Here is a 72,089-nt window from a genome sequence, read left to right as displayed (position 1 = left end):
AGGAAGCCTAATTGTTTAAATATAATTTTGTTATTAGGAAATTGATATTTTGACAGAGGACAAGATGACTGGGAGGGAACTAAATCTCCATGAACAGCCAACCATGATTTGCGAAGACCACGTATCCTTGCTGAAACAAATGCAACTTGATCATCCCCTGGACTCAGGTTTAATAATTTCATGGCGGTGCAATTAAAGCAGAATCACAGTTTTCAGTGCCAATGTTCCAAGTAGCATTGGCTTTGTATTAAAATATTTTAAAACAAATAGTTTCCAACAAGACCTCACGGATGCGAAACAAGTTGGCCACATAATGATTGTAAATTGTGTACGAATTCCATTGCCAAGAACATATCTCGTTACTGTTGACCTAGCAGCTCATATGGTTACATGGAGTTGTGCGTGTGCGTGTGCGCGTGTGCCAGCAGACCTACTTAGCAGGCCCATTGACATTTAAAACAAGTAAACAGAGCCTACAGTTGAGGCCAGTGGAGGGTGGAAGGTTGGCCATTGGTCGGAGAAGTCTGCGAAGTCAGGACTGTCTCCTCCCCCGGTTGTATAGATGACGTAGTTATTCTCTCTCTCTCTCTCTCTCTCTCTCTCTCTCTCTCTCTCTCTCTCTCTCTCTCTCTCTCTCTCTCTCTCTCTCTCTCTCTCTCTCTCTCTCTCTCTCTCTCTCTCTCTCTCTCCCTCTCAACTATAGCCAGTATGTTAAGCCGGTTGCATGCACAGACGGACCTTGCCTTATACCAAACAGTTCTGATACTTTAAGGAGACCTGCAGAAGACGATGAATTAGTGAGAAGAGGTTAGAGTGAAAAATAGACGAAAAAGAAGAGAAGCCCGTGTCTTGGGGTTGGATTCATTGGCAGAAAGTTAGAAGAACCATGTCGACAGTTGGGGGGTCTTCGGGCAGCTGTAGAGTGGACTAGCCCGGCACTTTCTAATCGGAGTACTGCTTCTCATACATTGGGACTATAGGCGGATATTTCCTGTCGCGATGTGGAGATTATTCAACATGCAAACATCTGGTCTGGACAGTCGTTAAGCAGCGATTTAGCGGCATCCCTAAAGGTTCGGTGTGTGTTTACGTGCGTGCACGTGTGCGTGCATGTGTTTGTGAGCGGGCGTCAGTGTCTCACGATGAGTCTCGTATCAGGCTTTCCTCACCATCCGGCCATGCACCACCACGACAGCCACCACTATTCCCTGCACGCGGCCGCAGCGGGTCGGTGTCACGAGGACACGGGAGCGCCTCCTTATTTTACTAGCTGGCTTATTAGTCACGCTGATGTGTCGCCCACCGAGTATAGCCTCGCACCGGGCTACAGTCCCGATTACCACGGCAACAGTGGCACGGGGAACGTAAGTGGCCTAGATCCTCACCACCACCATCACCACTACGGACACGGCGCAATAGTTCCCGGTGCTGGCGCCATCTCAGTAAACGGAGCCCAAGTGGGCCTGCATCACCACCACGCACATCCTCGGACAGTGAAGCGGAGACCGACTGCAAACCGGAAAGAGAGGCGGCGAACTCAAAGTATCAACTCGGCTTTCGCGGAATTGAGGGAGTGTATCCCGAATGTGCCCGCCGATACCAAGCTGTCCAAGATCAAGACGCTTCGGCTGGCCACCAGCTACATCTCTTACCTGATGGACATCCTGGACAAGGACGGCCAGCACGGAGACACGCAGGCCTTCAAGGCCGAGCTGAAGAAGACAGAGGCGCGGGAGGAGCGGAGGAAGAGGGACACGGTAAGGCCATATGCAGGGATGCAAAAATGCACGCCTGAAAAGTTTCACTAACATGATTATCCAACGTAAAATATAATGACATGTTTTTTTTTTATTTAACTTATTTTATTTTTTATTTTTGACAAATTTACTATAAAGACCTGACAAAGTCGCCTATAATATTTAAAGGTAGACTTAACTTAATTCTAAATAAATAGCCTGCCACCTCAATTGTTTTGGAAAAATACATATAGGCTAGTATTAGTGCCAGCAGATGCAATTTCCAAGTTCTTAAACAAATTAAAGGGGAGGGGTAATCAACACTGAACTACTGATCAAAAACGTACTGTCCAGGAAACTGGCCTAATTGTAAAACCACACAACAACTAAAATAAATACATAAATAAAAACAACCGAATTCACGGAGAACAAAAAAGAGAAACACCCGATATTCTCGATTTTCATTGAGCTGTGCCAAACAACAACAACAACAACAAGAAAATGTTGGAAAGATTACTCGAATGATCAATTCGAGCAGCGCCAGAAAATTGCTCTCTACGCAGACCGTTTGGAGCCAAGAGAGTCTAAAGTTCAGTATAGAGCATTCCCTGGCTCTGCATGACCATATGCACCCCTTCAAGATTTTTATTTTCAACATTTTTCACTAATTCCATTTTTAAATGCTATTCATTCAACCCATTAATGGTGCATAGGCTGTAACACGCAGCACGTATTTTTTTTGTTGTTGTGATTTTGTGACATATTTTGTATCGCCAAGCTTTACTGTGCGCATGTTTGAATCCAGCCATGACTTGCATTTACACCCAAACGGCATAGAAACAAAGACAAAAATATTAATGAAGTCAGGCAAGTTTCCCCATATTCCAAATTACTGGCTGTCCTGCATGTTAAAAACTGATCACACGCATATTGTAAAGCAGGTCTGCAAGCAAACACACAATCCTCATAGTGCAATAAATTTTTTCTCGGGTGGAAATTTACAAATACCTTACATACTTTAAGTTGACTTGAATGTGATCAGCAGTTAATGCTCCACTCTGCGGCTCCAATTAAGGGGTTAACGATGAGTGAATTCAGAACTAAACTAAAGGGCCGATCCAAGCTTGCCAATAAGACGGAAATCGAGGAAGTATGATAATTATATATATATAGCCGCACAATTGATTACGTCATATCCACATGTACACGCGCACACTGTCCTTTCTGACGTTTTGGCACATGCATGTTTGTTTATGCAATGGATGCATCAGTTTAAATTGAAACTGTTTGTTGTATTCGTGGCTTGTCTTTATTTTACGGAGGAACTGATGATTTCATCTTAAAATCAGTGTGAAGTTTATTAAGTCCAAAAGTGAACAACACTGAACTACTGGAGGCAAACAGCACGCTTGCTAATTCGGGAGTTTGCCTTGCTTAGTGGGTTGGACTTCATTTCTCATTCAGCGAGGGGGTCTACATGTTCAGCTGCAATTTCCCATGCCAGCATAACTTTTAGCATGAACAGCCAGAGCTGGCGTCCATGGCATGCAGAACTGAAGAGCGCCTTGGCGAAGGAATGTGTTGGAAATTGTTGAAACGAATGCTGCAATCTTAAAAAAAAACTGCTTTTGTTAAACGAGAAATTTATGACTAAATATTGAAACAGAACCCATAATTTCTTAGACAAAGTGCACATAAAATGCATACTGTCGATATATTATTAGGCCTATTTACAAAACTTATTTCTCCAGAATGTTTAGAATGTTTAAAATTAGCACATGAAATGTAAAACATAATTAGGCTATATTACTGTGTTGCGCTATAAGGTTTCAATCATCATGTGCCGCTTCATAAAAATTAGTTTAAGCGAGCAAATTACATCAGCCAAGTAGCCTTACTTCAAAATAGTCATCTGAAAAGCTGGCCAATCCGTGTGTAAATTTTAGACCACATTTTAATTAATTGTGTTTATTTAGCTATTTAATAGCATACACAAACAACTGTTGTTGGTATGTTCTGTTGCTGCCCGCAAATAATAATTTACTAGGTGGTGTATTCGATTATTATTATTATTATTATTATTATTATTATTATTATTATTATTATTATTATTATTATTATTAATTATTATTATTATTATTTTATGTCATGGTTCGAGTAGACGCGGAAAGATGGGGACCAATTATAAGGCACGGATAAAATAGTGATATGTCTTATTGTTTCAATACGTGTGAAGCGTTCAATGAAACAATTATTTTTATTAAAAAAAAAAAAATCAAACACATTACAATTGTATTATTAGCTAGCCTACATTTGAAGGCATGCGTTTTGTACTGTAGGAAACCTTTTGGGCCTTTTAAATTTTGTGTAGTTATTTTTCACGACAGTGAAATAATTATAATGTTTTTTTAATTTTAAATATATATTTCTTTATATTACAGATTTTTTTGTGATGTTTCGTGTTTCTTCTTGACATTCATGTTATGTGCTGGAAAACAACTGAGCGACAATATGCATGTACGAAAATACTGCATATGTAAATTCATTTATTTTTTTGTTATTTGTCCAATTTTACAGCAAGCCTGATAGTTTCAAAATAAACAAACGCTCCATCTGTACCAAAACAGGATCGATTGAACTGTGCTTGTGATTCTGCATCTCTCTCGGACAAAACTGTGTTTTCACAACAATGGCATTTGTCTGCAGGTGGATATCCCCAAGACAGCTTCCTCGTCGTCATACTCATCGTCGTCCTCGTCGTCAGTGGGCGACAAAAAGACGAAAGGGCGCACAGGATGGCCCCAGCACGTCTGGGCTCTGGAACTCAAACAGTAACCTCCATCCATCCTGCAGGTCGATTGCACTCCGTTTTCCGCTGCTCTGACTCGGCAGCGGGATGATCTTCACGCACTCAGATGAACTATCAAGTCATTGAATTTTGTCTGGTATGGACCCTCATCCCCTCAAGGAAAATGAAGAAATTGACCCCATGCAGTAGAACGTCATGGAGGTTTATTAGTCCCCATCTTGGGGTGGTTTTCTGCTGTTTGCTATACATTTTCGAACTGTAAAATACGGCCTCTTTTTTTTAAATTGTCACATGGCAATCGAAAATTGAGATAGTCACCATGATGCTGACTAAATGGTGTATAAATGGATGAACATATCGCCAGCGTCACTATTGTAAACGTCAATGATGAGGATGTTGAATAACAAATTGAACCATGTTTTATCTGTCGATCCATTTTATGAGTTGGAATAGATCGGGGTTATTCGCGGCATGCATACTTGCCCACAAAAGCTCTTAAATTTTGTTCCCTTTAAAGAAATGAAAGTGAATACAAAGCTACCTGAAGATATCTGAACCACTCATTTAATCCCATGACACACGCATTCTGTACAAATATAGGTCAGTTTGCTCTCAGCTTTATTTAACTCGTATATTTATGTGCAATGTGGCTGTTTGGACGAGACAAACTGCCACTCCACTGAATACCAAAATACATCTAATATTTCTCATTACCAGTTGGTGTTTGTGAAGTTGTATTGTCTACCTGCAAATGTGTTTGTCTTTCTGTTTCTCTCTGGGCTGGGGTGTACATACATATTGTGACGTCACTGTGATGACAACGTGTCCGTGTTGTGAAGTGAAAAACGTGGTGGTAGTGTAAATAATGCTAAATATAGGCTGTAATCTGTGTTATGAATTTAATAAACCACCACCTGTTTACATGAAGAGCGTTTTTTCTTCTTCTTAGATGCCATTTGATAAATTTTGATAAGCACATTTCCCTTTAATGACACAGGTAAAAAACAAAACAACAACAACAAAAGGGGCACAGGTTAAATAAAAACTGTTATTTGTCTGGAATTTCAATCACCCACCAAAACCTATATGCATGAGTTCAAATATAAACAACACATGTACACAAATAAGAATAATTGTATAAAATGTACATTAATTGTTCATTAACACAAAAACTCTATTTGGGGGATTTTCCTTAAAAGCATATGTTGCATAAAATATTTTTATTGTTTTATATTTATCTTGATTCAGTAAACAACAAATGCCATTTATCATTTCTGTCTGTAGATTCTCAGTGTTTTATTATTGTGACACATGCTGAACATTAACTGACAATTAATTGTCATTCTCATTAACAGGCTCCACGCATATACGATATGATAGCATACTATACGATATATATATATATATATATATATATATATATATCGTTTTTTTTTAGGAAACTCTGTGAGTATTATTTTTTGTTGTTTCTTCATCCCTCTCTCTCTTTAATTCTACACACGAAAGCAGGCACTGCACTGTGCTATTGGCATACAATTGCAACTGTAGTCTTACTTGACAAAGAACGAAGTAACCAAGAATCACTCAAAAAATGAGTTTGCCAAATGTTGGTCAGTAAAAACCGAAAAAAATCAGTTCCAAATGAATTTAGTTGTTATTCTTTTTGTAACCCTGCACTCACATTAAAAGGCTATTAAGATATACAATGTCAAGCATTACCATGGTTCACCATTATTAAAAACATCAATCACATTTTGTGTTAATAATGGGAAACACTTGATCTGTTTTCAATTTAAAAATAAGCTGCCCAAACCAAAGCATCTGTTATAATGACATCTGTCAGAAAGTTTGGATGCTTTGTGAGCCTCTAAACCATGTGCAGTTCAAAGATAATGTACTTATATAAATATCTTTAACATGAACCAGTGGTGCTGGGATTTTATTTGTTCGTCCACCACTTATTAATTAAATAAAAAAACTGAAATTACACCATCTTTGAATATATCCACCAGACAGTGCCATTAAAAACAGTTTTATTTTCATGTTGTAAAGTGCTTTCACCTGCGATTGGCTGGCAACGAGTTCAGGGTGTTCCCCGCCTACTGCCCGAAGCTAGCTGGGATAGGCTCCAGCACCCCCCGCGACCCTTGTGAGGACAAGCGGTTAAGAAAATGGATGGATGGATGAAAGTGCTTTCACTTTTCATTTTACGTGTTGAAAAAACATATTTAATTCTAACACAACTTAGAATAAACACAATATGGTGTGTATGGTGTGTCAGCGGCAAATCTTTGAGTAGATATGATATCGAAATCTACACAAAAAGAAAGAAAGAAAGAAAAAAACAAATCAAGAAATAAACAAAGAAAGAAACAAAGAAAGAAACAAAGAAAGAAAAAACAAAGAAAGAAAGAAACAAAGAATAAAAGTGCTGGCACGGCTCAAGTGGCTGTTGCAATATTGCATGCTTTTATTTATATATTTAATTTAAGTCTTGAATCAGCGTATGGGCTAAACTGGTTGATTTCCTTCAATGACGCTATTGTCTATTCACTGTGTGAACTGGATTACCTTGTAGAAACATTGTTAGTTCTGCACACTGAAGTTGCAGACCATTTCCATACCAAACCACAGAGAAATCAGGAAGCGGATGACTATTCAATTTATAGTCCAACTGGTGGTAATCAAAAGAACAAGTTTATGAAGTGACCGGATCCCTCTCTTCAGCATTTTCTCATGGTCTGCCAATATAATGTGGTTCCTCATAGACTAACATAAGTGATGTTATAGTCACTGTTGCATTTACATTTAAAGGCACACCTGGATAGACTGGAAGGCCTTTGAACCCTCTCTTAAATAATAAACTGTTGGCTAGTCTGTGTGTGAACGGGTTAAGAATATGATTTACAGTAAAACAATCAGATTGCCTACCAGAAGTAGTACGTACAACACAACTCACTAGTCCCCCAGGACAGTTATTTGCTTCCTGGTTGTCTCGTAGTCATCGTATCTGATGGAGCTGTCAATCAGTCATCTATTGATAAGGTCTTATCTGGCATCCCAATTGGTATGTTGATGGAGAGAGACAAAAAATAGGACTTAAGAGGCTTTTTCACGTCTCGACAAAGACTTACGTGGGACGTACGGGGTAAAGTCAGACTGCACAATAGATAATTGGCGAAAGAGCTGGCGTCAGACACTCATGACCTTTTAATGACCCCCTTTGGCAGTATATATTTTCCATTTGTTGTTTTGTCATTTATAATTTACACAATTAATATGAAAAACTGAAAACTGTTTCAACTCTTTCTGTCTAGTGTGTTGCATTGCTTATTTCTGGGTATTTTTATTCAATATATCAAAAAAATTATAATTATATATATATATATATATATATATATATATATATATATTCATCCATCCATCCATTTTCTTAACCGCTTGTCCTCACAAGGGTTGCGGGGGGCGCTGGAGCCTATCCCAGCTGGCTTCGGGCAGTAGGCGGGGTACACGCTGAACTCGTTGCCAGCCAATCGCAGGGCACATAGAGACAAACAACCATCCACACCCACAAACACACCTATGGACAATTTGGAGTGTTCAATTAACCTGCCATGCATGTCTTTGGAATGTGGGAGGAAACCGGAGTACCCGGAGAAAACCCACGCAAGCACGGGGAGAACATGCAAACTCCACCAAGGAAGGCCGAAGCCCGGACTCGATCTCACGTCCTCTGCACTGTATATATATATATATAAAAATCTTGTTTTGGTGTTTTGTTGCCATATAAAATTGCTTCCTTGACATCTTCCAATTTTGACTTAGAAATAGTAAGAGGGTACAATTTAATCCATAGAGCTATTTGAAATATTCAAAGCAAATAAAGTGTTCTATTCAATGAAGATGATTGTGCATTTGAAATGTTTTATTTGATGAAAGTTCCAGAGCGGCTGTTGCCGCATCCATTGCTGTGGCTGTGTCAACATCGAGTTGCAGATCAGGTGTCTCATCCCGTCTCTTGGCTGCTAGTTCTGCTTGTTGATGACGTGTCCTCTTTTTGACTGATGCTTCAGCAGTGTCTCAATTTCGTAGCGCTCGGGCTTTCCTTTTGCGGTTTTCTCCCCCTATTAGCAAGATATTGAAAGTTATCTGCGACTATGCTCATTTAATAATAATAATAATAATAATAATAATAATAATAATAATAATAATAATAATAATAATAATAATAATAATAATAATAATAATAATAATAATAATAATAAAGCCAATATAAGATTTGGCCAAGTTACTTTTGTTAACACAATGGCTTGGTGACACAGAGGCACTGCTCACATCTCAGTGACACTGACAGACTAGCATGTCAAAGGCAGAGGTGTAGAGTAGCCAATATTTATACTAACATAAGAGTATTGTTACCTTGGAAAAATTGTACTCAAGTGGAAGTTAAAAGAAGTGAAGTGCAGTAAGAGTACTACTTTAGTACTGTGAGTAAGAGCATAGGTGTCTGATTTACTGTCTGTATCTTGACATTTTTCACAAAAAAAACATGTAAAAAAGGAATAATCTAAAATATGAAGGCTCAGGTTAAAACTGCTAGCTGCTTAATGATTTACTCACAGTAAAAAAATTTTTTTTTATGATAGTAAGAATACAGGTAATTCAATATAATGTTACTCAAGGGCAAGAAAAACAAACAAACGGTATGATGTACAATTTCTTCAAAAAGTGACTCAAGTTCATTTATGTACCTAAGTGCTGTCCACTTATGGTCATAAGTTATCTTTTAAAATAGCGTTCTATAGCTCTGATACTTCGGATTTTATTGGCATTAAACCATTGTCTCACCATAAAGTGTGCTCATAAGTTTACATTCGCTTAGGGAGTGCAAACTTTCAAGCACAACTGTAACTAACTGCATTTCATTATATTTTGATTACTTTTTTATTCATTATGAATAAATGCTAAGCAATGCTTAAAAGTGTTCCCGTAGTGCTCAGAAGGAGAAATAAACATGGTTTATCAAGAAAAATGGCATCCAAACATAATCAGTCATAATTCAAATGTTTCTTCCCCCAGATAGACTTTGTAAACACGTAAGCAATCATAGTCTAGTATACTGTCATATACTTTACCTTCCTCACAACATCATCGCGGACACACAACTCACAACTGCTGTTCTCTCTGTGCACTCATCTGGTGATCATGTTAGACCACTAAGGCTGCAATAGAATTTCAACAAACATCTGGCAGCCATTACTTTGTGCAGACCACTCCCCTTTCCCACCCCTGCCTTCTCTTGCTTCCTCTCCTGCCTTTTGTGGCGCCCTTTTCTTGATAAGGGGGCGCCATTTCCCCCTTATTTGCTTTGTCATTTTATTTTCCTCTTGGGTTATGTACTTACAGTGATATGTGTATTGTATGGGCCAATATCACAATACAATATTGATATATACCACCTGCCACCTCCCCCTCGGGTTCCTTTTGAACACAGGCCATAAACTTCATGTTCATTTAAGACAAAAACTTTTGGAGTATGAGTGTTTGTGTGAAACTAGTGAAGAACAGGGGCGTCGCTAGGTTTTATAGACAAGGTGGGCTAAACCCCCAATGAGATGCAGCATGTGAACGAATGTAGCATGCAAGCACAACAGTTCAAAAATGGCATTGTGGTGTTTTTGGACAGATTAAACAAAGATGAAATGCTGTGTAAACCAAAACAAAACAAAACAGTCAGTGGTTTGACAGCCCGAGCCTTTAGCATACGAGCAGTGTTAGGCTAGCTACTTGGGGATTTTTTTTTTAGCAAACTCGGCCACAAGTTGTTTTACATGAAATGTATCCCAAGCTATCCACCATAGAAATGTTGCTATAACATACAATAAAATGACAACAGTAGCTAAACTACAAAAGCTACAAAGCAACTTCAGTCAGGTGGAGTCTTGGAAAGAAATAATTATTTTTTATTTTGTATTTGTGCTTCTTACTACCATGGTCATTGTGTTGGACTAAGGCTAATGCAGCCCTGTGTTATTATTAACAAAAAACTTGATTGTCAATTAATGTTTATTTTACTTTGTGTGGATCCATGGTCAACTGTTTTTGGTGGTTTGACCAATGGACAAAAATATCGGTGCTTGTTGTTTTTTCTCTCACAGTATGTTTGCAACAACCCAATTTTTGTTGAAAGGAAAATGTCAGCACTATTGGACTGTTGCCGCTTGACTGCAATGGTACGGCTGCGGGACACTTATTGTTTATAACATTTTTGCAACATCCCTGCTTTTGTTCTGCGATGGTACGGCTGGAGGAGCTACAGCTGTGAGGACAATCGTCAACTTGGAGTCAAATGCCTCCAGGAGGAGATGTGGACAGGAATGAGAGTCAGTGCTAAAAGAAAGGTAGTATGAGAGAGATGAGAGATGACTAAATAGGAGAGGAGAATTGAACCAAGCTTTCAGTAGGTCTATGAGTTTTACTCACCAACAGACAAACTTTTGTTTATTAGAAAAATACAGTTGCTTGTTTACTTTCAAACTCAATTTTGTGAGTGATATCATGCACGCTGTGATTGTGACATCTATGTTCCTGGCGCCCTCATACCTGGTCAGTATTGTTCCACTCTAATATGTAACAGATTCAAACAAATGAGCAACAAAAGGAAATAAAACAGCTATTATGAAACTGCTACATACAAAGTAAATAAAGTTGAGTTAAGATAACTGTGTACTCAAAATGTAATGTATTATGGTTGCAGATGATAATTAGCACACGCGCGCACACACACACACTATAATATCAGTTCCTACACTAAAGCATATAATTCCATTTCTTCATACACAGAATAACCTTGAAGAAATTACATTGTTCCGCTTTCAAAGCGTGATCATCTATGAGTGCAGATCTTAGCTCTGTTTCTTCTTTCTATGGCTAACATTCCAAGGCTTGACACGTGCAAATAGAATGATTATCATAAAAAAAATAGTGAAAACAAAGAAGAAGAAAAACTTTGGTCTGTCACATATGTTGTTTTTGGAGCCATGATTTAAGTCCAGAAAGCCATGCCTCTAAAATCAGAGATTTGTCGAGGTCTAGGACCTCTTTGCTTGATGCAATATGTCATCTTTAAAAGAGGATTGCCCTAAAGCTTAATGACCTATAGAGATTATATCCTACTGGAGTAGCCCACATCAATTAAGAGAGTAACATCGCCTTGAAGTGTCACATGGAGTACATGTCATATACAGTGTTGGAAATCATTTCTTTGATTTCTGCGTGTTCAAATAAATTCAAAGTTAAAATCTGTGAACAAGTTTGCCAGCTTTATTTCAGATTCTGAAAGCCACTTGGAGTTACTGCTCAATCATCGCAGCTCACCCACAAATGTGTTCTTCTCAAAGTTCATGCATGCATATATATAGAAATCGTTCCCACCCCCTCCATTGACAAAGAAAGTACCATTTGGTCTCTCAGAACATGTGACATTTCCTGTCAAAACAAGTCTACACACCCCCTCTTCTTATCTTAAACACTTCCTCAAGGATGTGGGCAACTTGCCCCCTCCACCTCCCTGCACCAGGGACCCCCCATAAAACCCCACACAGAGCACAGCCCCCGAGGAAGAGACTGTGCCCCCCCCCCCTTTGATCTTGTCCTGTCAGCAGAGTGAAATACAATCAGGCCATCTCCCATTGAGTTCTTTCAGTCCTTAACAGATGTGAGGTAAATTATTGGCTTCCTAGATAAACTATTGAACTCTGTACCAGCTTTGCACCAGATATTCCCACATATCTGCCCTTTAGATTCTTCAGATTAAGTCAGACACCTCACTTCCTTAGGGGGAAAACAGACCACATTCTACCACAGTTGTATTTATCTAACTAAAATCAAAAACACTTTGAAGAATATATATTGAAAAAGAAAAACAATGTTAATAATTCAACATTCCCTCATTTGAACTATTCTATAGTTCAACACCTTAAGACATTGTTTTTAAAGGAAAATACCAAATCAGATTAACATTGAAAGAAGTGTCGTGATGTCACAGCTTTTGTAGATGTTTTCTCTTCTCTCAGCCATCTTGTGATGAAGCTCGTTGTTGAATGAAAAGAGTGTCGCAATAGTTCGTCTCTTCTTTAAGAATTTGGGGTAGACTACCCAAATTCTTCGATTTGTCACCTGGGATTATTCTGCCCAAAATGTGACTTCTTCTTGGAATGATTGCCCAAGAAAAGGCACTTGCTCTTGATCCTCGTACAATAAGATTGAATGATGTCCTCAAACGACAGCTCCGGAATTGGACATCGGGACATCAGCTGACGTTGTTTTCCCAGTTGGAGGTGATGAGATTGATGATCATCAGTTGATAAGATATCTGAGCCTGGCACGTCTCCTTTCCAGTTGTGGAATTTCCTCTCTCCTTTCAACCTGAGAGCGGAATATGTTTTTAGTCTTCTCATAAACCCACATAAATTTTATTTGGAGGAAAAACCCTGATAGTTTTGTTAGTTGGGATTAGTAAATGTTATTTGGTTGAGATCCGTAGGTCCTGTGCTGTTGGAACAGGAAAATATCTATTTTTGTGACATTAAAATAGAGCCCAGCCTTTGATTGAGTTGAATGACATTCGCTCATTCATTAATATAAGACAGAGCTTGTAAATATTTATTTTTCAAATAGGTTTTGTTTAATAATAGGTAATTTTTTTACCACGACTAAATTTATTCTAAATTTGCATAACTTTGCCTTTCATATCATATATTCTCTTCCCAGAATCCCATGATCGGCCGAATCCTGGCATGCTGGGAAAAACTCACATATATTCATATTATCTATACTCTTTTGCAAACACTGGGCTCCAAACATTACATTTTTCACATGTGATTCTGAGATAAAATATATAATATAATATAATTACCTTCATTCGGCGAATATGCATTATTGTCCATGCTTGCTTCTGACTTACCTTTTCTTCCGCTCTTGTTTTGTTCCCTGTAGATTTCTCCAAACTCAAACTGTGAATTTTCCCATCAAACTCACCCTGTCAAATGGAGTGTAGGCGATACCCCACAACCTTTGTAATTTTGTTTTTAAGTTTGTTTTTCATTCTCTAACCCACAACCTTTTAATTTTGTATTGAATTTTCTAATTCATCTACATTGGTTAATATCTTAAACATGAACTGTCTTTTTGTTCATTCCTCCCTCATTTTGGCAAAGATCTATAGATCTTTACAAACACGCATTGCACTTCAAAGGAAGACACATCAAAAAACCCCGTTAGCTCATAAATAAGGACTGCCAGACTACAGCCCCCGCAAAAGACGTCGTAAAATTCACAACTCTCAAAATCAGATTGTGAGGCAACCGAGATAGCCGCAGGACACTGCAAAAAATTAGCACAATCAGATAAAAACTAAAACACTAAATGTGAAAACTTTGGAGACATGAAAAACAATACTACTAGATTTAAGCAAACTAAAAATGATTCAGAAACTACTAATCAACCTCACCTCTTCTACAGATTAGTGGGGCTCGTAAAAACACAGCACAAAAAATATCTCTGGGATTTATAAATCACAGTGCCGTGAGAAAAAAAAAATAATCGAAAATTAATCATCAAACTTGCAGTTATTTGTTGAATAACAATATCTTAGTATGATAAGATGTAAGTTTCAATATTATGTATATAGAACATATACTTAGATAATACATATTTATAACATATACTTTTGTGAAGACTACTGGGAAGACTTCTACTTAATGCTGCACTTCGTATTTAACTTTAACTGCAGCTGGACGGAGCCCAGGAAAAAAAAATTCCCCACAGGGAAAACAAAAGTATATCGTATCGTATTAGTTAAATTCCCATTGTACCAATTCAGAAACTGATTATCCCAAGAAAATAGGCAGAAATTTAGTAGGCCCTTCTCAACAATAAAATAGAGGAACTAAGATTGAAATTAATTTTATTCCAATCCCTCATTCCAAATTCACATATGTCGTGTTCAATTACCTGAAATACCTTGCTATAGATCACAGTTCCCCATCCAACACATTAAAAATGCCTTGCATATCACTATGTAGCATTTCTCTGAACAAGGATCACATCCCACTCCGACCACCAACTTTCTTTGTCCAGACCCCCAGCAGAAGGCAGGACGGCAGCTGTTGTCAATGTTCAATCTTGGCCAGCAGGGCGGCTGCTGTGGCAGCAATGTTCAGAGCAGGCATTTAGATTTCCTCTGGATGCAAAACAGCCATAGGGGAGAAGTCACTGGAATGAGACGTGTACACAGTCACTGGGCATTGAGGAATTTGAGCATTATGATTGTCTGTCGGCACAGGAGGAGAATGACTGTGCTGCGGCGCGAAGCTCTTTGACTCTTTGCCACGTACATCCAAACGTTGGAAATTGCTGTCTGCAATGGCGGACTCGATAACACATAGTCTTCCTGAGAGCTCACCTGACCAAAAAATGCACACTCGTTGATGCAATGCATTAAAAATGCCAGATTGAGGATGTGGGATTATAGCAAGATATTTCACTTCCCGTTTTCTTAAAAATATTTCAAACTTGTTCTTTTTAGAATGCCCCTCAAAAACAGCCACTAGAAATACTTGCAAATACAACGTATCCGTAGAGATGGGCGCATCCCGTTTGCAGATAGTCATCAAACCCCATCCGCTTTGGAACTTTAAGCATCAGTTTCTGAAATGACACACTCAGAAAAAAACAAATATTAAACATCATAATCATTATGTTGACTACAAAAACATTTATAACTTCTCATTCAACTATCCTAAATCCAGCCACAGCTGTACAGATATAGGGATACTTATTTTAACTCAACATAGCTCAATACAAAATGCTATCATTTCATCATTATTCCTTTTGTTGCAATTGCCCAAAAAAGAAAAAGTTAACCTGGCTCGTCTTTATCAAAAATAGTACAGTATAAAAGACTGTCAAATGCAGTCACTAAAAAATAAAAACACTAAATTAATATTTTTCTACAAGAACTTAGCAACAGCCTTAAAAAACTGTTACTTATTTTGTTTTATCATCCTTCTCTTACCTATGAAAGAGAAAAACTCACAATACGAGGACACATGACTAATCCCCCACTCACACTCAAACCCCCTCTTTTTCCATACAGAGGAGGAGAGAAAAATTCTTCATTTAGCATCCCTCAACATCGCAAAACCCATTTTACCACATTCCTTTTCATTACTTTATACCATCTGCCATCATCTCACCAGTCTAAACTCACCCAAAACCAACTTACAGTTAAGAATATTGAAGAAAATCAAACAAAACCTCCCAACATCCAAACACTTCCAATACACCCCCAACAGAGCAGCCCCAACCTTTTTTTAGAAGCTAGTTCCAATTTAAAAGCACTTGCATTGTCCAATTTCACTTTCGGACTCTCCCTCATTTCCAAAATTTCGTTCAAGAGAGTCTCCAATCGTGTCACAGAGGCGGTTACGCCAGCTGCCAAGCCGTCAGCCGCGGCCTGTAACGTAGACCGAAGCGGTCCAGAATCTTTATCATTACCACTATGCCAATCCACATCAAGATTACCGCTATTTACCGTCAACATCGGTGCCTGCAAATTCTGCAGCATCTGAGCCGCAGGCTTGTACGGTGAGCCTGTAAACGGGTTAACAACATCAGACAAAACAGCCACGAGTGGCCAGCTGCTTGCCAGAGGTGCAACAATGTTAGCATCACAATTAGCCACATCCTTAGCACCCGCTTTTACCAACGCTCCTCTAGCAATTTTAACCGAACTGCCCATCGCCAACATTCTAGCATTCCTCATCATTTGATCCACATGTCTACAATTTCGTCGCACTTTTCTACCCTTCAAAGAAAACACAAAAGTCTGACATACCATTTTGTCCAGCGAAAGCTTTTTATACAATCGATCCATAGTTCGTTTTGTCATTGTTCATCGACGCTTTTATTTTTCCGCTCAACCGGAAGCGCATTCAGGACAAACCATTCTATATCCGGGTCAAAATCGCCTCCATTTTGTTTATAGGCTATTTTTACTTTCGGTTTCAATACAGTGACGTCTCACTTTTAATATTAATAGTTCAATATGTTAAATTTATTCGACAACGTTTAAACAACCGTACAACGAGCAACACAGAAGCTCACAAAACACACAGCACAACATAGAACAACATATAACATACACAGACAACGAATACACAACGAATCACGTGACCTATCGTTTCTAACAGACAGCAGTGTCATCCAATTCCGCTGTGTCAAAACTGTCTCTCTTTTACTGCATATTTCATGCAAGGCGCTCGTTCAGCGCAAAACCAAACCAAAAATCACACGTAATCTAGCGATCGCAAATACAACGGCAGAAAAACCCAATGTCCGTTGTAATCGACCTGACTCCCCCAACTGTTCAATTTCAACAGCGCGCGCAATTTTAAAATAACTTATTACGTGAAAATGGACGTTTTAAACAGGCGACATGTACTACCTGAAAGAACAATCCTAACCAACCAAACTGCCAAGGGCAGGCGCGTCTACTATGATCTTCAGATTTACCAATGGATCTTCAAATATCCACGAAACCCCGTATCCTCTTTATCCTTATATTCAAAAAATAACTATCATAGTCCATCGAATCCTTCACAGCGTAAAATAAGAAAAACAAAACAAATTAATAAAACGCTGCTTCTTCCTGTCACAAAACATGCGCATATCCAGGCCTGCACTTTGCTTCACAAAAATGCACCACCCCACGTACGTGTTTATAGTCCAATGTCGCAGAAATTTTTAGAACGACATCAAACTACAACTTGTCCACACAGACCTCATGTAAAAAATTTATACAATTTAGAAGACGAAAACAAGTTGCAGCAATCTCAAAACAGACAGAACTTCTCTACGTGGATGAAAGTCTCCACTTACCGTAATTAATTATTTAGGCGCCTAGAAGTTCCATTCGTTCATGAACCACTGCAGCTCGAAATCCTCTTAACACCATTCAGCGTCGGGGGTCACCAATTGTTGGAAATCATTTATTTGATTTCTGCGTGTTCAAATAAATTCAAAGTTGAAATCTGTGAACAAGTTTGCCAGCTTTATTTCAGATTCTGAAAGCCACTTGGAGTTACTGCTCAATCATCGCAGCTCACCCACAAATGTGTTCTTCTCAAAGTTCATGCATGCATATATACAGAAATCGTTCCCACCCCCTCCATTGACAAAGAAAGTACCATTTGGTCTCTCAGAACATGTGACATTTCCTGTCAAAACAAGTCTACACACCCCCTCTTCTTATCTTAAACACTTCCTCAAGGATGTGGGCAACTTGCCCCCTCCACCTCCCTGCACCAGGGACCCCCCCTAAAACCCCACACAGAGCACAGCCCCCGAGGAAGAGACTGTGCCCCCCCCCCTTTGATCTTGTCCTGTCAGCAGAGTGAAATACAATCAGGCCATCTCCCATTGAGTTCTTTCAGTCCTTAACAGATGTGAGGTAAATTATTGGCTTCCTAGATAAACTATTGAACTCTGTACCAGCTTCGCACCAGAGATTCCCACATATCTGCCCTTTAGATTCTTCAGATTAAGTCAGACACCTCACTTCCTTAGGGGGAAAACAGACCACATTCTACCACAGTTGTATTTATCTAACTAAAATCAAAAACACTTTGAAGAATATATATTGAAAAAGAAAAACAATGTTAATAATTCAACAACAGCTACGCTTGAACATTTTAAATCTGATAAATTATTACATAAGAAAGATAGTTGTGAACGTGTCCACTTATATATTTGCACCTGTATACTATGTACATAATCTATGCACAATCAGGGTGGGAATCAGTGAGGAATTCCTGATGCAACATACGCATGCTATTTTGCCATTACAATACTTGACAAGAATACAATAAAAATAAACACAAAATATCTATAGAAAACAATACATTCTACCTGCAAATACAGCCTGCCATCCATTTTCTGTAGCCTACTTTTGTCTTATCAGGTGGCAGGTGGTATATTCAGGTCTGTGGTTCTTCAAAGAAGACTCATAAATGACAGACACACAGTTCATGGATATGAATAGATTTGAAATATACAATTTTCTAATGTGGATGATGTGTTGATCTATTATACACAGAGACCATATGTATGAAAGAGGTATAATTTACAGTATACTCAGTGTCATATATTCCATAGTAGTGGGGTTATTCAATGGTTTATGGGTGTGATTTGACAGAAATCTATACATTCTATTGGCATGGTACTTATAACCTGGCAATAGTCAGACTGATTATTGTGATTGGGAAGGGAGTTCTTTACACTATCAATCTGGGACTGCTCCACTGTGATTTGCTTGGGAAAGGCGGGACATTCTGTACAGTACTTTGAGCTGATTGGACGATGCGTAACCTTGAGCACGCCTACCAAACCTTGAATGTTGTTGGCGGGGTGGTGACAATTTTTTTAATAAGTAAAATAAATAAATAAAATCAAATAAAAAATGAACAAGTGGACGGTATGTGCTGCTTAGAAGACCCCCTTTTTCTTTCATTGATCAGTTCCTTAAACCCCAATGTTAGATTTGGCATCTTTTGTTGAATTGCAGTTATAATTATTTAATAAATAAAAAATACAAGTTTCCTCCTGTAAACATCGTTAAGCATATAATTTATACGTGTATTTAAGGCAAGTTGTGGAAACGTAATTAATTTCCATTGCATCTGTAAAACAAGGGCACCATCTAGAGGAGTAAAAAAATGTTGCAAGGGCTTCATGAGGCGATTTTGTCAGTTTTAAGGGTTTGTTAAAGGTGGGGTCTTTAGTTTTGTCCGTTTGTGTTTGTAAACACAACCGTTTGTGTATGTAAACAACCAATTCAAAACTGACTCATCCCATGGCTCAACCCCCACTCTTTTTGTCAACATTGCGCCTGCCTTCAGAGACATGTCCCCCGCTCTGTGATTGGCTGGAGGGATAAACATAGACTTTCCGCCCACAAACGTCCCTCTCATGGGAAAACACAACAAAATGGCAAAATACAGGCTGGGGTGGTGGTGGATGATGACAAAATCACCACCACACATTAACAGAAGCCCAGAGGTGTTGATTGAGAAGGATTACATGTGTATACATCCAGTGTTTAAGAAGGGAAAACTAAAGACCTCACTTTTAAGTGATGATGTTTCAATTTAATGGTCTTCAAATTATATGACACGAGGAGAAAACATCCGGCAAAAATACTTTTTACTTTTACTTATGAAGTATATTAGAGCCTGTACTTTTTTACTTTTGCTTGAGTAATTGTTCGAATGAGTGCTTTTACCAAAGTCAGTTTTCATGCAAGTAATTGTACTTTTACTCAAGTACAGAATGTCAGTCTTTTCCCATCTCTGATGACCGTCGAATCCGATAACTGCCCACAATGCATCTTCTTCGTTGGCACGGCAAAGGCAATCCATTGTAAACAGGAAGTAGTATACACAGGAGTCAACCATTCATTATTTGATTCTGAAACGCTTTTCCTCACGTGTCAGCAGCCTCACATGAACTCTCATCTCAATAACAGTAAGCATATTTATTGCGTTGTACTGTGTACATTTTTCATTTATTTACTGCAATAAAAAATAACATTCGAACAATAATAGCAATAATAAAATGTATTTTTTAAATAAAATTTCTGTTTTGTGTACACAGTATGTACAGGGTCCATCCATCCATCCATCCATCCATCATCTACCGCTTATCCGGGGTCAGGTCGCGGGGGCAGCAGCTTTAGCAGGGAAGCCCAGACTTCCCTCTCCCCAGCCACTTCAGCCAGCTCCTCCGACGGGATACCAAGGCGTTCCCAGGCCAGCGCGAGAGACATAGTCTCTCCAGCGTGTCCTGGGTCGTCCCCGGGACCTCCCGCCGGTGGGACATGCCCGGAACACCTCCCCAGGGAGGCGTCCAGAAGGCATCAGAACCAGAAGCCTGAGCCACCACAACTGGTTCCTCTCAACGCGGAGGAGTAGCGGCTCGACACTGAGTCCCTCCCGGATGACCGAGCTTGTCACCCTATCTCTAAGGCCACTTGTATCGGGATCTTGTTCTTTCGGTCACGACCCAAAGCTCGTGACCAGAGGTGAGGGCAGGAATGAAGATCGACCGGTAAATCGAGAGCTTTGCCTTTCGGCTCAGCTCCTTCTTTACCACATCGGACCGATACAGAGTCCGCATCACTGCAGACGCTGCACCGATCCGCCTGTCGATCTCCCGCTCCAACCTACCCTCACTCGTGAACAAGACCCTAAGATACTTGAACTCCTCCACTTGGGGCAGGATCTCATCCCCGACCGGAGAGGGCACTCCACTCTTTTCCGACAGAGGACCATGGTCTCGAATTTGGAGGTGCTGATTTTCATCCCAAACGCTTCACACTCGGCCGCGAACCGCTTCAGTGAGAGTTGGAGATCACGGCTTGAAGAAGCCAACAGCACCAAATCATCTGCAAAAAGCAGAGATGCAATGCTGAGGCCACCAAACCGGACCCCCTCAACGCCTCGGCTGCGCCTAGAAATTCTGTCCATAAAAGTTATGAACAGAATCGGTGACAAAGGGCAACCTTGGCGGAGTCCAACCCTCACAGGAAACAAAATCGACTTACTGCCGGCAATGCGGACATCGGTCGTACAGGGACCGAATAGCCCGTATCAGGGGGCTCGGTACCCCGTACTCCCGAAGCAATCCCCACAGGACTCCCCGATGGACACGGTCAAACGCCTTCTCCAAGTCCACAAAGCACATGTGAACTGGTTGGGCGAACTCCCATGCAGCCTCGAGGACCCTGCCGAGGGTGTAGAGCTGGTCCACTGTTCCACGGCCGGGACGAAAACCACACTGCTCCTCCTGAATCCGAGATTCGACTTCCCAACGGACCCTCCTCTCCAGCACCTCTGAATAGACCTTACCTGGGAGGCTGAGGAGTGTGATCCCTCTATAGTTGGAACAAACCCTTCTGTCCCCCTTCTTGAAAAGGGGGACCACCACCCCGGTCTGCCAATCCAGAGGCACTGTCCCCTATGTCCACGCGATGTTGTAGAGGCGTGTCAACTTCGGGCAGATCTCATCCACCCCCGGGGCCCTGCCACCGAGGAGCTGTGACTTCGACCCCAGAGATAGGGGAGCCCACCTCAGAGTCCCCATACCCTGCTTCCTCAAAGGAAGGCGTGTCGGTGGAATTGAGGAGGTCTTCGAAGTATTCTCCCCACCGATTCACGACGTCCCGAGTCGAGGTCAGCAGCACCCCATCTCCACTATACACAGTGTTAATGGCGCACTGCTTTCCTCTCCTGAGACGCCGAATGGTGGACCAGAATTTCTTCGAAGCCGTCCGGAAGTCGTTTTCCATGACCTCACCGAACTCCTCTCATGTCCGAGTTTTTGCCTCAGCGACCGCCGAAGCCGCATTCCGCTTGGCCAGCCGGTACCCATCAGCAGCCTCCGGAGACCCACAGGCCAAAAAGGCCCAATAGGACTACTTCTTCAGCTTGACGGCATCCCTTACCGCTGGTGTCCACCAGCGGGTTCGAGGATTGCCGCCACAACAGGCACCAACCACCTTACGGCCACAGCTCCGATTGGCCGCCTCAACAATGGAAGCGCAGAACATGGTCCACTCGGACTCAATGTCCCCCGCTTCCCTCGGGATAAGAGAGAAGTTCTGCCGGAGGTGGGTGTTGAAATTCTTTCTGACAGGGGATTCTGCCAGACGTTCCCAGCAGACCCTCACAATACGTTTGGGTCTGCCCGGTCGAACCAGCATCTTACCCCGCCATCGGAGCCAACACACCACCAGGTGGTGATCAGTTGACAGCTCCGCCCCTCTCTTAACCCGAGTGTCCAACACATACGGCCGCAAATCCGATGACACGACTACAAAGTCGATCATCGAATTGCAGCCTAGGGTATCCTGGTGCCAAGTGAACATATGGACACCCTTGTGTTTGAACATGGTGTTCGTTATGGTCAGTCCATGGCGAGCACAGAAGTCAAATAACAAAACACCGCTCGGGTTTTGATCGGGGGGGCCGTTCCTCCCAATCAAGCCCCTCCAGGGGGAGCACTCTCCAGCACACCCTCCAAGGACTCCAGAAAGGGTGGGTACTCTGAGCTGCTGTTCGGTGCATAAGCACAAACAACAGTCAGGACACGTCCCCCCACCCTAAGGCGGAGGGAGGCTATCCTCTCATTCACCGGGCTAAACCCCAACGTACAGGCGACTAGCCGGGGGACAATGAGTATGCCCACACCTGCTCTGTGCCCCTCACCGTGGGCAACTCCAGAGTGGAAGATAGTCCAGCCCCTCTCGAGAGGATTGGTACCAGAACCCAAGCTGTGTGTGGAGGCGAGTCCGACTATATCTAGTCGGAACTTCTCAGCCTCGCACACCAGCTCGGGCTACTTCCCTGCCAGAGAGGTGACATTCCATGTCCCCAGAGCTAGCTTCAGTAGCCGGGGGTCGGACCACCAAGGCCCCCGCCTTTGGCTGCCACCCAACTCACTGCGCACCCGACCCCTTTGGCCCCTCCCACTGGTGGTGGGCCCATGGGAAGGGGGACCCACGTTGCCTTTTTGGGCTGTGCCCGGCCGGGCCCCATGGATACAGACCATCAGACGCTCGCCTTCGAGCCCCACCTCCAGACCTGGCTCCAGAAGGGGGCCCCAGTGACCCGCGTCCGGGCAAGGGAAACCAAGATCCAAAGTTTCCATTCATCATTGGGGTCTTTTGAGCCATGCTTTGTCTGGTCCCTCACCTAGGACCTGTTTGCCATGGGTGACCCTACCAGGGGCATGAAGCCCCAGACAACATAGCTCCTAGGCTCATTGGGACACACAAACCCCTCCACCACGATAAAGTGATGACTCACGGAGGGGTATATACAGGGTGATTTAAAAAAAAAAGAATACGCCAAGTCATCATTTAATATTTCAAAAACAATAGAAGACTTGAGTTTGGACACATATTGTAGAGTATTTTCAAGTTTTCATTTCATGTTTTAGAAGTGCTCAATATGGCCACCACACGGACCTAAGGATGTAGCGTTCCACCATGTTGATTGCAGCTGTTTTTTCATCTTTCATCTCACTGATAATGTAATGGATTGACTCAGTGATCACTTGATGGAGGAGTTATCCAAGGAGGAGTTTGGATGTTAATTTCACTGCTGTGGTTTTCGTAATTCTTCCACCGACGTTCAATTGGTGGACATGCTACAAACCTTGCTTTTGGCGCTTGGACTGTCAGATCTCCACACCTCACTGTGTGTGACATTTTCTTGTGGGGAGGGGGTGTTAAAGACAAAGTTAATATTCTACCATTCCATCAAATATCGGTGACATGAAAGATGGAACATCATCAGCAATCAACACGGTGGACCGCAACATCCTGAGGGACATGTGGTGTCACGAGTATGTGGTGGAGCAAGGGATTGTGGACCCAAATGCCTTCCATTTGGGTCCACAATCCCTTGCACGGTGACCAGACAGAGGAACAGAGTAAATGTGATGAGTTTATTGAATTAAGATAAGAAGGTAAGCAGGGTACCGGGAAATGAATTCATTCTCAGTGGCTCGAAGAAGCAGCCAACCAAGAACGAGTGTGAAACCCACCCACCAATCAGAAACGCATGTTGGTTTAGCAAAAATTTGCCCTGATGCTTGGCTGGAAGGATAACGCCTTTTTTCTTTTTCTTTTTTTCTATTCTTAGATATGCCGGTTTTGTAGAAACACAGTGAATTTTACCTCATGGAAAATGCAACTTGCAGCCGAGACCGTGTACAACAGTCAGCTACTATGGCGTCTTCGTACCTCAGAGGTAACTGTAAACATTCAAGTTGTAAGTTATGATGCCCCAATTATGAAATTACCCATTTGGCATGTTTTCACCCTTCTATGTTTAAAATCCACGTTAATTGTCAGATGAAGGGGAATGTAGTATGCTTTTGAATCGAGTCAATATGTGGAGGAACTCAATGTGTGCGTTCATTAGCAAGTAAGTGCCTCATTATTAAGTGTTATTAGAGATTGTATGTTGTTTATGAGCATAGCTGTTATGTACAAAAGCACACTATTGTGCTTTTTTTAGTATGAGCTAAAAAAAAATTACAATATCGTGACCTTTCTTAATATCGCCTTCCTCCCCACAATATCGTGATAATTATTGTATCGTGAGGTTCATATCGTGATAATGTCGTATTACGACGTTTGGATATCGTTACATCCCTAGGTCTTGGTTGCTAAAACTCACAATCTGGCCATTGCTGTCAGCGTTCGCCTTTGTTATGCTGCTGGTGCTAAGTCAGAAGCCAGATAGTTCCTGGGTAAACTTCAACCCAGCATTCAACATTTGTAAGTTACGGTCAAGACGGCGAGCCAGGAAGAAGTCAGCTTAGATGGCCAGTGTAAAAGAGGTTATAGTCAAGGTCAGGGGTGCTCAAGTTTGGTCCTCGAGAGCCCTTATCCAGTCTGTTTTCCATGTTTCTCTCCACTAACACACCTGATTCATGATCAGGATCGTTATCAGGCTTCTGCAAAGCTTGCTGATTAGCTGGTCATTAGATTCAGCTGTGCTGCAGGAGGGAAACATGTAAAACAGGCTGGATAGGGGCTCTCGAGGACCGAACTTGAGCACCCCTGGTCAAGGTGTTGGAGCAATTAGGCACTGGACAACACCTTGCATCAAACGGAATAAGCCACTTGCACCGCAATAATGTAGGTTGCAACAATCTGTATATACACAATTATTTTTTGTCTATTCATCAAGTAAATATCAAAATACAGCGCATAATAATGAAATTAAAAAATGCCTCTTTGTTTTGTACTTTTATGTAGGCTCCAAGCCTTTCTGCCTGGTTTGATTCATAAGGCTAAGATTTGAATCAACTACTGCTGATCGATACATGACAAAACTTTCTGAATCTATGTATAGTTTTTTCTATATATAGAAACAAACCACAAATGTACATACCACTAATGTAAAATATCCATCCACTATTTCAAGAACAATGGACTCAATCAGCAGTTAATGCATGTGACAGTTTATTTATATAAAGAAGAAAAAGAAGAAACAGAGAAAATTGGTCCTTTCAACTGTATTAATCTAAGACTGTGACATGTATTTGTTATTTGCTCATTTATTTGCTTTTTTTTTATAATCTCTGGCAGGTATTCTTACATATTAGAATGATGATGACAAACCTTTTTAATCAATGAGTGATCATATAACATCCATTAAGCAATAAGCATAGTTTCTATGTAGCATCTACAATCTTGGAATTATGGCTGTCCTATAAATAGTACCATGTATTACTCTGAAATAGGGAAATTATCTCACTCACATAGTGAATCTTGAGTCAATGAAACATTTGATCTACCCCAAAAAATTGCTTTGTCCACTTTAATTTTTTTTTAGCTTTGCCTCGTAAAGAGATACAAATTGTTGAACCACACAGGTAAGTAACATCAATCCCCCACCCAGAACTCACACGTACACACATGCACCCTACATGCTGTAAATCCTGAGACCACCCGGGACCATTCAGACCACCAGGCCTGTCCAGTACACGGGGTGCATGTTTTTGATCAGCAGGTCTGGGAACACGCATAAAACCTGGTAAAAGGTGGGCAAACACACACACATGCAAAGCAATAATACTGTCACACACAGAGGGACACACAGTCACACACATGGTCACTAATGGAGTACTGTTTTTTATGTTTTTTCTTATGACTGACTTTTGAGTGCAGTGAGGAAATGTCTGTGGGTGAAAACGAGGAGAGCGAGAGAGAGAGAGAGAGAGAGAGAGAGAGAGAGAGAGAGAGAGAGAGAGAGAGAGAGAGAGAGACACACACATGCGCACCATGTGAACTAATGGGCTGACTGACAGGGGCACACACAGTAGGGGGTTTGGATGGGGATTAACATGGGAGACACTAGAAACATGTCCATAAATTTAAATGGTGCAAGCAGAGCAGCTGAAATGTGGTTAAATAATTTATATAATATAAATGTTTAAATAGTTTATATAACAATTATGTTTTTTGTTTCTGAAAAGCAAGTGAGCAAATGTTTCAAAATCGAACTCACAATTGCCACCATTAGAATGATTGTAGTCAGAGGTGGCAAATCCAGGTCCAGAAAGTATAAACCCAGGCACAGTTTGGCTTTAGCCCCTGATGCTAACTAGCTCCCTAGCAGGTAAACGAGCACCATGGAGCCAAACTGTGCATGGGTTTTTACTTTCTGGACCGAGATTTGCCACCTCTGATTGCAATTGTTGTGAGCTATACTTAGAAACTAACTCTAAGATCCCAGCATGAATCAGCAGCCACTCTGTCATTTGGCCGTCACCAGCGGATCAAAGAAGCAGCTAATTGAAACAAAACGTGCAATATGACGTTTCACCTTCACAAGTCCTTTGTACAGTTTCATGAACGTAAAGTAAAGATGCTTAAGTTTCTGGGAGAATTCGCGCACTGCTAGATAAACGTTGCTCCGCCCAGTGCGTGTACATTTCATGGAGGTGCATAATTGACACACTCAAGTTGATTGGAAAAATCTGCACAGCCAAAAATGTGCGCAACAGCACGCCTTTTCTGTAAAGTTCTGATGGGAACTTTCACCAAATCTTTTATCCCCTGACAACACACCCATGTGGGTTGGATATGGGCTGGTGAATAGGCCCCAACCGGGCTACCCAGCTGGGTCCCAGTTAATGTTGGCCAGGGATATCATGGTGGCCCCACATGGGCAAGCCCAGATGGACTCAAGTATGTACCCTAACTAAAAGCCACATGGGCATGGAATGGGCTGGTGAATGGGCTCTATCTGGGCTGCCGAGCTTGGTTAGTTTTGCCCACACAGCAAAAAGCCCAGTGCTGAATTGACTCCCACAAAGTTGATTGAAATGTATTTATTTATTTTACTTTTTCAGAGTTTATATAGCTCCACACTTTCCAGAGGTAAATCGACACACTTAAAAGTTGACTCCTAAAAAAATGATTGCTGTGACAGAGATTTAGACCAGGGTACCATGGAACCAAAGTCAGATACTCTAACCCAGGGGTGCTCAAGTTCGGTCCTCGAGAGCCCATATCCAGCCTGTTTTCCATTTTTCCCTCCTGCAGCACAGTTGAATCTAATGATAAGCTAATCAGCAAGCTTTGCAGAAGCCTAATAACGACCCCGATCATGAATCAGGTGTGTTAGTGGAGAGAAACATGGAAAACAGACTGGATAGGGGCTCTCGAGGACCAAACTTGAGCACCCCTACTCTAACCACTGAGCTATACAGCCACATGCTAAAACAAATGTTGTAAATGCATTTAATTTTGTATCAGCCCATCAGTGATCAAATTTTAACAGCAGTTTTTGCTGGGAAGTCTGTGAGTGAAAATGTCTTCCAGTGCACAAATTCCCTTTGTTCGAAAGTCAGGGTTTCCTGTGACAAGTGAGGAAAAGAAAAATGGCGCCAACTCATCTCTAAAACTGGAGAAGTGCCGGTGGAAAGGTGGAGATTAATTACTTATCTAATCTACAACTCTGTAAAATAACACCTACTTAAGACACCATTTAATTCTGAAAATATTAAAATTACACTTGGAAATTCAAATTTCTGTTGAATGACAGCAACGCCCCGGCAGTTGTTTTGCGATGGGTGTTTCTGCAACATTGTTCTTATCACTTTGACTATGAGAGCGGCAGTGAAACACATGTTTTGAAGAGTCTCTCACCAATACATGCACATTTTGGAAGATTGTATTATACTCTGAGTTTGAGAAAGGTTGGCATGCCATTGGAAAATATTCTGAGTGTCTTTGCTTTTAGTATGATACATGTTTGGTTCTGATACGGTTCAAGGTGTCCAGTTAGTTTTCTTGCAATATGTAAATGATTGAGGACGTGAATGCAACATTTCAGAAGATGTATCCTTCTTATTCTGGGAACTTTGAAATGTGCACCCGGGAATATTCTTTTCTAAAGCAAATTTGCTAATTAATGGAAAAATAATGTTTTGAATATTCCATGTGGCATACTTATATCTGTTAAGAAAAAAAAAGTGAGAATTATTTAAAAAATATAATTATGAACACAATTCTATAGTGAATTTAACTGAAATGCAATTAGAAATAGAAAAAATAAATCTGGAACTAACTGCCATCCCACTTTTGAAAGCGAGGATGATACAAAAAATTGTTTTGCCAAAATCTAAAGATATTGTGTATGAAAAAAAATTAGTAAAGCTCAAACTTTGCTAATGATGATGATCTGATTATCAAAATTGAAATGGCAATCTTTTTTCATACAATAGATGAATAAATCAAGCAAGACAAAACTCATTGCATTGAGACAAAAGTTCACTTCCCCTGTTGTTTACCTTGAAATACAATAAATTCCATGCAGTTATCCAGTGTCATGAAATTGGATGAATTGCATCCACGTTTCAGACACAGCACATTTGTTTTCATACATGTATGTTCATTGTGGATATGTATGTGTGTATGGCATGTCTATATGTTCTGGGTTCTGTTTTATCAAGAGTTATAATTGGAAATAAAAATATAATTGATTTCAATTATAAGCCAGTACAACGTGAATGGACTTAAAATAAAATTATTATTGATTTTAACTCTTGATAAAACAGGGCCCATAATGTGTAAATTTGTTATTGTGGATTTTGTGTTGTAAATAAAAGTGCAAATATTGTTCTTGCACAATTAAAAGTCATTGATAAAAATGAAAGAGAAAATATGACATTTGGTTGCCAGTTACACTGAAATCACGTTTAAATTTAAATTTGGGACAAATTACAGTAGAACCTGTTATAACACATTCACTGGTACCTTGAAAATGGTTTTATTATCAGGTATCTTGCTTGTTATATCAGGAGATAAAGTAAATACATGTAATCAGATCTCTTATTTGAACATATGTACAATATATGAACACACTGATACATTTCTAGCATTCACAACATTGAAAATAAAAATCCATGTACAGTAAAAATAAAATACCATATGTAATAGCAATACATGCAATGTATTCCTTATGCTACGCCTCATCTCTCTCTTCCATGCCAATGGGATGCTGCCTTATGTCCTTTTTCTGCGTCTGCTGGGCAAGTTAACGTCCCTGACAGCACTTGTGCCACTAGGTCTGCTGTCCCTGCGACCATTGCAACGGTGGCTTCTCCGTTTCCGACTCGACCAGCTGCTGGACCGTCGGAAGCGTTTCCAAGTGTCCAGTCGGTCCATGGATGCTCTCGCACCTTGGGGTCACCGACACCAGCATGAGAAGATGGGGTGCAGTTTGGCAACACAGGACTGCTCAAGGCCGGTGGTCTGCAGGGGACAGGTTGCTGCACAACAATGTGCTGGAGCTGCAGGCGGTGCATCTGGCCCTCATTCATTTTCTGCCCTTCGTGGCAAGGCGCCATGTCCTGGTACGATCGGACAACACCTCCACTGTGTATCACATCAATCATCAGGGTGGGACGAGGTCCGCCCAGTTGCTACGGGCCTCATGGAGGCTTCTTAGATGGGCCGCCCCCCGCCTTGCCAGCCTGTGGGCTATGTTTCTCCCGGGCATTGTCAACCAGTCAGTGGATTCCCTCTCCCGCCGTCTCCCGCCTCAGGGGGATTGGCGTCTCCACCCAGAGGTGGTGAGCGCCATTTGGAGTCGCTTCGGAAAAGAGACAGTAGATCTTTTTGCCTCCGAGGAGTTCACTCACTGTCCTCTCTGGTTTTCCCGAAGGGAGTGGAGCAGCCCGCTAGGCCAGGATGCTCTGGCACACCCTTGGCCAAGGGGCCTTCTATATGCTTTCCCACCTCTCCCCCTCATTCATCTGACCCTTCAGAGGGTCCTTCTGGAGGGTCACACGTTGTTGCTGGTGGCCCCTTTTTGGCCAACCCAGACTTGGTTCCCTCTCCTCCGCAGTCTCTGCTCCTCCAATTCGTGGCTCCTGCCCAGTCAGTTGGATCTGCTGTCCCAACAGCGGAGTCGGATTTGGCATCCCAATCCCCGTCGGCTCCACTTGTGTGTCTGGCCGCTGAGGGTCGAGACCCATTGCTGACTGAGTGCTCGTCTTCTGTTAAGCATACAATCCTTAATACTAGGGCTCCGTCCACTCGTCGTTTGTGGAGTGGTGTGCAAGCTGCTGAATGGATCCCTATTCCTACTGTTTTAGATTTCCTCCAATCTGTTTTCGAAAAGGGGGGTTCCCCTTCTACGATCAAGGTCTACGTTTAGCCCGCCATATTGCAGTGGATGGCAAGTCTGTGGGTTGCCATAGCGTAGTGGCCTCCTTCCTCAGGGGTGCCTTTCACCTTCGTTCTAGGAACCCGCCTCGAGGCCCCGCCTGGGACCTTCGATTGGTGCTCGATGCACTATGCAGGTCCTCTTTCGAGCCGTTGACCGTAGGGGAACTTCGCTGGCTGTCTCGTGAGATGGCGTTTCTACTTCAGACGGGGCAAGGGTCATATTGTGGCCAAATGCTGCTTTTGTTCCCAACGTTTTGTCTGGCTCTCAAGCCAACCACCCTATTCGTCTCCCTCGTTTTGCGCCGGCGTCGACGGATGGGGATGACGCTCCAAGTCTTTGTTATCCTGTGAGTGGGCTCTGCTATTATTTGGATGCTACGGCATGTTTCCGTACATCGGGTCTCTGGTCGTCCCCCTCCTCCTGGGGTGGGCAGTCACTCCACCAGGAGTGTGTCTACGCCATGGGCTGTTCTGAAAGGAGTGTCCTTGGAGCACGTGTGTGTGGCTGCTTCCTTGTCGTAACCTTGCACGTTCTCCAGATTCTACAGTTTGCATGTTGTTAAAGTAGACAATATTTGTATTCTACTCTTTGCGTGTTCAATTAACTGAATGGTGAGATTCTGGTGAAGAAGTCCCTTTGCAAAGGTATCATTATAACAGAAGCTTCTGATCACACAAAATGAAGACACCCAAGCCGTGTTCCGTTCAGATTGTGTGTCCCTCCTTCTCCTGCACATCATTATTTATTGAAAAGTGGGTGAATACAAGAAAATCCCTCTCTCCTCCCATCAGCAAGTTCCCATAGGTATAAATCAGATTAGAATACATCAGCCTGTCCTTGGACTCACTTCGACCGACTGAGACCGGTACTAGGCTATACTCCCTTTTAGATAATAGTGGAAAAGAAACTTGTTGCCCTTCTTTTCTCAGGAGAGAGACAGATAAGAATATAATAGACAATACTATTCATTGAGCTACACAGCTATAACTAAATCCAAAACGGCTAAAATATAAATTGAAACTGAAAAACAATGTTAATAATTCAACATTCCCTCATTTGAGCTCATGAGAGCTCAACACATTAAAACATTTTTTTTCAATGGTTGTGTGGTGGAAATAATTATCATTAAAACATCCCTTTAGCAGGAGAGGAGATAGTTTAGCCCTTTAGCAGGAGAGGAGGTAGTTTAGCAATCATATGACATTAAAAAACAATTTGATACATTTAAAAGATTTTTAGTGGAATAAGCATAGCATATGTGAGGCTTAACATAAAATGTTGTTCATTAAAAAGTGTCGCAATATATATCGGCAGACGAATATGTGTTCTTTGAAGCCATCTCGTGATGAAGTTCTTTGTTGAATGAGAAGATGACGTTGTCAGCTTTTTGCAGAACCCCAGAATAGATTGCCTGCAAATGTGATTCTCGTGATGATTGCCCAGGAAAAGGCACTTGACTTGATCCGTTGAATGATGTCAAAACGATGTCCAAACGGCTGCTCCAGAACCGAACACTGGGTCAGCTGACGTGGCTCCCAGGTCGGAGGTGATAAGATTGATGATCATCAGTTGATGAGATAGCCGGCAGCCTTATAGACCAGTTGTGGAATGTTGTCTCTCCCTTCCGTCATCAACCTGAGAGCGGAATATGTTTAGTCTTCTCATAAACCCACGTAAATTTTATTTGGAGGAAAAACCCTGATAGTTTTTGTTAGTTGGGATTAATAAATGTTATTTGGTTAAGATCCGTAGGTCCTGTGCTGTTGGAACAGGAAAATATCTATTTTTGTGACATTGAAATAGAGCCCAGCCTTTGATTGAGTTGAATGACATTCGCTCATTCATTAATATAAGACAGAGCTTGTAAATATTTATTTTTCAAATAGGTTTTGTTCAATAATAGGTATTTTTTTTTCTTTTTTTTACCACGACTAAATTTGTTCTAAATTTGCATAACTGTGCCTTTCACCATCCTGAAAGGAATAATTTTACTAGCATATCATATATTCTCTTCCCAGAATCCCACGACCGGCCGAATCGTGACATCCTGGAAAAAGCTCACATATATTCATATCATATATACTCTTTTGCAAACACTGGGCTCCAAACATTACATTTTTCTAAAATAAAAGATATAATATAATATAATTACCTTCATCCGGCGAATATGCATTATTGTCCTTGCTTGCTTCAGACTTACTTTGCTCCGCTCGATTTCCTCTGGTAGATTTCTTCATATTCAAACTGTGAATTATCACTTCAAAACCTTTTCATTTTTTAATCTACTAATTCGTCTACATTGGTTAATTTCTTAAACATAAACTCCCTCATTTTGACAAAGATCCACTGATTTTTTCAAACACGTCAAGATAAAGGGAGGATAAAATAGAGACCTCATAACTCAAAAGACGTCGTAAATAACACAACCCTCTAAATCAGGCTATGAGGTAAACGAAAGAGCTACAAAACACAACAATAAAAATGAGCACAAGCAGATACAATTTAAGACACTAATATATGATGACTTTGGGGCCATAAAAATAGAGGTAACCATATTAATCTAATTCAGGATACGAATTACACAAAACTTACAAATATCTACCATTTCCTAGATTTAATCAAACTAAAAATTATCTTCAAACTGCTAATCAACTTCACCTCTTTTACATATTAGTGGGGCTCATAAAAAACACAGCACACAAAATATTTCTGGGATTCATAAATCACAGTGCTGTGAAAAAAAATAATAATCTAAAATTAACCATCAAACTCGCTATTATTTATTAAATAGCATCAACTCAGTACGATAAGATGCATGGTTCAATATTATGTATATAAAACATATACTTAGATAATATATATATTAATAATGTATACCACTGTGAAAACTTCTTAGTTAGTCTTTTACTTATTACTACTCATTTTATTCCATTATTTTTTCTATATTGTAGCTGCAGCTGGACGAAGTCCAGGAAAAAGTTCCTCACGGGAAAAATAAAAGTATATCGTATCATATCGTATTAATAAAATTCCCATTGTACCAATTCAGAAACTGATTCTCCCAAAAATATAGGCAAAAATTTAGTAGGCTATAGATTGAAATAAATTTTCTCAATCCCTCATTTCAAATTCACATATGTCGTTTTCAATTTCCTGAAATACCTTGCTATAGATCACAGTTTCCCATTCAACACATTAAAAATGCCTTGCATATACCGTGCAGCATTTCACTGATTGAAGGGTCGCATCCTAGTGGACCACCAGCTTTCAAAAGTCAATGTTCAGGGCGGCGGCTGTGTCAGACAAAGTTCAGCAGGCATCAGCGATGAGAGGAGACATCTCTGTAATGAGGCTTGTACACAGTCACTGGGCATTGTGGAAGTTGAGCACCATGTTTTTTGTAGGCACAGGAGGAGAAGACTGTGTTCTGCGGCTTTTGACCTTTGATCTCTGCCACGTCCATTCAGACGCTGTCTGCAATGTGGACCCGATGACACATTTTCGGTCCTTCCAGGCGCTCACCTCGACCAACGAATGCACCCGGCTGATCCAATGCACTACAATGTCAGACTGAGGAAATGGGATCATAGCAAGATAGTTCACTTCCTGCTTTCTCAAAAATGTTTCGTAAAAAACAGCTTTTTTTTTTTTTGAAATACCCCTTCAAAATAGCTACTAGCAATACTTGCAAATACAACGTATCAGCAGCTGGGGCGCATCCCGTTCGCAGTTTGTAATCAGTGAAGGCCATCAAACCCTCATCTGCCTTGGAACTTAAACATCAGTTTCTGAAATGACACACTCAGAGAAAAAACAAATATTAAAAATCATTATCATTATGTCGACTTCAAAAACATTTATAACTTCTTATTCAACTATCTTACTTCTAGCCACAGCTGTACAGATGTAGGCACAATCATGTCAATACAGCTCAACACAAAATACTATTGTTCTATTATTATCCTTTATTAATTTGCCCCGAAAAGGGAAAGTTAACAAATTAACCATCTTCATCTTTTACTTATAGTGTAAAAGACTATCAATTCAGTCACTAAAAAAAATAAAAAATAAAACACTAATTTAATATTCTTCTACAAAACTCAACAATATCTTTCAAATACTATTACTTATTTTTTTTATTGTTTATCATTCCTCTCTTACCTAGAAAAGAGAAAAAGTCCCATTACGAGGACACATTATGCTCTAACCCACAGCCCCCTCCTTTTCTTCTAACCTAGAAACAGGGGGGGGGGGATCTTAGCATTATACATCGCAAAACCTATTTTACCACATTCCCATTCGAAAAACAAACGCCACTATCACAACAGTCTCATCTCACACAAAAACAACACCAAACTTAGTTAAAGATATTGAAGAAAAACAAACAAAATCACCATACGCACATTTCTCACTCACAATCACAATAATAGTCCCCACCTTTTAGAAGCTAGGTCACACACTCAAATACATACGCACACACTTATAGTCATTATAAAATAATAAACGGTTTTATTCTATCAATTCGTTGTCTACAAATCTTATGGCATTTAAACCGCAGTTTTGTACGGTGATTTCAGTAAACGGGTTAACTTCGAACAAATCACCCGTGAACTGCTCCACAGATGCTGGAGTCATTTTAGCATCAAATTCAGCCACTACATCATTACCAGCATTTGCTAAAGAAAATACAAAAGTCCCTCGTACCATTTTGTCCAGCGACAGCTTTTCATACAATCGATCCATAGTTTGTTTTTTCATTTTTCATCGACGTTCTTTTATTTCCGCATGGCTGCGACTCCAAGCACAAGTTCCAACTATAAACCGGAAGCACATTCAGGACAAACCATTCTGTATCCCGGTCGAAATCGCCCTCCATTTTTGTGTTTTTTTATTTTTTACTTTCGGTTTATAGTCTACGCAAGTAGTATTAATATTTATCAATACAGTGACGTCTCACTTTTAATATAATAGTTCAATAGGTTAACACAGATGGCCACACAACAGACACACATAAGAATCATGTGACCTCTCGTTTATACACAGCGGTTATCCAATCCCGCTGAGCTAAACTGTCCTCCATATATTGCAAAATTTTTGCAAGGCGCTTATTTGCAAAATAACTTGTCACGCGCTATCGAATTAAACCGTAGAACAAAAGGAATTCATACGGTAATCCTGACCTCAAAACTACAAACGTAGAAGCCCCATAATTTAAAAATAAAATCACGTAATCTCTCGATTGCAAATACAGCGACACAAAATCCAATTATCGCTGTAATCAACCTGGACCCCTCAATACTGTTCAATTTCAAACAGGCGCTTTTTCAAAAAAACATATTACGTGTAAATGGACGTTCTCAAATAAGCATCATGATTACTTATCCAGCGGTCCGAACCTCGGCCAAACTGCTAAAAAAGCAGAGCGCGTACCATAATCTTCGCGATCCTTAGTGGAAGAAAGACTTCTCACGTCATCCGGCAACCCTTTTATTCAATATATATTATGGTCTAAGGATTCTTCGTAGCGAGACGAAAACAAAACAAAACAACAACAAAAATCAATTCACTACTTCATCCTGCATAAAAAAAGCGCTATCTCTAGGTGTGCACTTACGTCACTTTTTAAATGCACCACCTCACGACGTGTCCAGTTCAATGTCGTAGGATTAAATCCCAACTCTATAACGACATCAAACTACTTGTTCACACAGACCTCATGTAAAAATTTAGACAATTTGGAAGACGAAAAACCAGCTGCAGCGGTCCCAAACAGACAGAACCTCCCTACGTGGATAAAAATCTCCACTTACCGTACTTTATTTATTTAGGCCTAGAAGTTCCGCCTGTCCGGGAACGCCGCAGCTCGCAAATCGTCAAAATACCACCATCTGTTAGAATTCAGCGTCGGAGGTCACCATTTGTTAAAGTAGACAATATTTGTATTCTACTCTTTGCGTGTTCAATTAACTGAATGGTGAGATTCTGGTGAAGAAGTCCCTTTGCAAAGGTATCATTATAACAGAAGCTTCTGATCACACAAAATGAAGACACCCAAGCCGTGTTCCGTTCAGATTGTGTGTCCCTCCTTCTCCTGCACATCATTATTTATTGAAAAGTGGGTGAATACAAGAAAATCCCTCTCTCCTCCCATCAGCAAGTTCCCATAGGTATAAATCAGATTAGAATACATCAGCCTGTCCTTGGACTCACTTCGACCGACTGAGACCGGTACTAGGCTATACTCCCTTTTAGATAATAGTGGAAAAGAAACTTGTTGCCCTTCTTTTCTCAGGAGAGAGACAGATAAGAATATAATAGACAATACTATTCATTGAGCTACACAGCTATAACTAAATCCAAAACGGCTAAAATATAAATTGAAACTGAAAAACAATGTTAATAATTCAACAATGTCAACTCTCCTCATCCAATGGATGTGGTTCACGGTCCTGCAGAGGTGCCTCTGTGAGGTACATTTTCCAGGGTCTTCATGACATCACTGGTATTCGGCGTTTCGTGCTGTTTCAGCACTGCCACCTGGAGGGACGAAATAGAACGACAGTTACGTATGTAACCACGGTTCTATGAGTCCCAAACGACCGCCAGCATTGCTTGTCACTCAGAGCCATTGTGTTGATTTGCGTGAGAAGGTTCTGAGAGACTGGGTTCCAGTTGCTATCCTCTTTTATGCATGAGGATCATGTCAGCCGGAACCCTGGAAATGTCCTTTTATGAATTCTTTCTCAAGTGACGCATGCGCGTGGGGGATTTCCGTGCTGTTTCAGAACCGCCACCTGGCGGTCGTTCGGGACTCATAGAACATAGTTCCGTACGTAACTGTCATTTTACAAGTTGAGTTTAATGAAGCAATTTCACTTTTTGATGTTCTTTGGGTCATTTCTTGTTGATGCTTTGGTTTTAGAGAGTTTTGATAGATATGTTTGGAATTTGTGGACTGCCTGCTTTTGTTCAATGGGTTGCTTGTGTATTTTGCATGAAGTAGCACAGCGGGAGAGCCGAGTTATTTCACTGTGTGGCGCAATACCGATTTCTATATATATTTCTGATAATAAATGTGTTGGCATTTGAGCTGTGTTTGGGGCATGTCAAATTGTTTATATATTCTTATAGCCCCGGTTCTGCAGTTTAATTTGATGTGTGACATCATTATATTCTTTCATGATTAGTGCATTGTTTCACACAATTTCTTCTTCAAAGTCCGGGTGGGGGGCTCTTCTTAAAGGGCTTTAGTTACTTTTCCTCTCCTTTCATTAATGTGCTTAAATTCAGCAGGTCGTCTCATCTGATCTCAGGTCAGAGAGGCGGTCGGCGGTGTGAGTGATCCGGCGCCGCCTCGTCCAGGTTTCAAAGTGGTCCCCTCAGGCTGCGACTTGAGCTGCGGGCTGTGCGCGGAGGAATATACCGTCCTCTGCCAGCAACCGCGCTGGCTTCCCACTTTGGTAATATGTTTAAACACAGCGGGAGAGGCTTCGAGGTGGCCGCCTCAGCAGCCGCGACGCGGGCTGCAAGCGAGGGAACGGGTCCTCTCCACCGGCATCCACGAGGTGCTGCGCGGGCCGGGCTAGCGCTCGTTCTGCGCTAGGAGGAACAGAACGGAGGTCGAAGTCGACTCAATCAATCAATCAATCAATCAATCAATCAATCAATCAATCAATCAATCACTCAATCAATCAAATATTTATTTCTATAGCACCTTACATACTTTGAAAGCAACACAAGGTGCTTCACATGAAAAAAGCGAACAAACACAACGAAAATCAAAAACACAAACCGATTCCCTCCCACCCCATGTAATATGTGGTTCCCTGGAATGCACCACACAAAGTAGGTGCAGTTAAAAAACAAACTTTGATGTATAAAGCATGGCTGCAGATGAAATTGAATTGAATTGCATGCTATTATAACTTTCGAGATTAAAAAACAAACAAACAATGAGTATATGAGTGAAAAATGGGCCATCCTGGCAGGATGATCCCTTTTTTAAATAAACATTTTTAAAGTTAACTTTAATATTTCAGGCCTAAAATAAAACTTAAAAAATAAATAAATAAGAGTATCGCAATATATATCGGATCGCCACCAAGGTATGTGGATCCAGCCATATATATTGTAGCGATAATTGATGTTGTCTTTTAGACGAATTAGTAATTTGATCAGCGCTTGAGGAAGTCGTAATTTCCCCAACCGCTTATACGGGCACCACGTTCTGTTTACTTTCAGTTTGGAGAAACACAACGAATAAAATCCAAATTCTCGTTTATTTATTCCTAAACGGGACTTCTTGGACATTCGATAACTCTTGGCTTCCCTCCCAAACCACCCTTGAGTTCCACAGTCTCACGAGTCGCCGCGCTGCGTCCGCTGCTGTTTCTCGCACGGACTACTTCGGGACCCGTAGCGTGCATACCGCCCATTCGGACCCCGCGCTGTTTAAAATCAGTTGACACCTTCCTGACCCCGTCACCAACCCCGTCTCGCCTGACGCGTTATGTGACGACAGCGACTTGAAAGACTTGCTCTCCGTGTTGTTTTTTTGTGACTCCACGTCTCCGCCCACCCTGCGGATGGTGGTTCCACGGAGCCAAAGGGGGGTCTTGCTAACATCTGCATACGACGCGCCTTATGCAGGCCACTGCGGATTCAAGGCCACCGTCACCGCGCTACAACAAATGGCGTACTGGCCCCGCATGCATAACGACGTGGCAACCTACATTAAAGGATGCCTGGTTTGCTGCCAGTTTTGGCCAGCATACCCGAGTCACCGAGCACCACTCAAACAGGAAGGAGTCACCTTCCCATGGTTTGATCTCCAAATTAATTGGGTGGGACCCCTGGTCAGATCGCTGAGAGGGAATAAATACTTGCTTACAGTAGTTTGCACGTTCACTAAGTGGGTAGAATGTCTGCCTGCTCCAAACGTTCTCCAGTTTTGGGTTGCCCTCAAGGGTCAACTCAGACAGGGGAACCCACTTCACAACAACTGTGGCAAATGCTGGGAATCAAGGCCCGGTTGCACATTAGCCATCACCCGCAGTCACCAGGACAGGTAGTGCTGACTAATTGCACCGTGGTAAATTTGTGACTTCCAACCATCGGGACTGGGACACCCGACTTCCGCTGATACTCGTGACGATTCGAGCCACCCCGTACGAACCGACTGGGGTGTCCCCCTTTGAGATGATGACCAGATGGCGAATGACGCTTCCCCTGTACCTGACGTACCAGCTGGGAGAAACTAACCTAGCTCAGGCATATACGGCCTCCCAGTACGTGGAGGACCTGCAAAACCACCTGCGGGCCACGTTCGCGTTTGTCCAACGACGACTTAAAGAAAGCATAGACAGTCCGAAAACTACGACAGAAAAGCATCGCGAACTGAGCCTGAAATCGGTGATCGAGCGTGGTACTATTTGTACGGGTAACCGAATACTAGTACACCACGAGCCCAGAGGGGCGTCACCCGAAAATGTTTTCCCCGTTGGGCCGGACCCTACAAAATCGTTGACAAGCTGTCGCCCGTTGCCTACCAAATTAGGATGAACAAAAGACGTCAGGGGAATCAGCTGCGGTGGGTCCACCGAAATCAAATCAAAAGTCACTGCGGTTTTGAACACCCGGATTCGCAACCAAACAACGCTCGAAACTGACAAAGAGGGGTCACTGGCGGACAAGATCCAGCGGCCTAAGCGAGACCCTCGACTGACACCTCGACACCATCGACGGACCCAACTGACTGTGATGAGTAAAAGCGCCAGGTGTGTGTAAAGGGGGTCAATACCCCGCTGCACTCATTGGACAAAAGATGAACTTGATGTACCCCTAGTTAACACCACGAGCGAAGTTAATTCGCATACTTTGTTGGCTACTAGGAAATGATGCTGATGACAATCCTGATGTTTGGTATGACTACTGTAGTGAATCAACCAGAAATGGTTGAACCTGGATCTGCCGAATCGCTAGGATTGCTAACGAATAATGACTAGAAGTTAACATACTATGGTTCTATTTGGCTACCGACGCTTGGTGGAACACTTAAGGGTACGGCCCTAGCCCGTAACACCGATAGAGCTATGTGGAATTAGACTAGATAAACCGCGAAATGATTGGCAACTGTAATTCAAGGATTATGTACACTTAAAGTGTTGTGATACTTCTGAATGACATGCTGCGTGAAATCCGTTCTTTAGTGTCTCAGCTAGCTATGAACAGCTCCCCCGTACTTAGTGCCTTTTGAAAGTAGGTTTGAATACTCTTTCCAAAGCTTTATTTTAGTCTGGCTAGCCCAATCTAAGCCCCTACACCTGCCTTTCCCTAGTCTCGATGTACCACCGATAATGCTCAGAATTTTTTTCCCCTCCCTTTTCCTCCTTTCTCGGGTATTCTCGGGTAGTGCATGATTTATGACTTAAGAGAATTATGGCCCATAGTATAGTGCCGGGTTTTGGGATTTAAGAAGGCGAAAAGCCTTTCCCCCGTTTTCTCTCTTTTTCTTCAATTTCTCTTTCTGGGTTTCGTTTCCCTAGTTACGCATGATTTGATACTAGCCTTATAGCCTTAGGATAGGTTTTGCTTCTTGTTTGGTAGTTTCGTGTCTCTTTTGTGTCTGTCTCAGGCCCGTGCCTGTTTCTGGGTACCGAGTTCATCTGTAGCTAATACAGTACCTAGTGAGACACACCCAGTTAACTGAATACACATAGACGTACACTAACAACACACAGACATAAACTGCATACACATAGCCCTGCAGATGGTAGGGTAAAGTTGCACCAGTGGTATGTGTTTCTTGTTGCAGTGGAGCGTGACTGGGACTACTGCAGTCTGAGCATGGCATGGACCCCTGCCACGGATCATCTGGACCCGTCAACCTGGACATCCTGAAGATTCATCACTCTTGACGAAGGGGGTTTGTAACGAATATAGCCCGTCACCCTAAAAAAAATGTTAATTTGCCTTTTTAAACACTTTCCCCTGGGGCATGTGTGTGCAAGCCTCAACCCTGTGTTTTCTCAAACCAACCAGAGACAGTTCAAAAAGAAAAAACTCTTTGAATTTCCCTCCAGCAAGGACTGGATTTTGTTTTTACAACCCACAGGAAACACATACCTCAGTGCCTACCAAGACCTAAAAGCCTGTTTAGCAAGCAAACTAGCGATAAGACTGCTTATCAATCCTCAGACCATCTTTTATGGTCTGGTCTATCCACAGGAATCAGCCATGTGTTTTTGGAAACAACGCCCTTTGGAAGGTATACGGTACAACAGTGCCTTCCAGTGGTCACTATCGGTATTATCCTCAAGAATCCTGCCGCTCGTAATTAATCTGAAGTCTACATAATTCGGGACATAAACGGACTCTATGTACTTGACTGACATCAAATGACTTCTGTTGTTTATCTTTGTACACAACCTGTATGTCTATCTCAAATGAAGGATGTGTGTACCTTCTGCAGCCATCTAAGTTTAGCTAATTAGTAAGCTTTGAGGATTCAATAACTTTATGATTGCGGTAATGATTAAAATGTGTTCAGAATGATAAATGAAGCATCTGGGCTTGTCAATTCTGATCAAAAATTATCAAATGCTATCCCAAAAGTTTGGTCTCAGTCGACCAAGTCTGCTTCAAGCGCACGGAAGAGGCGGGACTACTACTCCGACCCCCTGGGACACAAGTTTAATAACCAGCGCGCGAAGGAACTACTTATTTTATTCGCCTCTCTTCTTCGCTCTTCTCCCTCTTTGCCTGTTCTCCTCATGCCCCATGAACTTCTCCTGACCATCACGAGAGATTTGTGATGGTCGTGATTGGCTTCCTTTTTTGAGCGCCCCAAAGCACGCAACATGCAAGGACTCGCAACCACACTGCGCGTCCCAAAACGCGCGTGTCTGTTCCTGCCGAGAGCCGACCCACTTACCTTCCGCTCTCTGAATCCCGCAGCGCCCCACCGACCCGGTTCCATGACAGCTGTTAGGCACCGAGCCACTGCGCGCCAGCGACCCATTTCTGCTCCAGCCGTGCGCCCGAGACGCCCCGCAGCACCCAAACCAACTGACTGCGGCTTCTCAACCGCGCAAGCACATCACCACCAACCGGGACTCTGCCATCCAAGGACCTGCAGCGGCCTCTCAGTCGTGCGGCCATCACCATCAGCCAGAGACTCCAGTGCAGCATTCCAGCTGCGCGTGCGCCGACCGACCAGAGCACCTCCAACGGAGTTTTCTTCAACTGAGGATCGCCGCTCGCCGAGTCCCTTCTCTCCCGTGCACCTGAACCAGTCCGTAAGTGCACCTTCATTGCAATCTGACCATATACCATTGGCGCAACGCTTGATTCAAATATAAAAGGACTGACAGGTCAAAACGCTTCCATCTCTATTCCCTATCTACCTTTTTCATTACCTTTTTTTAAATCTTAGTTAGTTAGGTTGCATGTTTTATTTTTATCTTTGATTCACATGTTTATTCTGTTTCATTAATAGGTTAGGCTGTGACTAATATGTGTATGTGTTTACTAAATAAATTTGTTGTCTAGAAATTCCATTTCTGCTGAGTCATTTGTGTTTACTGAGTAGATAAGTAATTATCTTATTAAAGCAAATAACTCCATGATTAACTGAAGTAGCAACTTCAGATTATGAATATTGATAATAGGATTTTTATCGTTTATTTTGCTCCTACAAACAAGCAAAGTCAACATGGGCCCCCCCAGAGGTTGCTGAGGAAATTACAACTCCCCTCAGTACCGTCTAAATTTCTCGTTCGCCATTACGGCAACCCAAATAATCGCTACAGGGTTAATGTTACCTAAAGTGTAATAAATCAGTAACAATTTGTTTTTGACCTGTAATGCTGTGGGAACTTTCAAAAATAAATGGCGTGACTTAAAAATGTCCCCATCAATTAAATCACAAACAAATCCATCGTTGCAGAACTCAGGTCCCTTATTGATCATTTCAAGAATTTTAGGATGTGAAAGCAGCTGCTCCAAACTTTTAACTAATGGTATGTAATGAAAACAATGTTCTCTTATCTCAAGAACTCTTGAATCTCCACGCTTCACATAAGAGACTGTTTGTTTTGCACTAACAATTTCTGGTTCAACTGGATGTAACAGTTCTTTGATGGTCTTGTCCTGCAAATGGGTTGTAGCAATTTGACTCAAAGGGTCAACAAACTGGTCAAATACCCTAATCACTCTTTAGTTGGTCCAGGTCTTCAGAATGACTCTATTTTCTTTGATTCTTCCTCGGGTCTCCTGACAATCTCACGACTCTAGCTGGATTCTGAAGTATTCGGTTTAGGTGAACGGTATGGGATTTTTAATAGGTTTTAGGTGAACTAATGAATACACACTCACACGCACGCACACATGCACACACCCACACACACACCCCCACATGCACACGCACATGCACATTCTCACCCACATTCAAAATAAAAATTAATTAAAAATTATCATAATAAAAAATTAAAAAAGGAGAGCAATGATGATGACATGTCAAATCGGTAAAATTACTGAATTAACAATACTGAGCTCTCCAGGAAAAAAGAAAAAAAAGACTCTCAAAGATGCTCTTCATTTGTTGTCTCAAGTGCTCCAGTAATGCCGTTTGATATTGCTGGACTCAACTCACCATCTGGTTATCGTCTCTCTATGGAGGTGGAAAAAATACAATGCAAAAATAAAATAAATGATCACTATAAGTAAACAAAAACAATCCTACACTATAGATTTTACACAAAACCCAATCTGTACAGTGTAATACTGCATAATGTTTAGCAAGTGCAATTTTACACAAATATATATAGCCTATTACATTACCTGTGTCAGTCTCTGGGTTTTTCTGGCCTGGAGAAGAAATGCAGTTGCGTGTTTCGAAAGGTTAACCTTCATGCAATTTTGGGAAGGTTCTTGCAAATAATGCTGAAATAGATGAACAAGAATAATCTTATTAAAGGAAACATTTTGACTTTTTACTTGTCTTTAGTCCTACAAATATTTCAATTAAGTGTGGTGAGTTTTGAAGAAAAAAAGAAGAAGTAATATGTATGTAATATAACAACTTTCTGGTTCCTATAAAATAAAATACCAAATTATCTAATAATGTTAATATTGGCAATTGTAAGATGTGTTAGAATAACTATTAGATGTGCGTTATTACTTTTCTTCTTATTATTATTATTATTATCATTATCATTTCAGCACAAATATTTTAACAAAAACATACACTTTTACACTGACTCACTGTTTGAGTTAGGATGCTCACTGGAGAATGTATCCCATCAACCTCTACTTCAGGATTATCAGTAGTCCGGTCTGTTGTGGCTGTTCTCTCCTGTGCCTCTAGCTATGTTCTGTGTTCCCAGTTTTATGTTCCCAGAATTTACGTTGCCATGTAAGTTGTTTAACTTTTATAAATGACCATATTTTGTGTACTTCAGGAAACGTCCTGTACGCAAGCTAAATTTAAGCTAACCAGCTAGTTTACGAAGCCATTAGCATGGAGGGATTGAACGATGCCACCCTAACCGTTTTAAGGGGTAATGTATTACTTTTAAACATAAGCAGACATGAGGGACTTGAATTGCATGACTCGAGTCCAGAGTTGCGCATTTTGACATGAGATTATATATATATATATATATATATGGATGGATATATATATATATATATATATATATATATATATATATATATATATGTATATATATATATATATATATATATATATATATATATATATATATATATATATATATATATATATATATATATATATATATATATATATATCCATCCATCCATCCATCCATCCATCCTTCCATTTTCTTGGAGCCTATCCCAGCTGGCTTCGGGCAGTACACCCTGAACTGGTTGCCAGCCAATCGCAGGGCACACAGAGACCAACAACCATTCACACTCACAATCACACCTATGGACAAGTTGGAGTGTTCAATTAACCTGCCATGCATGTCTTTGGAATGTGGGAGGAAACCGGAGCACCCGGAGAAAACCCACGCAAGCACGGGGAGAACATGCAAACTCCTTCCAGGAAGGCCGAAGCCCGGACTCGATCCCACGTCCTCTGCACTGGGAGGCGGAGTGTACATGCAAGTGTGCGGCAGCGGCCGATAAATTTGAGTTGTCCTATATTTTGAGGCTAAATAGGTGGCCATATGTTGTGTCGTCCGATGTCATGAATGAAAATTAGGACGCACAAAATGATTATTGCTGGTCATTACTCACCGTCATTTAGGTGCCGCTGGCGCTGCTGCAGCCTCTTTTAATGCACATGTATTGTAGTGTTGGTGAACTAATCAGGCCAAGCGTCGAACAAACAACAACTCTTTAATGACAATTTGCAAGTAACTGTCAGCCGTAACCACGCCAGAACACAACAGCTTTACACAATTAAAACATTTAGCATTCCCAATTAACACTCATGTGGCATCATTCCCACTTCCAGATTCTACAATATGTTTGGCTCATTTAGGTCACTTTGGGTACCATTTTCAAAATTCCCAAAAATTATTGTATTCTACCATTTTTCACCAATTAAAAAAAAACAAAAAGAAAAAAACAAAAAAAAAACAATTACCATTCATTCAAATCGCATGTTCAACAAAACAGATGTAAACTCTTCAGCATATCCTTCCTGCATTAAAATAAAAAAATTAAAGCTATACATTCTGGAGCTTTTTTTGGTTGTTTCTCTCCACTAATTTGTGCTTTTTTTTTTATTGATTCACACCATCCTAACTTTAAACAGATCAGCTTATCCCTGCTGTAATATTTTTTCAATATTTCTAATTAAAAGCCAAAAATTAAATTTTTTTGCTTTGCTGCTCTAATTTCTACATTTTTGGTCTCACAGTGGCCAATAAAGTAGTCACGAATGTCCCCCTCCCCCACCCCGCATCCTCATTTTCACATCCCCAAGATTACCCAAACAGGTGGCCAAAATATTAGGTAGTATTCAATCTTGTCAGGGAAGACAAATTAGGGCTGCACGATATTGAAAAAACATGCAATAAGAAATATGGGTGTCGAGTGCTGTGTTATTGATATTATTGCAATATTGAACATGTACCTAAAGAAATGACATTATTGTTATCTAATGAAAGAAAGAAATTTTTCTATGTGGCAAAATAAGTTGGCTCAATGTATTGTTAGCTAAATAATTGCAATAACTTACAATTATATAAGTATATTTTAAAGTTATTTAGTAATTTAGTAATGCCAGAAGATACTGTTTTCCTATGTATAGACAGCAATGAGCAAGGTTGCATCTGATTGGTCAAAGTTAATGCTAGTGCTATTGCACATCTTTGTGGTGTGCATATTGCGCGGGCTATTGTCGCGATCACAATATTTTTTCAATATATTGTGCAACCCTACAAGAAATATACAGTAAACACCTTTGAGTTTTATTTAAAAATATTTTTTAAGAAACAACTACAGAAATTTGAACCCATTGTTTGTTTGTCTTCACACTGTGGCTGCCGTGGCTCAGAGTGTAGAGGCGGTCATTCAGTAACCGAGTCATGTGTTGTTTTGTCCTTGGGCAAGACACTTCACACACTTTGCCTCCGGTGCTACTCACATTGGTGTATGCAAGGTGCGAATGTTTGGTGGTGGTCGGAGGGGCTGTAGGCGCACACTGGCAGCCACGCTTCATCCAGCCTGCCCCAGGGCAGCTGTGGCTACTTAAGTAGCTTACTGCCACCACAGTGTGAATGTGTGAGTGCATGAATTATGTATCCATTCCATTGTAAAGTGTCTTTAAGTGTCTAGAAAAGCGCTATATAAATCCGATTGAAAGACCAAACAAACAACAACAAAAACTATATATGTATTATACTCTATACCCCCTCCCACCGACCACCACCCCAAAAAGTATATATATATGTTATTTACAAAACGGACACACAGTATGTACACTGAATTGTGACAATGTGGTGAAATGGTGACAATAAATAGTGAATGTCTGTACAATAAAGTTGGTGGTGTGCCGAACAACAGTTATAAAGAATCAGATGGGTAAGAATACAGTGCATGTTACAGTCCTTTATAAAGACTAATGACCTTCTTCTGATCCAACATGTAAATGACCTCATATTCTTGCATGCCAGCATGAGGTCCAGTTCTCAATCTTTTGTTCCTCAGTATTTCAAAATAATGGCTCCAATTTCCTTCTCTGTCGGCACCAAACCCAAAAACATTGACCTGGCAGGAAAAACACAATTTTAAATATGATTTAGATACCGAACAATGCCAGATTATCCAACAATATTTTATAAAAGATAAAAATATTGTTATTGAATTTTTTGGGGATGTAGCTAATGATTTTAATGAGTATTTTGTTAATGTCGGCAGTAATTTGGCAAAATAATTCCCTGAACCAAGAAACAAATATGAAATAGATAAGCACATTAAAAATAACTCATCCACTATGTTGCTTAATGCTGTGAATAATACAGAAATATTAAATGTTGTTAAAACGTAAAAAAAAAAAAAAGTCCATTGGCTGTTTTAACATTGATATGACATTAGTAAAAAGTATTATATAATATGTTGTGCAACCTTTCACATATATATGTAATTTGTCATTTAAAGCCGGTATATTTCCATCAAAAATGAAAATAGCTAAAGTTATTCCTATTCATAAAAAGGGAGAAATACACATATTCACTACTTATAGACCAACATCACTGCTGCCACAGTTCTAAAAAATTCTAGAAAAATTATTGTCGTATACACTGGACAATTTTATTGAGAAACATAAGCTTTTAAGTGAAAATCAATATGGGTTTAGAGAAAAATGGACCACCCCAATGGCAATCATGGAACTTGTAGAAGCAATATCTACCAACATAAATAATAAAAAATGTACTGTTGGGATTTTTATAGATCTAAAAAAAAGCTTTTGATACTATAGATCATTCAATATTAATTGATAAAGATATGTCATACAAGGTTTGGCATATAAATGGAAGAAAAGTTATTTGGATAATATATATCAGTGCTTACAGTTTAACAATATACAATCAAAACACTTGAAGATTACTCATGGAGTCCCCCAAGGCTAGGCCCGAAACTATTTATTTTGTATATAAATGTTGTGTCTAAAAAATATACAAAAGTGTCTTATTTGCTGATGACACAACTCTCTACTGTTCAGGAGATAACCTGAAGCAGGTTCTGACTACTGTGGAGAATGAATTAAACACATTAAAAATTGGTTTGACATGAACAAATAATCACTAAACTTAAATAAAACAAAGTTAATAGTTTTTGGTACTAGACAAACCACACAACAGGTCAAAATTATGGTAAATTCAATTGAAATCGAAAGAATGTATGAAAATACATTTCTTGAAGTAGTTATTGATGAAAAATTATGTTGGAAGTCACACATAGATAATGTCAAAAGGAAAATGTAAACAATTATAGGGATACTCTCTAAAACTAAGAATGTTCTGAATAAGAAATCATTATACACATTACAGTATACTGTTCATTATTATTACCATATCTGACCTATTGTGTGGAAATCTGGGGATATACGCAAATAAAACAAATACCGACCCTATTTTCAAACTGCATAAAATAGCGATAAGAATTATTTATCAATCAAAAATATACAGAACCAACACATTCACTATTTATTAAATCAAATACAATGAAATTTCACGTCTTAGCCAAGTTTAAAATAGCACAAATATAGTACAAAGTACACAACAATCTACTCTGCCACAGTACTCAGAAGCTGTTTGAAATTAGAGAGAGTCCTTATAACATAAAGTGTCTACAAAAAAAAAAAAAGAACAAATATTCAGCAAATGTGTGTTTCTGTAAAAGGTGTTAATTTTGAGGAATGCATTTGGAACTGACCTGAAAAGATGTGAGTCACTTGCTGATTTAAAAACAATGTTTAAAAGCAAAGTTTAAAAAATTACTTAAATCAGACATGAGCTGTTAAAATTGTATAAATGTTGTAAATTTTTCCCGATTTTATCAGTATGAGTGCAATGAAATCTGTATATGTGAGTATGAGGATATGATTCATAAATGTTGGTTTGGTTTGATTTTATTGAACATATAAACATGAAGAAAACAGAAAACACATTCCAAGTATAAAATATAGAAAAGAAAAACAAGAATAGGAAGAAATTAAATAGTTAATATGTTCAAAAGGGGTAGGAGGAAGTTAAAAACCTATATCTAGTCCTACCCCTTATTCATTTTATGTTAATACAATAAATAATAAGTTTAATGTATTTCAACAAAAGAAAAATGCCGAAATGTATTATGGTATATGCCTATGAATTTCATTTACATATGATGTAAGTGCACTTGTATAAATGACCAGGTTTATACATGTATCTTTTATTGAAATACATTAACCTATTATTGTAGTCAAAACATACAACGAATAAGGGGTAGGACTAGATACGTGTTCTAGATACTAGGTACTAGATAACTTCTTCCTACTCCCTTTTGAACATATAAACCGTGATTAATTCTTGTATAAGGTTTTTTTCCTCTCTTCTTTGAAATCTTTATTTTATTTTTCTGCTACTTGTTTATATGTTTAATGAACAAAATCAATCAACCAACCAATCAATCAATCAAGATTGATTTGAGTTGGCCAAATTGAAACGTTTTAATGGACATTTTCCAGTTATTTTATTTTTTTAAATTACTGTTCCAAACAAGTCAGGTATTGCTTCTGGTACTGTGGCTCCGTCTAGTGGTATGTTGAAGGAATTAGGTTCAGTTGTAAAGTCGTCATCTTATTTCAGTTCAATACACTTTCATTGCATTTCATCTTTGAGAACTGTTTGTATTTGAATATTTATTTAGCTATACTGTATATTTTTTCACCGGATTTTGATATGTAGTACATTTGAATCCAAATAAACATTTTGGCAGCGTTTTTTGTGTAACGATACAAAATATATAAAAATAAATAAATCTAAATGTAAGGACTTAAAGCTTGGTTGATGGCTTTTCTCTCCGCAATGATTGACAGAAACTTTTATTATTATTATTATTATCAACTTCCTAAAAGGATCAATTAAGAGCCACCTACTTCATCACATATTTGTAAGCTTAGCACCAAGGTCATGAAGCCAGTGGATGGGTAGCGGCCTTTCTTTTTCATCCACATTTCATGAGAATATTTCATGAAGGCCGGGTTGATGATCATCACCTGTTGCAAGTTAGACTCTTAATGAAGAGACTCAAACTGAAATGAAGAACTGTATCCCAAGAAAACAAACATGTTTGACTGACGTGATTATTTTTAGGTCAGACTCACCAAGTCCTTGTTGCCTCTCCTATTTGGGCCCTTCTGACTGTTTTCTCTGTTGAAGTTAAATAGAGCAACATATGCATTTATCATTCATCAAAATAAAAAGAGGGGGAAAAAACACAATCACATATATCATTTGATCAATTTGCCCTTAGGTGTGGGGTTCTATATCTGCAAGCCTTTTACCCACCATTATTGGGGGCTGCAAAGATAAATATTTATTTACTGTCCAAACTATTGAGAGTGGCAATAGAACACCTACTGAGGGGCGAAGCTGTTGAGCAGCCAAAGCAAGTCCTTCATCTTGAACGGAAAGAACACAAGATGAGTGTTTTTGTCCACATTGGTGGCGCTTTCAGGATACATGACGCGATGAGTTGTCTTGGTGCCAACGTCTGACTCGTAGCCCTTGGTGGGCCCGTGGTTCATTCTATATGAATCACAATGTCAAGCATTTAAGTCATCAGACGTTCAGTGGTACCTATAGAGTTTAACTCATTTATTGACCATGCTTATCACTCTAATCACTTGATTTTCAAAACTTTCCTCAATCAAAAGAATGGAAATAAAAAAATTAATAAAAATGTAGCGGCATATCCAGCCATCATCTGAGCCACCTGTCCTCACAAGGGTCGTGGGCGTGCTGAAGCCTATCCCAGATGTCTTCGGGCAGTAGGTGGGGTACACCCAACCCTGTCAATTAACCTACTGTAACATACATGTTTTTCAGAATGTGGGAGGAAACCCGAGTACCCGGACAAAACCCACGCAGGTACGGGGGAGAACATGCAAACTCTACCGAGGAAGGCTGGTTTGGATTCGATTTCACGACCTGTGTGCTGGGAGGCAGGCGCTCTAACCAGTCAACCACCGCGCCGCCCTGGAACTGTATAGTAATACATACAGTTATAAAAAATAAAAAATATAAAGACAATTTTTCATTTATATTATTTTTACTTCACATTCACTTAACTTAATCTTGTTTTTTGATTTTTTTCCTTTTTTGTCATGCTTTCCTCACTTTCAACACCTTCCCCTTAACACACTTGGCTGGCATTACAGCCTGTATCGTCTTCTGTATAGTTCGTTATGGAAGTTATATTACGCTTGTACTACTTCGCCAAGTCGACTTGACAAACAAACATCTCGCTCAAGTTTTTGGACCGATGATTAGAAAAAAAGTTATTTGTCAAAAAACAGAACCCCCCCCAAAAAAAGCCAAAGCACTTGTAAGTTAAGGTACCACTATAAGGGGGTGGATTTACCTTATTACGATGTCATGGTAATCAATCAACTGGCCGTAGTGTGATCCTTTGAGATTAGCCGAATTGCCCACCACCGCACAAGTCCTGCAACGGTCGGACGATTGCTGCTCAATTTGTGGGGTGGGTGGAAAGATCGTAAAGAGTTTGTCGACAGTTTCATTGAAAAAACTGAATGGGCGCTTTTCCCGCTGCACTTTCTGAAAAAAAGAAGATTTGACAATAGTGACATGAAGATACAAAACTAAAACTCATTTGATAAAAAAAAAAAAAATCCTCTCTCTAATCTGGAAACACACACACACACATTCATTGGCTAGATGTATTTTAAGTACATTGGGGAAGTCGAGTAAAAAATTTCGCTTTATAATAAATAATATGTTCTGTGCACTCTCACTAGTATTAATATTGTGTTTGTCGAATATGAATCAGGCATCAAAATCCACTCCTTTTTATCCATCTCAGGTGACTGAAAATTACATTATAGTGCCTATAGACTCAGGTAACAACCAACCATGGCTCACCTGTTTCTGGGTTTGGTCATGTGACATTCGCAAGCTGAGCCCTTAGACACTGTGATGTCATTTTCAGTCGCCCATCGAAATTGATGAAAATGGGTGGATTTTGATTATAAATTCATATTCCACAAACACAATATTAATGCTAGTGTGTGCATAGAACATATTTTCAAGATTTTTTTTTTTTTACTAGACTTCCCAATGGATGTGTGTGTTGTTGTTTTTTAGCTATAATCTGAAGTTTAGCAGGACAACATATTTTTGTGTAGGTTGAAGTATACATTTTCAATTTTCATCTGCCATTGTGCGTACACACCAATTTGTGCGCAAAACATATGGACGCATGAAATGTGTGATTGATCAATATCTTCGCACTTGAATTTGTGGTGAAGAAATTTAGAACATCCTCAGACCATGCATGCGCACAAATAACAGACCAGCTTCTAAAAAAACATTTTAAAAAACACACATTTTCCCCAATACACTCAACATAATTGGAGCTAGTCATTACAAACACTCAGGCACCGACTGACAAGGCGGGAGCAGCGGGTTTTTTCCTGGTTGGCCGCCAGGGGACGCTTTGTGCAGAATAGATCAGACACATTTTTAAAGCAAACGTCAAGCTTTCTCTCTCTCACTCTCTCTCACTCTATCTCACTCTCTCTCACTCTCTCTCACTCTCTGACCCCTCACTCTCTCACTCTATCTCTCTCACACTCTCTCACTCTATCTCTCTCACACTCTCTCTCTCTCTCCCGTGAAAGCCATTCGATCCCTGCTCACTCTGTCTCCCCTCCTCCACCCTTGCCATGCTGCTGGTCGACACACAGCCAAACTAATTAAAAATACACTCTCAAAAGTAAAAGTCAGATAGGAGAAAAGAGTGGCGCAGTCGCTTTGTCTCTCGCTCTCTCTCTCTCTCTGGCCGACACTGCAGCCAAACGAGACACTCATGTGAAAAAGTAAAGTCAGATAGCAGAAAAGACTGAGAAAAGGCAATATTAAAGCAAAGGAGTGCGCCCTAACTAATCATCGCGGAGCCCTGAAGTGCATGTGCTTGGAGAAGACAAAGGCAACACCGAGTGCAACACAAAAACAGCAAAACAATGTATTAACATTAACAATGGTCCAATAGCAAGTTTGGCTGATCATTTTTCTACTAGTAATTTGATGTTGTGGTGTTTGCATTTGTTGGGAACAGTAGGTTTTACATTTAGTGTAATAAACTCCATGTTGCTCCAGTAGAAGGAAGAGGTAAATAGCAGGGCTTGATCTGCTTTTTGGGATAAAAAAAAATATATATAGTAATTACATTGAAAACAAATATAGAAATTGCTGAATGACTAAATGTGACTGAAACTAACTTTTGCATTTTGTACCCAATTTTGTAAACCCTGCCCTTGCTAATAGTAATTCCAGCACATTCCAGCACAAGGAAGTGAAAGTGTAATTGCAGTTCATTATATATATATATATATATAAGGGGTCGTGTGCCTAGTGGGATGGGCGGCAGTCAAAGGCGGGGACCTTGGCGGACCGATCCCCGGCTACAGAAGCTGGCTCTTGGGACATGGAATGTTACCTCTGGCGGGGAAGGAGCCCAAGCTGGTGTGTGAGGCAGAGAAGTTCCACTCTGGAGTTGCCCGCGGTGAGAGGAGCAGAACAGGTGTGGGCATACTTATTGCCCCCCGGCTTGGTGCCTGTATGTTGGGGTTCACCCCGGTAGACGAGAGGGTAGCCTCCCTCCGCCTTCGGGTGGGGGGACAGGTCCCGACTATTGTTTGTGCATATGCACCAAACAGCAGTTCAGACTACCGACCTTTTTTGGAGTCCTTGAAGGGTGTGCCGGAAAACGCTCCGTCTGGGGACTCCCTCGGTCTGCTAGGGGTCTTCACGTGGGCAATGACAGTGAGGCCTAGAGGGCGTGATTAGGAGGAACAGCCTCCCCGATCAGAATCAGAGTGGTGTTTTGTTATTGGACTTCTGTGCTCGTCACGAATTGTCCATATTAAACACCATGTTCAAACATAGGGGTGTCCATATGTGCACTTGACATCAGGACACCCTTGGCCACAGTTCGATGATCGACTTTGTACTCGTGTCATCGGATTTGTGGCTGCATGTTTTGGATACTCGGGTGAAGAGAGGGGTGAAGCTGTCAACTGATCACCACCTGGTGGTGTGTTGGCTCCGATGGTGGGGGAAGATGCCGGTCAGACCTGGCAGACCCAAACGTATTGTGAGGGTTTGCTGGGAACGTATGGCGGAATCCCCTATCAGAAAGTTTCAACGCCCACCTCCGGCAGAACTTCTCCCTTGTACCGGGGGAGGCGGGGAACATTGAGTCAGAATGGGCCTTGTTCCGCGCTTCCATTGTTGGGGCAGCCGATCGGACCTGTGCCCGTAAGGTGGTCGGTGCCTGTTGCGGCGGCAATCCTCGAACTCACTGGTGTCCACCAGTGGTAAGTGATGCCGTCAAGCTGAAGAAGGAGTCCTAACGGGCCTTTTTGGCCTGTGGGACTCCGGAGGCAGCTGACAGGTACCGGCTGGCCAAGCAGAACGCGGCTTCGGCGATCGCTTCAGCAAAAACTCGAACATGGGAAGAGTTCGGTGAGGCCATGGAAAACGACTTCCGGATGGCTATGAGAAAAATTCTGGTCCACCATCCGGCGTCTCAGGAGGGGAAAGCAGTGCACCATCAACACTGTGTGTAGTGGAGATGGGGTGCTGCTAACCTCCACCCGGGACGTCGGTGGTGAGAATACTTTGAAGTCCTCCTCAATCCCACCAACATGTCTTCCTTTGAGGAAGCAGAGTCTGGGGTCTCTGAGGTGGGTTCTCCTATCTCTGGGGTTGAAGTCACTGAGGTGGTTGAAAAGCTCCTTGGTGGCAGGGCCCCGGGGGTGGATGAGTTCCGCCCGGATTTCCAAAAGGCTCTGGGGTTGTTGTGGGACTGTCGTGGTTGATAGACCTATACAACATCGTGTGGACATCGGGGATAGTGCCTCTGAATTGGCAGATAGGGGTGGTGGTCCCCCTTTTTAAGAAGGGAGACCGGAGGGTGTGTTCCATTAATAGAGGGATCACATTTCTCAGCCTCCCTATTCAGGGGTGCTGGAGAGGAGGAAGTTGATTCTCTGATTCAGGAGGAGCAGTGTGGTTTTCGTCCCGGCCGTGGAACAGTGGACCAGCTCTTCACCCTCTCCAGGGTCCTCGAGGGTGCGTGGGAGTTCGCCCAAACGGTCTACATGTGTTTTGTGGATTTTGAGAAGGCGTTCGACTGGGTCCCTCGGGGAGTCCTGTGGGGGATGCTTCGAGAGCACGGGGTACCGAGCCCGTTGATACGGGCTGTGCGGTCCCAGTACGACCGGTGCCAAAGCTTGGTCTGCATTGCCGGCAGTAAGGCGGATTTGTTTCCAGTGAGGGTTGGACTCCGCCAAGGCTGCCCTTTGTCACGATTCTGTTCATAACTTTTATGGACAACATTTTTAGGCGCAGCCAAGGCGTTGAGGAGGTCCGGTTTGGTGTCCTCAGCATTGGATCACTGCTTTTTGCAGATGACGTGGTGCTGTTGGCTTCATCAGGCCATGATCTCTATCTCTTACTGGAGCGGTTCGCAGCCGAGTGTGAAGCGGTTGGGATGAAGATCAGCACCTCCAAATCCAAGACCATGGTCCTCAGTCGGAAAAGGGTGGCGTGCTCTCTCCGGGTCAGGGCTCAGATCTTTCCCCAAGTAGAGTAGTTCAAGTATCTTGGGGTCTTGTTCACGAGTGAGGGCAGGATGGAGCAGAAGATCAACAGGCGGACTGGTGCTGCGTCTGCAGTGATGTGGACTCTGTATCGGTAGGTTCTGGTGAATAAGGAGCTGAGCCGAAAGGCGAAGCTATCGATTTACCAATCGATCTACGTTCCTACCCTCACCTATAGTCACGAGCTGTGGGTCATGACCGAAAGAACAAGATCCCGGATACAAGCGGCCAAAATGAGTTTCCTCTGCAGGGTGTCCGGTAGGGGTGTTAGAAAAAATCGATTCGGCAATATATTCTCGAATCGATTTTTAAACATCAATTTTTTTATGGAAATATTCAACAAAACGTCTTACTTAGGGTTAGGATTTACATATTAAGCATGGAAGAATGTTATATTAATGGAACATTAAGCCTTAATATTTTATTTCAGTGCTGTTCAAACATGACACAGACTGCAACCTGTTTGTTAAATGCAGTGGCTCAGTTATAAGCCTGAATTTTCAGATAAATAAATACATTTCCATACAAATCTTACAGTGTACATGTACAAGTTTACTGATTAGTATTATCAAAATTTGAGTAAAAAAAATAAAATCACAATAATCAATTTATAGATTCGTATTGTGATTAATCGGTATCGAATCGAATCATCACCTATGAATCGTGATACGAATCGAATCGCCAAGTCCTAGGCAATTCACACCCCTAGTGTCCGGGCTTTCCCTTAGAGATAGGGTGAGAAACTCGTTCATCCAGGAGGGACTCAGGGTCGAGCCGCTACTCCTCCGCATTGGGAGGATTAGATGAGGTGGCTCGGGCATCTGGTTCGGATGCCTCCTGGACACCTTCCTGGAGAGGTGTTCCGGGAATGTCCCACTGGTGGAAGGCCCCGGGTACAACCCAGGACACGCTAGAGAGACTATGTCTCTTGGCTGGCCCGGGAACGTATTCCGGGATCCCGCCGGGGGAGCTGGTTGAAGTGGCTGGGGAGAGTGAAGTCTGGGCATCCCTCCTAAAGCTGCTTCTCCCGCGTCCCGATCTCGGATAAGTGGTATAAGATGGATGGATATATATATATATATATATATATATATATATATATATATATAATGAAAAAAATCGGGGAAAAAATCATAAACCGAATTATTTGTTTAAAAAAATCTGAGATTTTATTTATAGGCAAAATCCGTTGTGATATTTTATTAGGGATGCACGATAATGCTATTTTCAAACGATACCTATAAACCAATAATTTAGAAAGTGCCGATGTCAATAACCGATAAGTAAGGGTTGAAGAGTTGGGCACAACTTGAGCCACAACCACAACACATGGACCAACATGGCATGTCTATTATTATCGGCAGATTTCTTTATTATCTGGCTTATCTGTTTGACGACAAATTGGTCGATAATTGCCGATAATTATCGGCCCGCCGATATTATTGTGCATCCACATATTTGAGTGGTGAAGTGTTTGCGAATGTAGCGAAGGTTGTTTTTTTGTCAGGGTTCATTAAGTTTCCAAGATGTTCACAAACAGTTTTAATGGTTGGAAACAATTTTTCTTGTTGCCATCAAATTTTGAAAATGTTCAGGATTTCTTTGCAACAAGAAACATTGTTGGCGACCGTTAGAATTGTGGACTTCTGACGAACCTTTTGCAACCTTTAACAAACAGTGATGGAAAAAACACAAACACTTACATTAAGCATTCGACACTTAATCAGAATAAAATGTGCTACCTTCCACCAGTTGAAATCATCCTCCGACATTGGGATTTGTTTGGTCAAAAACGGCTTTGGTGATGCACCAATCAGCATTTTAAACTCATGTTCACCCTCAGTCAAACATTTCTGGCAGCTGCAGGCACGCAACTTAAGCGGCCAGAGCGAATACAAGTCTGTCAGATTCCATTTGGACTTGTAGAACAAACCGGCGGCAGTCAAACACAGGAGGGTAAGCAGGATTCTAGTCTTCCCCAGTGTGGACACCATTCCCGTGGGCCTGTGGGACACAAAGAGCAGAACATTGATGACTTGATAGCTGTTAGAATAAAATCTGAATTGGCTGTAGTTGATGGACTCACACCAAAATAGCTCATAATTGGCTATCGTGTTCCTCATGACTCCATCTTAGGCTCACTACTACTACTCTCTGAAGGGTGTTTTTGACATTTTCCAGAACCAGCTTTCACAGCTAAAGTAATAAATAAATGCTATCAAAATAAGATACGATTCTTACAGTACATGGTAATAACTTACAAACCTAACCTCTGTGACTGTCTTGATGATTCTCTCTCTCTCTCCTTCAAACCGCATGTTAGATTCTTCAAAGTTGTGATTTCCCCCGTTAAAGTTGATATTTACATCAAAATACTTTGTACAGTAATTTAAAAAAACATATTTGTGAAACCTGGAAGAGCCGGAAATTTTATATTTTGTGCTTCCGCACGGACGTTCATTGCTGACGGACGGCAGAGCGGAGCTAATTCAAACTTAAACACGGAAATGTGATGCACCTGATGGCGAGCCGACCTGCTCGATGGACGTCCATTGCTGGAAGTAACAACAACACAACTTTAAATAACTTTAAAAAGGTGTGATTACTGTGGGAAATTAACAAAAAAGAAGGTGTTACGGACGAGGCACGAGCGCCGTAAAGTCGAAACGATGTTGGTCGCATATGACGTAACTCGAGGACTCCCTGTATTTAATACATGAATACACCTGCCCAATGTTTTCTGATGTATAGACTACATATCACATAGCAATTTGTTTTACCATTGTAGCAGACGTGTGTGACGTCATGCATGTTGTGATCACGTCTCTGATCAACTGCTGAAAGGAGTCATGACATGCTTTTTTGTGATTGTATTGTATTGTATTGATTTTGATGTTTTATATAATGTTTTGTGCTGTGTTTTCTGTAAAGTGCTTTGTGGCAGCTAAGGCTGTTTGAAAACCGCTATATAAATAAAGATGACTTGACTTGAATTATAAAATCTTTACACATCACTGTCAGTTGCTGTATCTACGAAGGTTGTCAAGCATTTATTTTTCAACAGGTTCACAGATGACAAGTTTTTGGGACAGGTCATAATCCTATTTTCATTCCCCAAGAGATGGCTGTGACGTAGCTGAATGATCCTGCTCCCTTCACCTTCTTTTAGGCATGAAAATCTCTCACCTTTTGGCGAAATTCGCTGTTTTAAAACCTAATTGGGTCACTTACGTAAATTGTGCAGATCCGTTGAGAAAGGCCATATACACACGTAGCAGGGCATTTTTTTTTTTAAATGTATACAGTATTTCCATCCTCTGGGTGTAGAAAAAAATAGTGTCTACACCACCACGTTGTAGAAAAGAAAACATCCACAACTAACCGCATTATTGCATTTTTAAGTACGTTCATAACAATTCCAGACCTTAACCCGTGGGCGTTATTTTTTTTGGATTAAATTCTTGTAATTTTTGCCAAAATCTGGCATTTCCTTTGAAGTGTGATAACTTAGTCATTTATGAATATTTTTTTCACTTTCAACCGCTCAAAATGTTCACTGGCATCAGACCTATCTATACATATATAGTTTTAAAAAAAAATCTTTTTTTTAATGCCCTCTATGGACAATAATAGCAGTATTATGCTAACAGCAAAATTAACTATGCTGTATATATATGTAAAATAAAGGTCTAATTTGAATATTTCATATGACATATTTAAAGGCTTGAATAAGTCCATAAGTCATAACAATATAATTTTTTCATGCATGCCCAGTTTTTCACAATGGCATTTTTCTGAATAGCACAAAACTCTTGTAATTTTGCCAAAATCAGGCATTTCCTTTGAAGTGAGATAACTTAGTCATTTATGAATATTTTTTCACTTTCAACCGCTCAAAATGTTCAGTGGCATCAGACCTATCTATACATATATAGTTTTTATTTTATTTTATTTTTTTAATGCCCCCTATGGACAATAATAGCAGTATTATGCTAATAGCAAGACTAACTATGCTGTATATATATATCAAATAAAAGACTAATTTGAATATTTCATATGACATAGTTAGAGGCTCAAACAAGGTCATAAGTCATAACAACATAATTTTTTTATGCATGCCCAGTTTTTACACAATGGCATTTTTCAAAACTTGTAATTTTGCCAAAATCAGGCATTTCCTTTGAAGTGAGATAACTTAGTCATTTATGAATATTTTGGAACCCTGCAAGCCAGGACCCATACTACTCATTTCCTATAGGTAATTTAAAATACTTAGGCATAAAAATCTCACCTAAATTAACTGATTTAGTTCATTTAAATTTCACTCCACTTCTGGATAGCATTTATAGTGACTTGGAGCGCTGGAATAATCTTCCTATTTCTCTAATAGGACGAATAGCCACTATTAAAATGAAAGTTTTACCCAAAATAAACTATTTTTTCTCAATGATTCCATTTAAACCTACGGCTAACTGGTTCCAGTTGTTGGACTCAGCCGTTACAAAATTTTACTGGAAAAAAAAAAGAAGCAAAGATTAGTCTATCTACTCTTCAGAAAAATAAATCCAAAGGAGGTCTAGAGGCACCAAATTTTATGCACTATTATATAGCCAACCAGCTATAATATATTATTTTATGGGCACAACCCAATAGAGATACTAACTGTTGGCTGGAACTAGAACAGAAGGATTGTAATAACCTCAGACTCCTAGATTTACTCTTTATTACAACATCGATTAAGCGCCATAACTGCTTTAAAAATCCAATGATTTCCGCCACCCTGACTGCCTGGTGGAAGGCACTAGAAATGACAAAAGCCAAAGTGGAGCCCAGCGGGCTTTCTCCCCTATGGCATAACCCCGACTTTCAAATTAACAACCAATCGTTTTATTTGAATGTGTGGGAGCAGAAAGGAATTACACATCTCCACCATCTCTTCTCAGATAATATGTTTATATCATATACATCCTTGCTCCAAAAATATAAAATAAAAAATGGAAACTTTTTACATTATTTGCAAGTTAAAAGTATGATAAAGAAACAAATTCCAACACTCCAGGGTACGCTCCAACCGCCTGTTTTAGCTAAAGATATTACCAAGCTTTCTCCGACAACAACAAAAAAACTCTCAAAAATATATAAGTTACTTTCATATACTGATAAAACGTCTTTACCCATCTCAAAATGGGAAACAGACTTGTCTATAGCTCCGGAATCTGTCTTTTGGATTCAAGTTTGTGAAAATGTTTTTAAAATGACAAAACACACAAATTTACAACTTATCCAATATAAAATTATTCACAGAACATACATTACTCAATATATGATGAAGAAAATGGGACTCTCAGACTCCGACATTTGTCTCCAGTGTTTACAAAACACTACAGACACTTATTTTCATGCTTTATGGTTATGTACTCCGGTTATGTGTTTCTGGACTAAAGTCTTAGAAAAACTTTCCGCTGTCTTGGACTGTAGGATACCGTTCTCTCCAAACTTGTGTTTGCTAGGTGACTTAACAACAATTGACTTACCACATAAACAATTTCAATCTATACTTGTAGCCCTTACTATCGCAAAAAAAACAATTCTTGTTAACTGGAAAAATAAACAAACTTTGAATATCGACCAATGGTCTAACCTCCTCATAAATCATATTTTAATGGAAAAAATATCTGCCTCAAATAAAAACCAAATGTCAAAATTTAAAGAAACATGGTCTACGTATATAGAATTTTTTAACCTAAACTTGGATTTTAATTCTGCCTGTTAGCGAGAGCCACAGCAGCGTTATAACTGGCATTGATGTTTCTGTATTAGGCAATTTGTAACTAATGGTTGTGTTTCCATAGTCAGGAACCCGGCTGCTGCCAGCGGGATCGAGCGGATTCACCTCCGATGGGCACCAGGGGTTGATATTCGGATTCACGGCATGCCAGTGGGTTAATTCTGTGGGTGCTGTCCCCCCTGGCGGGGAGTGGGCGGGTCTGCCCCTCTGTTGGCTGCTGGGTGGCAGCTGCGTCTTGGCCGTTCCCTGGGTCTCTTGGGGGGTGCTGCGTTGCGGGGCTTTCCCTGGTGTCGGGGGCGGCGCCGTTCCGGCGCGGTCCGTCGCTCTGGGCCCGGCGACGCGGTTCGGGGCCTGTGGGCCGCCGGGGTGCCCGGTGGTTCCCTCTCCCCTCCCCCTTCCTCCCCCTTGCTGCCTCTCCCTCCTCGCCTCTCCCCGCCCGTCCTCCGCCTCCCTGTCCCCTCTCCCTCGTCGCCCTTCCTCCTCCTCTCCCCCTCTCCTTGCGTCCCTACCGCTGCCCCCTGCCCTTCTTGTCGTCCCCTTCCCTCCTCCCTTCCCCTTCCCCGGTACGCCTTCCTTCCCCTCCCCTGGGCCGGGGGCTCCATCCATGGCCCGGGTCTCGGTGCTATGGGGGCCGGCGGGGGTGGCTGGGGTTTGGTGTCGTGCCCGCCCCGCTCCGGTGGGCGTCCTGACACCTCGGGCGGGACCCAGTATCCGGGGGGCGAGCCCTATCGCCCCGCCGGACGGGTCCCATATGCCCGCCGGGGTCCTGGTGGGGTGGGTGGGGGCTTGGTGGGCCGGTGCGCCTCCTGCCCCCGCCCGGTTGGGGGGGGCCCCGCTGGTCACACCTCTTAACTCACTACACTAGGTTTGCACAATACACTTTTATAGACATATAGGGCACATAACACACTTTGGGGGGTGGGGTAGGGTGGAAACACCGTCTTCACCCTACAACTCCCCTCCAATTTTAATACACCACACAACTTGTGGGTGGGGGGGGGGGATTTGTGGGGGTGCCATCGGTTGGGGGCCGCAGTATAGAGCAGTGCTGCGGTCCCCTGTCCGTGTCGCCACCCGCCCCCCCCCCCCCGCCCTATCTATTTTTTTTTAATGCACCACATACACTCAGCAACATGCTTGGGTGGCGGGTGGATCGGAGCGTGGGAATATCATTTCCATCGGCTCCGGTTCACCTGCTCCTAATTTTAATGCACCACACACACACACACACTTGTATATACACTGGGTGGGGTCACATTCACGGTTTAGGGGTAGAGTTCGCCAGTCCGCGAGCTGGCGGACTCAGTAACAGGGGTTAATTTTCACAAAGAACGCTGGGGTGACGACCGGGGCCTTCCCCCGCTGGGCCTGGGGTTCGGGGGTATCGGCCGCCCTCCGGTGCCCCCATCTCCCCCTTCTGCCCCCGGTGTTCCGTCCTTCCACACGGCGGGGGGTGGGGTGGGCGCGGCTGCCCTCTCCGCTCCGCTGTCCGGCCCCTCTTCGGCGCCGGTGCCTGGGTGCGGGTGGTCCCCGGGGGCTGGGGGTCGGGGGTTGGGGGGCTGCCGGTTGGTCGGGGTGGGGTCGGGGGGGGGGGCGGCTTTGTTGGGGGGGGGGCGGTGGTGGGGGTTGCGGGGTGGGGGGGTGCTGGGGGTGGGGGGTGTCTGGGGGATTGGGGGCGGCTGGGGCTGGGTTGGGGTGGGTGGCGGGGGTGGATGGGGGGCGGGGGGTTGTGGGGGGGCGGGGGTTGGGGGCCGGTGGGGTGCCTGGTGGGCCTGCAGTGCCCCGTCCTGCTGCGTTGGGCCGGGGGCGCGGGCCGTGTTGGGGCGGGGGGCGCTCCTGCTCCTGGGTTTGCTCTCCGGCCGGTGGCCCTGGTGGGGCCCGGGGGTCGTCCTTTGGCGCTACCGCGGCCTGGGGGGCCCTGAGGTGTTGCGCTTGCTCTGTTCCGGCGGGGGTCGACGGCTCCCCTCTTTGGTGGAGATTTTCATGCATGCCAGATCCACCACACCAGCATCTACCGAAACTCAGACACAATCTGTTTCCTCCTCAGGTTATTGAATCGGTGGAGGCTGGTGTCTCGGATCTCACGCGGCTTCGTCTGTCCTTCCTTCCTTTTCTCGGTCTCTCCGTTGGTCTCTTGAGGCCTCCCTGATTTTATGTTTTTTGGATTTGTTGGGGTCTGGATGTTTCTTGGGCTGGGGAGGAGTTCTGGTGGGGGGTGTCTGGTCGGTGCTGGATTTCACCTTCCTTGGTTTTCTTCGGTCCCCTCGGGTCTCCTGGTGTTCGATTTAGGTGAACGGTATGAGATTTTTTTTCTAATAGGTTTTCTGGTGAGCTAACAAACACACGCACGCACGCACGCGCGCACGCACACACACATACTCACCCACACACACAAAAAAAAAAAAAATGTATGTATGTATGTATGTATATATGTATATATGTATGTATATATGTGTATATATATATATATATATATTTAAAAAAAAAAAAAGAAAAAAAAAAAGAGCAATGATGATGACATTTCCGAATGAACAATACTGAGCTCTTAAAAAAGAGAAAAAAAGAAAAAAAAAGAAAAAGAAAAAAAAATGAATATTTTTTTCACTTTCAATCGCTCAAAATGTTCAGTGGCATCAGACCTATCTATACATATATCGTTTTTATTTAATTTTTTTTTTTTAATGCCCCCTATGGACAATATTAGCAGTATTATGCAAGACTAACTATGCTGTATATATATATATAAAATAAAATACTAATTTGAATATTTCATATGACATAGTTAGAGGCTCAAAATAAGGTCATAAGTCATAACAATAGAATTTTTTTATGCATGCCCAGTTTTTCACAATAGCATTTTTCTGAATAGCACAAAACTCTTGTAATTTTGCCAAAATCAGGCATTTCCTTTGAAGTGAGATAACTTAGTCATTTATGAATATTTTTTCACTTTCAACCGCTCAAAATGTTCAGTGGCATCAGACCTATCTATACATATATAGTTTATTTTTTAATTTATTTTTTAATGCCCCCTATGGACAATAATAGCGGTATTATGCTAATAGCAAGACTAACTATGCTGTATATATATATAAAATAAAATACTAATTTGAATATTTCATATGACATATTTAGAGGCTTGAATAAGTCCATAAGTCATAACAATATAATTTTTTCTGCATGCCCAATTTTCACACAATGGCAGTTTTCCGAATAGCACAAAACTCTTGTAATTTTGCCAAAATCAGGCATTTCCTTTGAAGTGAGATAACTTAGTCATTTATGAATATTTTTTCACTTTCAACCGCTCAAAATGTTCAGTGGCATCAGACCTATCTATACATATATAGTTTTTATTTTATTTTATTTTTTTAATGCCCCCTATGGACAATAATAGCAGTATTATGCTAATAGCAAGACTAACTATGCTGTATATATATATATATATATATATATATATATATATATATATATATATAAAATAAAATAATAATTTGAATATTTCATATGACATAGTTAGAGGCTCAAACAAGTCCATAAGTCATAACAATAGAATTTTTTTATGCATGCATTTTGTATTCATTTATTAGCCTTTGGCGCCACCTAGTGGATTTTTGTGTTAACACTCTCAACACACAAATTCCTCTATTTTCATGCTTATGACTCGTCAAAGAAGCGATTGCATCAGTAATCACGGAAAATGCATTATAACACATCAGGTTTACAGCATATCAAAAACTGTGATTTATAATGGGAGTCAATGAGCCAAAATCGGGCATTATTACAACAATTTAGTGTGAATCTCTCCCTCCTGTTTGGTAATAATTATAAATTACAGCATGGCGCCAATTTGAACTTCTACATTTTTAAACAATCCTGGTAAAATGTCAGGTCCCTAGTGTATTTTTTTCAAATGCTTTTTCTTTGATAAAAAACAGAAAAACAGAAAAAAGCCAGAAAATGGACAAATAACGCCCACGGGTTAAGGTGGCAACAGTTTCAAATCCTATCCAATCAGAGTACGCCTCCGTCTGGCGACGCCAGTTCCACAAATTGGGCCTACAATGAGATGCAGTAGTAAGCGGCAGTAGTTAGCCAAATACTCCTCGTCTCTTGACGTCACTTCGCCATACATCACACAAGCACAAGACTGTCAGCTGCTGATCTGTATATATGCAGATCAGTGCTGTCAGCGCACACAATACTTTTTTTTTTATTCATTTAAAAAATACTTGAAAACAGTCAATGAGTACATCATAAAAGGAGCATAGAGGAAAACAAAGAGGATAAATACAAAATCTTAAAAAGCTTCACTTGTCTTTTTTTAACAACTTTTTTCGCCACTCACCACACACACATATACAAACATGGTCTCCCTGGTGGGGAAGCAAATCCACGCCGCTTTTTTTTCCCTTCTTATTTTTTACAACTTGAGGTATGTGAGGACCACGTAAAACTTTGTTTTATGTGACAGCCGAGCCGGAGAAATACGCAAATCTTCACTTTGGCCGGAGTTTTAAATGAAAAAAATCCCCGCGGACGTGTGGATGACAGGGCAAACATATCTCCCATTTGCAAAAAACTCGGCTATGTGTATACATGGCCTAAGGTGGAAAAGCGCTATATAAATGAAGCATTTACCATTATATCAAACAGGGTTTATTTTCTTTAATTTATTCAGAGCAGAGTTTTGATAAATGTTAAGTTAAATGTAATATTAGGAGTATTAGTTGCCTGCTACTACTTATTCATTGAAATTGATGAATCGAGTCACCATGTTTTATTGGACAGTGTTAATAATCAAATTATCAAAAATAAAAATTTAACATTTCCTGTTCTTAATTTTATAGATACTTTGGTGATAAGAGACTTTTTGTTTTTTGTTTTGCTTGAGCACCTGCTCTATTGGCCAGCCACACCTGGCCATGGCATTCAAACGAGTTGTGACCACTGTTGGTGATCAGCACTTAAAACCTGTTCTTGGAGGTCTGCACTATTTGCGTCAGTCGACCGAGGCTTAAATAAGCACAGGTAACAAAGTAAAACAAACACAGCCATTCAAATCTGGAGCTGCTTGACTTGATTTTTGTCATCTTGTGTTGAATCTTAAAGACAAGCCACCTGCTATTATTCTCGCTGTATGCCAAATGCCAATGTGAAGGGAATTATTCTTCCCTCGCTCACTCACAACCACATACACTTTGGATAACCAACCGCAGAACAGCAGCTGGCCAATGTAAGGACTGAGACAATGTGGTCTAAAATATATAAAGAAGGTTGAAAAATAAATAAACACATACATAAAATATGTAATGGAGGTGTTGTAGTTTGTTTAAAAAAAAGTATATTTCAATTTGATTAATATAATTATTATTATTATTATTATTATTATTACTATTACAGCACTACAGTTGCTGCAGTTTTTAAAAGTGATTGCAAATTCTGTTTACAATTGGATGCTCTTAGCTCCTTTGGGGTTATGCTGTTTTTTCTTTCTCTTCAGCCCCCAAGGGGTGTGTGCTTTTCCTGTTTGTAATGAACTCTACCTGCTTTGTTGTCAGTTGATAATCAGTCTGTTTGTTTAGTCAGACATAAAGCTCACTTTTTGTGTGTTCTAACATCTTTGTTTCTTCAATTTGATTACATTGCGTCTTAAATTGTAACTGTTTTGCGAAGGTTTTAGTGTCCTTCTGCTTTACTGTCGCATGCACTGTATATAATCTCACACACATTAATCTAGCTATCTATATCTATTTATATAAACAATCATATGTTAAGACAATAACACATTTTTTTGTAGTTTTACTACATTTTTGGATATCACTACCAAAAGCACTGTACTCGCTTTGCCATATGCCATAAAATCAAACCATTCAAACCGCTCCCATGTTCATTCATAGCAGTTTTAAAAAATTACAAATCTTTGACTTGTGCAATCATCATTGATTAAAAAAAGAAGTGCCTACCTGTCACAGAAACGATGTGTGAATCAGCTTGGTCAACGATAACAACAGCTGGAAGTTATAGAATCAGGTAGAACAGGTAGTTGGCATAAAGGGGAGGATCCGGGAGGTGGTGGCTTTGGTCACAGTGGGACTTTACACCCAATAAAACACACTAGATCATCATATAACACCAACATACGTGCGTTTATTTTTCAATAGAGACACAGATGCCATTACAATGAGAAATCCAGCAACACTGGTTCATTTTCAAAATCTTAATCCCTGGAACAATAATGCTAACCTGATTAAGCGGGTGTGGATTTAAATCATAAGGGTATCAATAGGGTACCAAATAATTTCAAAATAATTGCAGATGATGTCATTTTATCTGAGTTTAAATCTCATTTTAATTTAATTAATTAATTTAATTCATCCACCTGAGCATGAAACATTTAAAACGGATTGAGTTAACGTCACAAAAGTGAGAGAAAATAGACACGTAAAACGAGGAGGCACGGCAGCTTCAGGTTTCATTTGTGAAGTGATCGCTAACATAAAGAAAGCAGACATTTGAAGGGGAAAAGACCAAACAGGCACGTAAAGTGAACGAATTCAAAGGGATCAAATCACAATGCAAATGTGAGGTTGTTTTGAATGGTACCCGGAAATATTCAAAACATTCTCATATTTGTACCGTCAATTTCACTAAATGTTCAGTGTTTAAATTTGAATCAGTGTACAATTACTTTGGATGATAGCTTGATTTATGCAATAAAGCATGTCTATCAGTATCTTTAAAACAAAAAAACTTAGTCGCTAATTTTTTAATTTGATTAGCAGGTGTCATAAAGGAAACTTATGTGTCCAAAATTTCAACAGAAGAAAATTGCAAATTATGCTTCAATTTTATTTTAGGATGGTGTGAATTTAAAGTCGCCACAAAGGCCAGGAATTCCTGCTCAGTACCCTCCCACATGCCAAAAATGTTATCCAGATAACGCCAATACACAGCAGGAAAAACAGAAAGCTTCTCAAAGGCAGTTTCCGCCCAATCGGCCAGATAGATGTCCGCATAAGATGGGGAGTATTTGCGTCCCATCGCACAGCCGCAGAGTTCTCAAATAATTGTAGAAGTTTACTGTCGGGCCGCTTGGGATCAGGGTATTTATCAAATATTTTCCTTATAGCTAATAATCCCCTAGACTAGAAGTTTCTATATTTGTGGAAAGTGAATCAATATCAATAGAGAATAGCATAGCATTTTCTGAAACCTGCATCTGCTGCACTTTCTTTACAAATTCATATGTATCTTTAATGTAACTCCTATGAGTTTTAGCTAGAGGGTTAATGAAATAATCTTTAAATTCAGTAATTGCATATGATTCATACCCACAATCACTCACAATCGGACGTCCGACAGGGACTCTAAAGGGTATGGTCTATGTGTCAGGAGCTTTATGAATTTTGGGCAAAAGGTAAAATAAATGAGGCCTCGGTTGATCCGGGCCATCTAAATATCTTTTTTGTTTAAACGCGATATATTTATTGTTAATAAGCGTCTGTGTGATAGTCCCAATCCTTTTTTTTGCGTTTCTTTTTGTATAGACTCGGATAACGGTCTGCAATATATTTTGTCACTTAATTATGGGCCTGCTAAGCGGAGCAAGCAGGCACATATTACTATCCTAGAAAAAAGGGTTTATTATTATGGGCCTGCTGAGCGGAGCAAGCAGCAGCTAAGCTGCTGCTTGCGGAGCAAGCAGGCACATATTACTATCCTAGAAAAAGTGTTTATTATGGGCCTGCTGCAGGAGCACCACAGGCACATATTACTATCCACCCTAGAAAAGGGTTTATTATGGGCCTGCTGCAAAGCAGAAGGCACATATTACTATCCTAGAAAAAGGGGAAAAGGGTTTATTATTTTCCGCAAAAATGCGGCCCGTACCGTAGATCGCACCGGCACAAATGAGGTATCAAACGATGCGGCTTGATCTGCGCTATTATTTTTACAAGAATTCCCAGTTACCATGGCGACGCTATTCCCAAAAAACTCCCAAAAAAAGTCCCATAGGAATGAATGGGAAACCGAAAGAGATCAACTCCAATCAAACACCTTTTTCCAAGACACGCTGCGCGCACATACGTTAACCGACCGATGTAAAAATTAGCTCATTTTGTTGGAATTTTTGTCATCTTTAGCTTAATGTCAAAAAAAAATTTAAGGAATGAAAGCTCTCCCCCCCTGTGCGGGTTCAAAGACAGTGAGTGAAATTGCCTTTATCCCATTGATTTGTATTGCATGGGCTAGAGCGGCCCAATTAAGAAACAGAGTGTAGACAGGGAAAAAATGTATTTCAAGTTACACTTCAACTCGTCACCATGGCCACAATCTTTGCTCACTAGACATCAAATTCACACATTTTGTAGCCACAAGTGTCTAGTTTCTGAAAAACCTATATTTATTTGGCTAAGGTGTCATTTAGTACCTTTATTTTCACTTTAAGCGAGTCGAAGTCGGACTATTTCGATCTCTTTTCAATGTTATTTTCGCCGTTTTTCCCTCTTCATTTTCGATCAATCATAAGTTTTCAACCTGCTCTCATTTGGTCATTTTCCATCCGATTAAAAGACTGAGAACATGCTCGCGTTCCCCAAACCCTTGTCGTTCTAACGAGCCATTTCTGGAATCTGCATCTTCAACCGTTAAGTCGCGAGAGGCTTTTGTTTGAGGTGAGCGTAATCCTATACAAAATCAATGGAATGTTGCTGCGTGACGTCTGTTGGTGCGTGAATGTGCATGTTTCTTACAGGGGCAGTAACACTTTCAGTTGATTATGGTTAACTTCCACATTTCTTGACCGATTTCAATGGTTTAAATTTTAAACTTTATTATGGGCCTGCTAAGCGGAGCCATTTCTGGAATCTGCATCTTCAACCGTTAAGTCGCGAGAGGCTTTTGTTTGAGGTGAGCGTAATCCTATACAAAATCAATGGAATGTTGCTGCGTGACGTCTGTTGGTGCGTGAATGTGCATGTTTCTTACAGGGGCAGTAACACTTTTAGTTGATTATGGTTAACTTCCACATTTCTTGACCGATTTCAATGGTTTAAATTTTAAACTTTATTATGGGCCTATTATGGGCTCCGCTTAGCAGGCCCATAATAAAGTTTAAAATTTAAACCATTGAAATCGGTCAAGAAATGTGGAAGTTAACCATAATCAACTAAAAGTGTTACTGCCCCTGTAAGAAACATGCACATTCACGCACCAACAGACGTCACGCAGCAACATTCCATTGAGCAAGCAGGCACATATTACTATCCTAGAAAAAAGGGTTTAATATTAAGGTGTCATTTAGTACCTTTATTTTCACTTTAAGCGAGTCGAAGTCGGACTATTTCGATCTCTTTTCAATGTTATTTTCGCCGTTTTTCCCTCTTCATTTTCGATCAATCATAAGTTTTCAACCTGCTCTCATTTGGTCATTTTCCATCCGATTAAAAAACTGAGAAAATGCTCGCGTTCCCCAAACCCTTGCCGTTCTAACGAGCCATTTCTGGAATCTGCATCTTCAACCGTTAAGTCGCGAGAGGCTTTTGTTTGAGGTGAGCGTAATCCTATACAA

General features: G+C 41.0%; 2 protein-coding genes across 2 annotated transcripts; one reads left to right on the top strand and one right to left on the bottom strand.

Moving 5' to 3' along the window:
- Positions 1-761: 761 nt before the first annotated feature.
- Positions 762-5,361, top strand: hand2 (heart and neural crest derivatives expressed 2). The gene is made up of 2 exons (XM_086083233.1): positions 762-1,757; positions 4,443-5,361. The coding sequence occupies exons 1-2, from the start codon at positions 1,143-1,145 to the stop codon at positions 4,569-4,571; spliced, it is 744 nt and encodes a 247-aa protein (XP_085939359.1). The 5' UTR covers positions 762-1,142; the 3' UTR covers positions 4,572-5,361.
- A 40,849-nt stretch (positions 5,362-46,210) lies between these two features.
- LOC147170297 (CMP-N-acetylneuraminate-beta-galactosamide-alpha-2,3-sialyltransferase 1-like) lies at positions 46,211-68,566 on the bottom strand. The gene is made up of 7 exons (XM_086082782.1): positions 68,482-68,566; positions 58,470-58,731; positions 52,464-52,660; positions 51,461-51,628; positions 51,205-51,250; positions 50,977-51,096; positions 46,211-48,107 (listed from the first exon to the last, which is right to left on the bottom strand). Exons 2-7 carry the CDS (start codon positions 58,719-58,721, stop codon positions 47,940-47,942), a joined length of 951 nt encoding a protein of 316 aa, XP_085938908.1. The 5' UTR covers positions 58,722-58,731; positions 68,482-68,566; the 3' UTR covers positions 46,211-47,939.
- Between the last annotated feature and the right edge of the window lie 3,523 nt (positions 68,567-72,089).

Source organism: Leptonotus elevatus, chromosome 8, assembly GCF_054856555.1.
Source record: "Leptonotus elevatus isolate MCC_2025b chromosome 8, RoL_Lele_1.0, whole genome shotgun sequence".
NCBI lineage: Eukaryota > Metazoa > Chordata > Actinopteri > Syngnathiformes > Syngnathidae > Leptonotus > Leptonotus elevatus.
Note: the sequence above shows the minus strand (reverse complement) of the source record. Positions and strands in the feature narration are given on the sequence as shown.

Excerpts from the sequence above, each read along its gene's own strand:
- LOC147170297 (XM_086082782.1), bottom strand. The coding sequence starts at position 58,721 with ATGGTGTCCACACTGGGGAAGACTAGAATCCTGCTTACCCTCCTGTGT. Across the intron at positions 51,629-52,463 it reads TACCATGACATCGTAATAAG|AATGAACCACGGGCCCACCA; the intron begins GTAAATCCACCC and ends TGATTCATATAG. Across the intron at positions 48,108-50,976 it reads GCTTACAAATATGTGATGAA|GTCAATGTTTTTGGGTTTGG; the intron begins GTAGGTGGCTCT and ends TTTTCCTGCCAG.
- hand2 (XM_086083233.1), top strand. The coding sequence starts at position 1,143 with ATGAGTCTCGTATCAGGCTTTCCTCACCATCCGGCCATGCACCACCAC. Across the intron at positions 1,758-4,442 it reads AGCGGAGGAAGAGGGACACG|GTGGATATCCCCAAGACAGC; the intron begins GTAAGGCCATAT and ends ATTTGTCTGCAG.